The 60,239-nt window shown below is 41.5% G+C and overlaps 1 protein-coding gene across 2 annotated transcripts; it reads right to left on the bottom strand.

The window, feature by feature from the left end:
• Nucleotides 1–18,684: 18,684 nt before the first annotated feature.
• Nucleotides 18,685–59,027, bottom strand: CYBRD1 (cytochrome b reductase 1). 2 transcript variants are annotated; one of them, XM_068967647.1, is made up of 5 exons: nt 58,805–59,027; nt 43,800–44,008; nt 30,418–30,572; nt 29,562–29,858; nt 18,685–18,754 (listed from the first exon to the last, which is right to left on the bottom strand). In XM_068967647.1, exons 1-5 carry the CDS (start codon nt 58,995–58,997, stop codon nt 18,724–18,726), a joined length of 885 nt encoding a protein of 294 aa, XP_068823748.1. In that variant the 5' UTR covers nt 58,998–59,027; the 3' UTR covers nt 18,685–18,723. The 2 variants fall into 2 exon arrangements, with proteins under 2 accessions (XP_068823748.1, XP_068823749.1); XM_068967648.1 differs by lacking the exon at nt 18,685–18,754 and having other exon boundaries at nt 26,113–29,858.
• Between the last annotated feature and the right edge of the window lie 1,212 nt (nt 59,028–60,239).

Consider the following 60,239-nt stretch of genomic DNA (forward strand, 5'->3'; position numbering starts at 1 on the left):
CCAGGAAAATGCAAAGACCGATAACTTTGCATGTAATTTGAGGAATCTCAAGATCCCCTTACCTTCCCCAACCTCTGAAAGGTTTATAGATCAAGGTTGGCAATCCTGCTCTAGAACATTTCTCCTGGCTTCCTGGAGGAGTTCAAACTGTCCTAGTGGGATACCCTGTGCTGCTGCTGCTAAGTCGCTTCAGTTGTGTCTGAATCTGTGCGACCCCATAGACGGCAGCCCACCAGGCTCCCCCATCTTGCCTGCGATTCTCCAGGCAAGAACACTGGAGTGGGTTGCCATTTCCTTCTCCAATGCATGAAAGTGAAAAGTGTAAGTGAAGTCACTCAGCCGTGTCCGACTTTTCGCGACCCCATGGACTGCAGCCCACCAGGCTCCTCCGTCCATGGGATTTTCCAGGCAAGAGTACTGGAGTGGGGTGCCATCGCCTTCTCCGGGGATACCCTGTAGATTGCGCTTAATGTACTCTGCTTCTAGTCTGACTATGACACTGTGCCCCGTCTGACTAGATGGGATGCCATCCTGCTCCTCTGACCCGCGGCCCAGCTTGGGTAATCAGGGCCAGGTCTTAGCTTCCTTTTCAAGCCTGTATCTTGGCAGACAGCTCGGAACCCTTGACATTCCTGAGATACAGCCCAGCACTACAAAGGTTTATTTCTGGGGCAGGGTTTCTCCATGTTGGCACTGTTGGCATTTGCGCTGGGCAATTTTCTGTGATGTGTCTCTGTGTAGGGGCTGCTCTGTGCCTTCCAGAACGTTTAGCAGCATCCTCGACCTCTATTCATTAGATGCCATTAGCATCTCCCAATTATAATAATCTAAAATATCTCCAGACATTGCCACATGTGCCTTGGTGAGACAAAATCACCTCCGGGTGAGTCACTATTCTAGGTGCTTAAGCTTATGCCTGGAGTCCTGCTGTCTGCTGGCAGACCTCCAGATTACCAACTGCAAGCCAAGTTCTGCAAAGACAGCTTGCTCCTAGGTTTCACAAAGCCATGTTCTGCCTTCCAGTACAGGGGCCACTGTAACTCTTGCAGCACCTTGCTGGTGCCAACGGTTTGCCTGGACTACTAATTGTTCTGTCTCAAGATACAATTTTATCTGGCTTGAGTGAATAGCTCTTCACAACCTACACACACCCCACCCTCCAGTCCACCTCCCCGACACCTGCTAGCTTTTCCACAGGGACGGGGTGGAGTTGATTTCAGTCTTTGAATCCAGTTGAGATCCAGTTACTTCTTCTAAGAGTAGCTGTGTTGTGAGATATGGCAGTGAGAAGTTTGTTTTCTTAGAAAAGTAATCTTCACAGTGGTTTTACGTGAAAGAGTCTGTCCTTTTCCCATGGAAGTGGAGGTAGGGTTTTCTGAAGGCGATAAATTGCCCCATTCTACCGTGCCACAAGTCAGCCGGGAATGAAAAGCAGAACAACAGAACTGCAGCCTTAATAGATGCCAGCAACACAAAGGTGGTGAGCTTAATAACAGAGCCTTAGAGAGAGGGAGGAAGATTGATTGATTGACTGAAAGCTTAGAGCAGAGAACAGAACGAGAGAAAGAACATTGTGTAATGCTTTTCAAAGAGAACTTATCTAAGAACCCCAGGAGAGAGAGAGAAGAGAAAGAAAGTGTAGAACAAATCGTACCTTGCAGTACCCCAAACCCGCCCTGGTTCATTACAGCGGGGCAGGGAGCACTGAAAGGTGTCCTCCACAGGCTGACACAGACTTTGACATGGGGAGAAAATCCATTCAAGCAGGCAGGAAGTGGTGTCCAATGGCTTTCACAAGTTAGAAGATTCTCTCTCTCCTGTGGAGTATGGTCATTTTCCTTCGCAAAGCTTTTTCCCTCTTGTTGCTCTGTCGTCTTTTGGATGTTTCCCTCATCTTTGTGACCAGGATGGTTCATTCTCCCACCCGTGTCCCTGCTAGAAGAAAGAGGGAAAGGGTAGACACACCCCTTACTCTTACAGGCTTAACCCAGAAGCTGCACACAATATTTTGGCTCACATCCCATTGGCCAGAACATAGTCATATGGCTACACCACATGGCCACACCTAACTGCGAAGGAAGGTAGACATTCTGGAAGGTCACCTGCCCAGATAAAATCAGGGGTTCTCTCTGAGAGATTTCTTCACCACCTCTAGCCTAAGGGCTTCTTGGCCACAGACTTTCCTCCAAATTCAATTTTCAAAATGCCCTCAAGAACCTGTCTGGAAGATCTATCCTCAGAAGACAGAAGGTGGAAAGGCAAACAGTGGGCAAAGATGGAGTCCTCTTGAACAAGAACGGGGTGTTAAGCACGTAGATTTCGTTTAAAAACTCCTAAAAGGGAGGCATCTATAACACCATCAGACAGGCAAAGTGACCTCATCTTGTTAGGGCCCTGCTTCTGTTAATACCAGGAAAGTTGCTAAGAACTGCTGTGAAATTCCAAAGACGATTGAGGCAAAGCAGGAGGGCACCTGCTTGTTGAACTGGGATCTGAAATGTACCCATTGTTTCAAGGCAGTCATCCCTGTTAATGTTCATCTTCCAAAGGAGTGAAATTTAATTTGTAGATGCCAGAACATTCCTGCTGCTGCTGCTGCTAAGTCGCTTCAGTCGTGTCTGACTTTGTGCAGCTCCATACATGGCAGCCCACCAGGCTCCCCCATTCCTGGGATTCTCCCGGCAAGAACACTGGAGTGGATTGCCATTTCCTTCTCCAATGTGTGAAAGTGAAAAGTGAAAGTGAAGTTGCTCAGTCGTGTCTGACTCTTAGTGCGTTCTGAGACTAAAAGAATTAGAAACCTAGAGGGGGAATGTCTAGGCCACACTGGAAAAGATGCTTCGTTATACTGAGAACCTTTGGATTATGCAGAATGTGGTCTCTTGGCTGGAAAGTCACAGTAGTCTAGCCTTCAGCGTCAAGAGATCCAGAGGTTTGTGGTTACAGGACATCATAGGATTTGTAAAGCAGTGAAGACATAAGTGGAAATTAGGAAAGAACTATGTATATGAAAGATATTTTGATACAATGTATATAATTTTATGAGTTTTTTTACATTTAAATCAACTTTTTAGAACAGTTTTAGATTTACAGAAAAACTGAAAAGATAGTCCAGTTTCCATACATATCTTATATATTAATTTTGTTTTCAGAGATAAATGAATTTATTACAGCACAGCAGGAAGCATGGACATCTGCATATTTGTATCTTATATTTTTACATTTGTATCTTATATTTTTACAACCCCTTTCTTATTCTGAAATATTTTAATAAGCAAATGAACAAAAATAGGTCTGTAGTAGAAAATCAGAAAATGTACCATTTTTGCTGTTTTTCCACTCCCTAAACATGAGATTTTTTAGCCAATCACTTAAACAACTTTGAATCTGAGTTTTGTCACTTATAAAACAGAAATAAAACTAGTGTTTCATACAGTTGCTATGGTGACAACAGAATAAAGTACACCTGTGAAATGTCTGTTGCTGGACCTATTGTGGACTCTGGAGCACTGATCAAATCGTAGTTCTAGTAATTATTCTGCAGTGCCCTACAATATTTTAAGTGATTGAATACAGTATGTGAGCTGACATTCAAGAGTTACTGTCATTAGCTTGTCGTAGTGGGGACAGCTGACTCAAGTAAGGGTTACTACATTGATGCTGGAAAAAAATTAAGATCATTAAACAATTGAATTTCTACTTGTAAAAACAAGTGGAGATTTTCCACTATGAAAATAAATATCATAAAATTTTAGATGATCTAATAAAAATTTTCCACAAATAAAACATTTAATATGAATGATGAAGAGTGTGAAAAAGAAATAGTCCTTAAGTGTCTCAAGTTTATTGTCCCTACCTCCTAGGATAAGGAGCAGAGAAAATGTATCTGGAGGGGTTTTATGAACCAGAGGGGGAACAAGGATTTTCCTAACTTACTGAGGGACTTGGGGAGGTTTGTAATAGATTGTTATCAATGGTTATCTCTGGGTGATGGGATTTGGAGGTAATTTTTTTTCTACTTTTTAACTTGCCTAAATTTCCTACAATGAACATGCATTGTTCTTTCGTAATAAAAGTTGTTTAAATGCTAAGTGTTGTCAGTGTTCCAAATAGATAGATGGTGGGTTACCTTAGCTTGTTAAAACAAAAACTATGTATCCTTTACTTACTCTTTGCTGGCTTAAAAAAAAACAAAACTATGGATCTTGAAAAGTCCTATCAGCTACTAAGCATATTCTTCACACTTCACATTTCCAAGATAAGCCACCAACAAGGTGGAAAGAGTCATAAAATCAGTGGACAAATTGTACACTACTTCAGTCGCTTTTGAGATCCACAGTATCTCATCAGTCTCAGGTATAGAAGCTTGAATTTTCTCTTTAATATAACAACTAGTCTTGAAAGAAAATCTGCTTAACAGTCGCCTGAAAATTCAAGAGAGCACTAAAAATAAAGAACAATTTTTTTTTTTTCAAAAGCATGGTCCATACAAACTGGCTTGAATAAACACATTATTGAAAGTAGATACCACATGTTAACCCTGCCCTTTATTTGTGGAGGTCATTGTTTTACGTAATTTGCTGTTGTTTAGTTGCAAAGTCGTTGGAGAAGGCAATGGCACCCCACTCCAGTACTCTTGCCTGGAAAATCCCATGGACGGAGGAGCCTGGAAGGCTGCAGTCCATGGGGTTGCGAAGAGTCGGACACGACTGAGCAACTTCACTTTCACATTTCACTTTCATGCATTGGAGAAGGAAATGGCAACCCACTCCAGTGTTCTTGCTTGGAGAATCCCAGGGACAGGGGAGCCTGGTGGGCTGCCATCTATGGGGTCGCACAGAGTCGGACATGACTGAAGCGACTTAGCAGCAGCAGCAGCAGTTGCAAAGTCATGTCTGACTCTTGTGTGATCCTGTAGACTGTAGCCCACCAGGCTCCTCTGTCCACGGCATTTCCCAGGCAAGAACACTGCGGTGCGTAGACATTCCATTCTCCAGGGGATCTTCCTGACCCAAGGATTGAACTGGTGTCTTCTGCATTGGCAGGCAGATTCTTTACCACTGAGCCATCAGAGAAGCCCATTTTATGTGATTGAAAGTGAAAACGAAAGTGTTAGTCACTCACTTTGACCCCATGTCTGACTCTCTGTGACCCTAGTGACTGTAGCCCACCAGGTTCATCTGTCCATGGGATTTCCCAGGCAAGAATACTGGAGTGGGTAGCCATTTCCTTCTCCAGAGGATCTTCCCAACCCAGGGATGGAACTCAGGTCTCCTGTATTTCAGGCAGATTCTTTCCATCTGAGCCAACAATTGGGAAGCCCCCAAACAAGACACAGGTGTTGGAGATGTAATATTGGTCTTTGCTACTCAAGTATTGTCCCCTGACCAGTTACCTGGGAGGCTGTTTGACAATCAAATCTCAAGCTCTACCCTAGATCTGCATTTTGACAGGCTGTGCATGTGCTAGGTGATTTGTAGGCACATTTAACTTTAAGAACTATTGATCTATTGAATGTTCAGCTCTTTCTGAGCTGCTCTATCTGATGGTATTGGCTAAGAGATCCAGCTGTTTTGGAAGCACTTATAGAATGTGGAGGTCAGTCTTTGGTATCAGCACTTTCAAGAATCTGATCTTTGTTGATTCATCTGAAAAACCTGTCCAAACAAGTCAGGAGTAAAGATGAAAGGTGGGGTAATCGTTCAAAGAAATTATCATGACCCAGCAATCCCACTGCTGGGCATACACACTGAGGAAATCAGAATTGAAAGAGACACATGTACCCCAATGTTCATCGCAGCACTGTTTATAATAGCCAGGACATGGAAACAACCTAGATGTCCATCAGCAGATGAATGGATAAGAAAGCTGTGGTACATATATACAATGGAGTATTACTCAGCCATTAAAAAGAATACATTTGAATCCGTTCTAATGAGGTGGATGAAACTGGAGCCTATTATACAGAGTGAAGTAAGCCAGAAAGAAAACACCAATATAGTATACTAACACATATATATGGAATTTAGAAAGATGGTAACGATAACCCTGTATGCGAGGCAGCAAAAGAGACACAGATGTATAGAACAGTCTTTTGGACTCTGTGGGAGAGGGAGAGGGTGGGATGATTTGGGAGAATGGCATTGAAACATGTATAATATCATATATGAAATGAATCGCCTGTCCAGGTTCGATGCATGATACTGGATGCTTGGGGCTGGTGCACTGGGACGACCCAGAGGGATGGTGCGGGGAGGGAGGAGGGAGCGGGGTTCAGGATGGGGAACACGTGTATACCCGTGGCAGATTCATGTTGATGTATGGCAAAACCAATACAATATTGTAAAGTAATTAACCTCCAATTAAAATAAATAAATTTATATTAAAAAAGAAATTTTCAGAGCTTTGTGCAACCCCCCATATTTCAGAAATTCATTGTAATATTTTTAATAATAATTGAAAAGAATCTAATGTTAATCAACAAGAAATTAAAGAAATTATGTTGCATCTAATGGCTGCAAAGTAGCCATTAAAATGGAGAAGGCGATGGCAGCCCACTCCAGTACTCTTGCCTGGAAAATCCCATGGACGGAGGAGCCTGGTAGGCTGTAGTCCATGGGGTTGTGAAGAGTTGGACACGACTGAGCGACTTCAGTTTCACTTTCACTTTCCACTTTCATGCAGCAGAGAAGGAAATGGCAACCCATTCCAATGTTCTTGCCTGGAGAATCCCAGGGACGGGGGAGCCTGGTGGGCTGCTGTCCATGGGGTTGCACAGAGTTGGACACGACTGAAGCAACTTAGCAGTAGCAGCCATTAAAAGTCATGTCACAGGAGAAAGTTTATTGGCTTGGGAAAATACCCACATCATATTCCTGAATGAACAAAGCTGGCTACAAAATATGGCCTGATTCCATTTTCGTGTTTTAAATACACATATATGCACAACAACAACAAAAAAAACTGGAAGAGCATACGCTGATGTGTTAGCAATGGTTACAGATTTAAAGTGATTTTTTTTTCACTGCATTTTTCACATTTTCTGCATCAAAGCAATGTTCATTTTGTACAAAGAGAAAGAGTAAGTGTTATAACCAAAGAACACAACCCTGAATTTCTGGCTATAAATGATAGAATTTTTTTTTCAAGTAGACACTCATTTCTGCTTTGAATCAACTAAAGCCAATATTCAATATTGACACTGGCTTACTTTTGCACTAGAGCCATGGGTTTTCATCCTGGCTACATATTGTTGTCACCTGCGGAGCTTCAAAACGAACTAACAACAGCAAAAAAGAACTGGTTTCTGCCCCCAAACCCCTTGGCACTTGGAATTTTAAAAGGCTCCTCAGAGTTGAGAACCACTCAACTGGATGGGAGGATATTCATGGTTAGTTCATTTCTGAAAACAATTTACTACTTTATGTGTTTTAGTTATGAAGCCCTATGGTTATATATTTTAGGTTTTTTATTAAAGAATGGTTTTTAAAATCCTCCCACTACCATTTCATTTAGCAATATGCAACAGACACTTATTGAACATCTGGACTGTCTTGTTCCCTGTGAGTCCCACAGTAACCCAGAAGGTCAGTTAGAGAGGTGTTAAGTCCATCACATGGAGGGGATGGCTCAGATCTCACCGTTCTTTCGGGAGACGGCTCAAATCTGGATTCCCAGAAGCTGAAGCCACTGTTCTCCCTTCCATCACCACATGGTTCCTACAAATGTATGCTCAGCTTTAAGAAGGCGTTTTTCTAGTTCATGGTTCTTTTTCTTTAAACACAGCTCAAGCATACTTAGTTTGTATCTGAGGGATGTGCGAGAGTCTTCCCTTACACTGAACATTAGGGAGTGTCAGCTCAGAGATTCCTGAGGACCACTGTCGTGATCATCATTTTGTTGCCAGAGCTGTCTCCAGATCCTTGCTCAAGACTCACCAACCCCCATCTTTAACAGAGAGTCTGAAAATAAGAAAGGGAGATATAGGAAGAGAAAAACAAACACCAGGTGGAGCCAGCTGGAACCAAGATGGCAATGAATCTGACCCTCAACAGATCCTGAGTCTCGTTACATGCTGATTTCACTACATTAGCGTGTTAAATGACACACCTCCGGGCGCGGCACCGAAACGGGAAGTGAAGGACCAAAAAAGGATAAAAAGAGGGTGGCACCCCTCCTCCTCAGAGAGCCTTGCCCCTTCCCTGGAAAACTACTGCGCGGACCTCCTCGTCATTAGCTTCACTCCTCCTCCCTGTCTTCACCCTAAAATCAAATCCTTCTTGCCAGGAGTGCGAGAAGTTCATTTGTGAACAAAGTTCCCGCTTCTCCATTCTCTGGCCATTGAATAAAGCTTGCACTGCTTCAGTCTCAGCTTTGGTTTTATTTTCAGCTGCACCAACCCTAACAGGAAAAGAAACCTCCCCACACAGGCAAAGGGCCATGGCCAGACTAGGGTCTGAGCAGGGTCCGCAAGACTTAAATTGGTAACACTTTGGGGGGCTTAGATGCTAAGGGGTTCAGAGCTTCTGAGTAAGACAACCAGAGATTTGGTGTGACATATCCCAGCTGAATTTGGATTTTAGCAATAGCGTCCTACAAGAAGAGTCCACTGGAACCAGCTGTAATTTACCTACTGTCAAACAATTCTGGTAGCTTAGCCGCTAAGTCGTGTCTGACTCTTGCAACACTACAGACTCTAGCCTGCCAGGCTCCTCTGTCCATGGGATTCTCCAGGCAAGAATACTGCAGTGGGTTGCCATTTCCTTTTCCAGGGAATCTTCCCAATCCAGGGATTGAACCCCGGTCTCCTGAATTGCAGGCAGATTATCTATTCACTGAGCTACTAAAATGCAAATTGTTTAAAAGACTATTTCTCTGAATAATTTAGGTGTTGACTTCCTCTGTACCTTCACAGCGTAAATGTATGTCTTATTATCTGGAATCATTCACGTGCTTAGCACACTCTCGGAAATAGCCATGGTTTTAAAATAAAAAAGCATTTCACCAAGTGTATTGAATAAAGAAGAAAGAAAAGGATGAAAAGAATGTGAGGCTATTTGTACTAGATACCACACTATTGTTTATGTTACGTGTGATTAAATCTGAATAATTTTTAATGGAAAATGGTTACAACGTTTTTCTAAATCCCAACACTAAAAGGAACAACCAAATCTGACTGAAACCACGACCTCCCTGTTGGTGGTGAGAAATCAATGGCGGCCTTGGTGCCCTTGGAGCCTGCAGGTTGAGAGTCGTGCAGTTGCTGCCACCTCGTGGGCAGTTCAGATAGTGCAGCCAGGGAGGCAGCCTTGGCCACCCAAGGGAGCAAGTGCTCCACAACCCAGCTAGTCACTGACACTTTCATAATGCTTCAGCTGAGCTCACTTATTACGTTGGAAGCCGAAAGGCCTGTGCGGTTTATTATGGGTTTGTGGTGTTTATTAATCCACAACGATATTGTTTTTGATAGACAACCTAAGATTAAGGCTAATAAAAGTCTCTGGGAATGTGGACTCAATAATTTTGTTGGCTTGGGAACAAAGAAGAAAGTCAGCAAATAGTACCTGGATCCTCCAGTAATTACTCCATCTTATAAATTACTGTTTTCTCTTATTCCAGATCATAGTCTGTCATTCTAGAAAGTATGATATATTAATTTTTAGCTAAGAAATATCCACAGGGAGTAATCAGAGTCGGCACTCTACAGTGAAAAAGATTACCATTGGAATTATTTATAAATGACATCAGAACACTGAATATTAACAAAGTGATTTTCATCTGCTTATTAAATATCCAGAGATACATGTGCACCGAATCATATTGTTCTAGCTGACATTTGAAAGGTTATGTGTTATTCAAGAAAGAAACTTCCACCTTCAAGTTGCCATCATGGAAATTCCTTCCTATTCCTTTTCTTTTTTCCTTTTAAATTTTATTTAAATTTTAATTATTATTAAATAGTTAAGTCCTACACAATAAAAGTATGAAATTGATCATGGCTGACCCCATCACTCAGCTTAAGAAGGGAGGTGAAGTCATTCAGTCGTGTCTGACTCTTTGAGACCCCCGTGGACTATATAGCCCACTAGGCTCCTCTGTCCGTGGGAATTCTCCAGGCAAGAAGGCTGGAGTGGGTTGCTATTTCCTTCTCCAGGGGATCTTCCCAACCCAGGGATCAAACCTGGGTCTCCCACACTGCAGGCAGACTCTTTACCCTGTGAGCCACCAGGGCTACAGCTTAAGAAACACAATGTAATCAACACGAGGAAACTCTCTATGAACCACCTCTGCGTGCTCTTTTTTCCCATCACTTTACACTTTCTACTCCCGTGGACCCCTGAATTTGGTGTTTGTCCTTCCCATTTGTCTCTATGCTTTGTATACATAGAGAGATATATAGTGTTTTCTATACATGTCTATATGCATATTTAGTGTGTTTTCATGTGTTAAAAACTGTGTTCAAATGGCTTTTTTTCTGTAATTTGAATCTTTTTTCCTTCAGTGTTATGATTTGTGAGATTCAATCATTGCATTACTTTCGTAGGGCTCCTGTAACAAGTTGCCATAAACTTGGTGTCTTAGAGCAATAGCAATTCATTCTCTCATAGTTCTGGGAGCTAGAAGCTGTAATCAAGGTATCCTCAGGGCTTTCCCTCCCTCAGGACACAGAAGCATCTGTTCATGCCCTGCCTCTTCCAGCTTCTAACAGCTTCAGACCCTCCTTGGTTCGGGGCTCCATCCCTGCAGTCTCTGTTTCCACCTTCACAGGGCCTTCTGTCCTATGTCTGTGTCATTGGACTTAGGACCAATCCTCATAATCCAGGATGATCTTCTCCCAAGATCATTACCTACATGTGCAAAGCCTCCAGTTATTATGTGGTGGAGGCAGGTTTCCAACCCACATATTTTGACTAACTCCTCTGACAGTTGGATTACATGTCTCTAAGCTCAGGTGGCTGGGACTTCTGGTTATTTAAATAAAAGGCATTTTGTGTGGCATTGGTTCTAAAGCTCAGCCCGAATAGGTGAAAACTAGTCCTGCGAGGTTACAGGTGGAAGAAATGGCACACTGGCTGGGGAGGCAAGAAATCTGGGTTCTGGAGTCAGTCCTCTGCACGGCGTGCATGCTAGGTCACTTCAGTTGCATTCAACTCTTTGCGACCCTGTGGACTGCAGCCCACCAGACTCCTCTGTCCATGGGATTCTCCTGGCAGGAATACTGCAGTGGGTTGCCATGATCTCCTCCAGGGGATTTTCCTGACCCAGGGATTGAACCATGTCTCATATTTCCTGCACTGGCAGGCAGATTCTTTACCACTAGCGCCACCTGGGAAGCCCCAGTCAATCCTCTCTTGACCCCCAAACTCCAAGGGACAGGAAGGCATTTTGTTCCTGTTCCTCTTCCAAACCATTTACCTGATTTAACTGGCAGGAAGGTTGAGAAGAAATAGCTACTGGCTCACTCCCTAAGTTTGGACTTGAAGTGCAGAGTGGGATTTTTAAAAATACTTTTTCCTTTTTTATTACTAAAGTAAATAATCTTATGGAAATTTGAAAATGTAAGGAAAAATTACTTTTAAGCCCACTACTCTAACCTATTTCTCATATGCACAGTTTTACAGTTGTAATCATTTCAATCTAATTTTATAACTTACGATAATATATCATTTTCTCTGTTACTATATACTCATCATAAAAAATTTTTTAAGACAAGTATTTTCATCTCCATTTTACAGTTACAGAAACTGAGGCTCAGGAGACTGATTTACTAAAGATCCCACAGTTAGTAAGTGATAAAGCTGAGGACCATAAAGAAATTGTAATTTATAGTGCCTAAAACCCTATAATTGGTACAAGGTTATATTCACATATGCGGATATTTTTAGTAACCATCCAGTAACATTTATACAACAACTTCCAATTGTCTGTGGCCACATAACAAAGTACCTCAAAACTTAGTGCCTTAAAACAATGGTTGTTTTTATTTTCCTCGTGGATTTGTAATTTGGGTAGGGCTTGGTAAGGACAGTTTGTCTTTGCTTCCCGCGGCATATCTGGGGGTGGCTAGACTGGTGGTGGGACCACCTGCAGGCTCGCTTATTCACAGGTTGCTGGGTGATGCCAGCTGGGAGCCAGGACCGCAGCTGAGCTGTGACCAGAACATCTCCACACAGCCCTTCCCAAGAAGGCAAATTGCCTCCCCTTTTGTGGTCTTGAGAAGTTATACAGGATCACTTCTGCCATGTTGTATTAATATTTGTTAGAAGCAAGTCATAGAGGCCAGCCATTTTCAAGAGAAGGGGAATTAGGCTCTATCTTTGGTTGGGAAGGGTATCAAAGAATTTGTAAACATGTTTTAAGACCTCACAATCTGCCCATTGGACATGACTTATTTACATTTCCCCCTACATGTAAGATATACTCCCTCCTCTCTAGAGCCTTCAAATCCCTAGGTAGCATCAGGTTTTAGGTCCATGATCAGGTCCCAGGTTGGCTCTTTGGGTTCTGTCCCCTGAGTGTAACTCCTCCCAGTCTGAAGATCTGTGAACCAAGAGAAAAGCTGTCTGCCCACCACACCGAATACACAGAGGTGAGTCCAGCTACGGACACTGATGTTCAAAACGGGAAGCACACAGCAGTCCCTGGCCCACAGCCGTTCTGAAGTCACTGAGCCTGTGCTGCCGGTTCCCTGAGTCTACCTCCTAGAAGTCGTTCACTGTAGTTGGACTCAGCTGCACCCTCTGAGTCATTATTTTAGCCCATCTTTGCAGCTGAGTAGTTCTCTTAGACAGCTTCTTCATTTTTTCAGAAGTCTATTTATTTATCTTATTTTGGTCTTCCTTTCTGTGAGCGGAGGCTACTCTCTGTTGCGGTGCACAGGCTTCTCACTGCTGGAGCTTCTCTTGCTGCGGAGCGCCGGCTCTAGAGAGTGGGCCCAGAAGTTGTGGTGCATAGGCTTAGCTGTCTGGTGGCATGCGGGATCTTCCCAGACCAGGGATCCAACCTGTGTCCCCTCCCTTGGCAGGCAGATTTTTTACCAGGACTACCAGGGAAGTCTCTTCGTAGACTGCTTCTTGCCCTTTGAGGATTCGAAGGCCTGAATGTCTCTTTTGGCCTAAGCTGATTATATATATATTTTAGTGTAGGCTTCTTATCAATCAATTTATAACCAACTCCATTTAGCAAAAGCCATACCCACGAATCTCATTTCACCTGTCTCTACCTTAGTGTATCCAAAACTGCTGTCTGAGACCATCCTTAGTGTCTGCAGCGCTTTTGTACACTAGAAAGTATGTATGAAGCAACACCTTAAAACTACCTGAGGCCTTTACCTGACTGCCTTTTTGGAGCAATCTCTCAGAGCTATCTGAGGTGCTGCCTCCCAGGCTGCAATCCTCATTTGCCCCAAATAAAACTTAACTAGCAAATCTCAAAAAAAAAAAAAAAAAAAAACCCAACAAAAAAAGCCTGCCTGATATCTTAACAAAGAGCTCCAAAGTCACACCCTGGCTTATCTCCGGGCTGTGTTTCATGACCATGCTCCAGATTTGATCATCACAGGAAGCCACTTCTTTTGCTAAAAGGAGAGGTGAGGAAGAAGAAACTGTTAACCTAGCAATTCCTGTTTGCTAGATATTTAACAGCTCTTTCTTATTTTCTCTCTCCTCTTGCATTTTATTGTAGTAAGAACAACCAGGCAGCACCTTCAATTCTCTTCCTGAAAATCTCCTTAGGTCATTCAGGTAATTTGGTGTATTTTCTATCTTCCATGTTACCGTAAACTTTCAGTCACTATACATTTCCCCCAAGTAACATTTCCTCACTTTCCTGTCAGCCCTAACCAATAACATCTTCAAAAACAATGAGGTTCCCTTGAATGGTCTCTTGAAGACCCTCCCAAATTCCTGCCCAGTCTCTAAGTTGTTGCCATGTATTTTCACTTTTCTTGGTCATGATACCAAACCCTGTTCTAGTTATCTGTTGCTACAAAACAAACCACCCAAAACTTTCGTGACTTAGCAATGACGTTTATTTACTCATTAATCTACAATTTCGGAAGAACTTAGAGAGGATAGTTTCTGCTGTACTCAGTGTCAGCTGGGCCACCTCAAGAAAACTAGTGGCTAGATCACCCGAAAACTCACTCACTGACATGTCTGGTGGCTAACACTGGCTGTCTGCTGGGAGCTCATTGCTAACCATTGTTGGAATACCTTACACTTGACAACATGTGACCTGCGCGTGAACTTTCCCTGCCACAGCTTGGATTCGTCACTAAATGGTGAAGCTATCCAAGAACAAGCATCCCAAGAGAGGGAGGCAGAGGAAAACTCGTCTCCGAAGTCAGTATTATTTCTGCCACATTCCATTCTTTAGACATGAGTCACTGAGTCTGGCCCATCTATAAGTGGAGGGGAATTGCTGCTGCTGCTACTGCTAAGTCGCTTCAGTCATGTCCGACTCTGTGCGACCCCATAGACGGCAGCCCACCAGGCTCCTCCGTCCCTGGGATTCTCCAGGCAAGAATACTGGAGTGGTTTGCCATTTCCTTCTCCAATGCATGAAAGTGAAAAGTGAAAGTGAAGTCGCTCAGTCGTGTCCGACCCTCAGTGACCCCATGGACCGCAGCCCACCAGGCTCCTCCGTCCATGGGATTTTCCAGGCAAGAGTACTGGAGTGGGATGTCATTGACTTCACCTATTCCTGGAAAAGTAATGTTAGTTGCTCAGTCGTGTCTGACTGTTTGCAGCCCATGGACTGTAGCCTGTCAGGCTCCTCTGTCCGCAGGATTTTCTAGGTAAGAATACTGGAGTGATCAACTATTCCCTTCTTCAAGAGATCTTCCTGACCCAGGGATCAAACCTGAGTCTTCCGCATTGCAGGCAGATTCTTCACTGTCTGAGCCAGCAGGGAAGCCCACCTGTTGCTGGGAGGAGTGTCAAAGAATTTGAGGACTTGTTTTAAAACCACCTATAAAACGGCATCCTTAGTACCATTCTGCAGATGCAGAAGAGACTTCAAAGACGGATTTGCTGAAGGTCTTACAGTTAGTAAGTGATAAAGTTTAGAACCATAGCATGTACTCTCCATAGTTAATTACAAAATATCTCATGTACAATCTGTAATGTGCTATAATGCTACATTTCACCTAGGAAAGCAGAGCTGTAGATGTGTGAAGGAGAGGGAGGCCGTGGCAGAAACTTTCTAGTAGGCCTTTGCACACATAAAATACTCCAATAATGTTAGAATATACACAGAGCACTACTTCATGCATGTAATATCTGCGAAAATTCTCAAATGGCACATTTCTGGATTCATATGATTTCAATTGTCAATTGAGTGAACATTAAGATGATTTCAATTGAACTTTTCTAGCTTCTTAACACAAGGATAATAACCCACCAGCCATATGGGTTATGAATCAAGGAACTTGATTACTTCTTGTGTGTAATGAAATAAGAATTTATTCTGCTGTTAGTGTTCTTTTTTTAACATAATTTTTCTTTATTTAGATAGTTATTTTTGGATGTGCTGGGCCTTCGTTGCTGCGTGGAGTTTTCTCTAGTTGTGGCAAGTGGAGGCTTCTCTCTATTTGCGATGCTTGGGCTTCTCACTGTGGTGACCTCTCTTGTTGTGGGGCATGGGCTCTGGGGCGCTGGGCTTTCAGTAGTTGCGGCTCCCAGGCTCCAGAGCACAGGCTCAAGAGTTGTGGCAAACAGTCTTAGCAGCTCCAAGGCATGTGGGATCTCCCTAGACCAGGGATCAAACCCATGTCCTCAGCACTGGCAGGCGGATTCTTTACCCTTGGTGGGCTTCTTTTAATGACGTGTTAAAATTGTTCTTTTAGAGAATCAAACTGTCATAATGACCAAAACCATCTTCAGTCCTGACTTCAGAGCACCTAACCAAGTTCTACACTTCTATCAACCACTCTCCAGTTTGACGTGCAATGCACTGGCTCCAGATTTGGCTAAGTAAGAGTTGGACTGTGAAGCAGGCTGAGCGCCGAAGAACTGATGCTTTTGAACTGTGGTGTTGGAGAAGACTCTTGAGAGTCCCTTGGACTGCAAGGAGACCCAACCAGTCCATTCTGAAGGAGATCAGCCCTGGGATTTCTTTGGAAGAAATGATGCTAAAGCTGAAACTCCAGTACTTTGGCCACCTCATGCGAAGAGTTGACTCATTGGAAAAGACTCTGATGCTGGGAGGGATTGGGGGCAGGAGGAGAAGGGGACGACCCAGGATGAGATGGCTGGATGGCATCACGGACTCGATGGATGTGAGTCTGAGTGAACTCCGGGAGTTGGTGCTGGACAGGGAGGCCTGGCGTGCTGCGATTCATGGGGTCGCAAAGAGTCGGACACGACTGAGCGACTGAACTGAACTAAACTGAACTGAACACAGGGGAGCCCTTTAATATAACATGATATTGGGCTTTTTGGATTCTCATAAAGAGGCAATATGCTCACCAACTTTTGCCCATAGGTATTCTTGGTCTCAAAGTTAGATTTTGATGAGTGATCAGTTTTCCTTGTCAAATACCTCATGCTTCCTTTTCTTAAATGGCATTACCTTTGTCTGTGTGTTTGCATTTGAACATAAGCACACATCCTTACGTGAGCATGTTCCAGCTAGTTTCTCAAGTGTTTATTGCTGATAGGCCTTTGAATTTTCTTGGCAAGCCTGTTGTTTTGCAATGAGGAGAAACAATCAAATGATGATATATTAAATAAAGTGTTGTGTCCAGCAATGTAACTAAATATCTTCTGAGAAGTAAAAATAACTTTCCCTGACACTATTATGTCCTTAATGATTATGTTTTGTCTGTGTAGTTTTTCTGGAACGAAATACCAGTGCTTATTGATTTTGGCTCGTATTCCCTGAATTAGTCAAAATCTACAATCTTAACCATTAGGTACAGTATTAAATCTCCAAGGACAAAGATATTTAGCTTAATCTCTCCCTCTCCCGCAGCAATAGCAAACACAATCAGAATTGTTTGGATCAGATGGTGTTTGCCTTAAAAGAATAATGTATTGTACTTTGAGGAAAGTAAGGCATTTAGACAATCTTGCTTAGGAATTATCACCAGGATCTGCTGTTTTCCCCATTGCTTTGGTTCAGGGTTTCTCCCTTTTGCTCCCTTCCTCCAAGCTGTTCTGAACCACATGGATTTGATTCTGGTCCATCTCTAACTCTTTCCTCTGTTTATTCCTTACCCTAGTTTTATCTTTTCTGTCACCTTTACAAGGACCACTCACTTTGTCTCATTTCTAGAGTCCTCAATACCTAGATTACGAAGTTTTACTCCACCCTAAAGCCTTGAGAATTCTAGATGATTCTGCTACAGAAAGATGGAAATGGTAGTGTAAATTGAGTACAGATGGTAAAATAACAGAGACTCACAGCATTCTAGCTTGAGCCTAGGGCAGTGCCTGTGCACAGAGGAGGTCTTCAATAAGCAATCAGTGAGTGAATAAGAAGGACCTGTTATGGGAGAAAATGGGGAGATCAAGTGACTTGTTTGAAGCTACACTCATGGACAATGTTAGAGTTCTTACCAGAATCCAGATCATCCTGTTGTATCCAGTTCTCACGCTTCTGCACTACCCAGCGTCTAGTAATTTGCATTACCTTTGCAAACTTATGAATGTCTATGGGGATCTGGGGGTCAACAGTGCTACAAAGCAAGAGGACCCACGGGCCAGTCTGAAGTCTGACCAAGTTGGGCTGTTAGCGGATGCTTTGGTTCTCTTTCCTGGGTTTAAGAAAGCATTTATTTTACTATTAAAAATATTGTCTCTGATTTCTTGTTAAATAGATTAAACCAAGATTTGGATAATGTCAACCAGGCAGATGGATTTCTGATAATACATAATTTTAAGTACTTGTAAATGTTACTCTTAGTACAAAAGCAGTGGATGTTAATTATAGGAAATACAGATAAAATAAAAATACGTAAATTTTAAATGCCTATGTGTGCCTGCATTCAGTCATGTTTGACTTTTTGCTACCCTTTGGACTGTAGCCCACCAAGCTCCTCTGTTCATGGGATTCTCCAGGTGAGAATATTGGAGTGGGTTGCCATGCCCTCCTCCAGGGGATCTTCCTGACCCAGGGATCAAACCCGAGCCCCTTATGTCTCCTGCTTCGGCAGGCGGCTTCTTTACCACTAGCACCAGCTGGGAAGCCCACCACTATCCTACTCTGCCCCAGAGAGAGCCATCATCAACTAATTAACTATTTGGTATATTATGTTGTTTGTTATGTACTAATATATATGCATTTATACACACACACACATTTATGCATACTCACATTTACAATTGTTTTATATATTGTTTATTTTACTTCACAATATTTTTCCATATTAAGTACTCACCTACAACATAATTTTTGATGACACAATTTTTTATAGCATAACATTGTATTTGTCCAGCGTATTGGACATTGTTTCCAAAGACAAGAAAACTTTAAAGATGATTTGGATTCAGACAGGGCAAGAATGATTCTCAGTTCCTACTTGCTTGCAAGCCAGTGCTCTGGAAATAAGAGGGTGCAGGGCAGCACGCACTGGGTTGCCTAAGGAAGGGTCTAGCAGATCGTCCGAGGAAAACAGCTCTTGACCATCCCATCCTCTGGGCCCCTCTTTTCTTCCTCCCGGAAGGAAGATCAAAGATTTGCATAACCTGCAGATCCTGTGGGTTTTCTTCTTGAAATCAGTTAAGTGTCTGCACTTGGGAAGTTCAGGGACCTAGGAGTTGAATGGGGAATGAGAAGAACAACTTCATACACTTAATATAGTTATGGAGGGTGGAAATATAATTTTTAAAGTCTTTTTAATGAAGCAAAGGAATATGTAGGCAGTTCTCCATGCTGATTTAAAATGACAAACTGCAGGTTAGGAAGGACGTGTGTGTGTGTGTGTGTGTGTGTGTGTGTGTGTGAGAAAGAGAGAGAGACACACACACACACACACACAGAAAATGGGAGCAGAAGGCTAGGTAAAAAAGGAATGATTTTCTGTCCCATGGGAACTGAATCATAATCACTAGTCCACACTCATGCACACATTTGAGATATGTCTGTACTTTTGCTCCCCTGGGATAAAGTCACACTTGAAAGTTGTTACTACCAGGACTTCCCTGGCAGTCTAGTGGTTAAGACTTTACACCCCCAGTGCAAGGGGCATGGACTCAGTCCCTGGTGGGGGAACTAAGATCCCACATCCCACATGCCACATGGTGTGGCCAGTGCCGGTGCATGAAAGGAAACGAAAGGAAAAATAGAAAGCTGTCCCTACTCCCTTTACCTCAGCTCTCTTTTACTTTCCTGCTTCCATTTGAATGTTCTAGGTAAATTCACCGGGCCCAGGATCTTCCAGTCTGTCTGTTCAAAGGTCCCTTAGCTAGAGATTTGAAGGGAAATCTGAGCTCTGAGAGAAGAGGGCTAGGCTGAGAAGGGCAAGGCTGCTTCCAGCTCTCTGCCTGCACCCCGGCTGGGTCCTGGTAGAGGACAGAAAATCATTCAGTGGGCCCTGGACACCAGCTTGCCTGTGTTGCCAGGGCTAAGCTGGGGGCTGGCCCCCTGCAGTCGATCCAGTCCAGTTTCAGAGTCCTTCCAGTCCCTGAGCCACAGAACAGGGGACATCACCTCAGAATCTTAACATCGGGGAAATCCCAGACCTAATCCAGCACAATGTTCATCCAATGCTTATGTTTCTTTCTTTCACTTTCATATCAGTGTAGTATTGTCAACCAGAGTAAAGTCGCAGAGACTATTGTGCTACACAATAGGACTTCAGGCACTCTGGGTACTTTATAAATTAGTAACCAGTATTATCGTCACAAGATTTTCCCATCTGTTTTTCCCTCTTCTTCTTCACAATCTTTTTATTCTAGAGAGACAGGATTTCTGTACTAAAGGGGAAAATTAACTTATGCCTAAGATACCACCTGGGAAAAGATCAATTTAAAATTAAAAAATAAAAAGTTGGGTTGCTCACTTGGAACAAAGTACTGAATTGGTCAGTAGTAGAGTGACTTCACTTTGACTTTTCACTTTCATGCACTGGAGAAGGAAATGGCAACCCACTCCAGTGTTCTTGCCTGGAGAATCCCAGGGATGGCGGAGCCTGGTGGGCTGCCATCTATGGGATCGCACCCAGCAGACTCCTTTCTGCAGTCCATGGGGTCATGAAGAGTCAGACACAACTGAAGCGACTTAGCAGCAGCAGCAGCAGCAGCAGAAGACTCCTTTCAGAATCCAACTAAAAAATGCTCTTGCTTTCACATGGTGCGTATCCCCTCAAGTAACCTAGCCTTGCATGTATTTGTTTTGTCTGTATTCCCATCTCAAAGTGTCAAGTTGTCACTCTTGTCCAGTGACACAAACCTAGATGCTCAGACATTTTTAAGTGGAAATCACAATCACTTAATATTCCCTTACAGTTCTTACCTTACAACAAAGGTCAAACTCTCACCTTAATTGCAGGCTATTTAAAACAGATATGTTTTCTGCAGCATTTAGTTAAGTGAGAATTAAATCTAAATGGATAATAAGCAAGGTCTGGTTTTGGCAAGAAGTTGTAAGGACATCTTGAATAAGGCTGTCCTCTGATCAGCTTTTCCCAATGTGAAGCAGTCATCTGTAGCTATTCCATTAAAACAAAAAAGACCTTTCTGGTCAAAATCAGTAAAATACTGCATATTATATAGTCTGCCTTGTAGATTCACATCATATAAGCATGTTATAATGATATGCTAATTCTTATCATTAGCAATGAAAGGGCTTCCCTGGTAGCTCAGCTGGTAAAGAATCTGCCTGCAATGCAGGAGATCCCAGTTCTATTCCTGGATCGGGAAGAGTCCATGGAGAAGGAATAGGCCACCCATTCCAGTATTCTTGGGCTTCCCTGGTGGCTCAGATGGTAAAGAATCCGCCTGCGATGTGGGAGACCTGGGTTCAATCCCTGGGTCAGGAAGATCCCATGGAGGAGGACATAGCAACTCACTCCAGTATTCTTGCCTGGAGAATCCCCATGGACAGAGGAGCCTGGCGGGCTACAGTCCATGGGGTCACAAAGAGTCAGACACAACTGAGCGACTAGGCACAGCACACAGCACAGCAATGAAAAGTGTTGCAAAGTTCTGGTTTCTAGTAATGGAGGAGTAACTTCTATCAGACAAGCCCTTCCACAGATAACAACTAAAAATTCTGGAAAAAAAATTTTTTAAACTACCTGAAGACACTAGAAAGCAATGAAAAGCAGGCAGAAATTGGAGTACAGCCTACATTTGGAAAAAGGGATTGGCACTAGCTAAGTTTCCATTTTTAGTTTTTCTGCTGAAGAGAGGCTCTGATCTCTGTAAAGCAAGGAGGCTGAAATTCAATAGAAAACTCTAGGCTTTATCTGCCTGGAGAACCACAGGACAAAGTTCAGAGTGACCACAGCAGCTTGAAAGAATGCAGAGAATACTAGGCAGAAGAGAGGCTCTAAGGAAGAGTTTTAATTCCGCACAGAAACTCGAATCACACCTTTGGCTGCCCTTGAATTATATATGCATGAGCAGATTGCAAAAGAACTGAGCAGAAACTTCAGCTGCTGTTTGCTCATCAGTCTGACCAAGTTTACTGCCTACTAAAGCAAAAGGTCAGTACGCCTTGGAGTAGCAGCCCCCAACCTTTCTAGCACCAGAGACCAGTTGCATGGAAGACGATTTTCCATGAAGTGAGGAGTGGGGGGGGGTGGCTGCAGGATGACTCCAGCATGTTTTGTTGTGCTCCTTCTTTCTGTTATTATTGCATCAGCTCCACCTCAGATCATCAGGCATTAGATCCCGAGTTTGGGGACCCCTGCTTTAGAGGCGTATGACCCCGAGTCTCTTCGACCATTAACAGTGTCTAGGATACAATAAAAATTGGTAGACATACTAAGAAATACAAATGCAACCCATATTCAAGAGAAAAGGCAATGCGTGGGAACTCATCTCAAAATGATCAAGACATTGGTATCAGTAGACAAAAATTATAAATCAGCTATGCTCAGGGATAGAAATGGAAACATGCTTGAAATGGATGGACACAGAAATCCATGCCCATACAGATCACCACCAAATTCCCAAAAACAAAAAACAAAGGAAAATTCTTGAAAACAACAAGAAAGAAAGGTACCTTACCTATAAGGGAAAAACTATGTAAATGACCACAGATTTCTCATCAGAAACCATAGAGGCCAGAAAGGAATGGGGTAACATTCTCCAAGTACTGAAAGAAAAAACTGTGAATCCAGAATTCAATATTCACTGAGAATATCCTTCAAGAATGAAGAGGAAATAAAGTCATTCTAAGATAAAAACTAAGAGAATGTGTTGTGAGAAGACCTGCCCTAAAAGAATAGATACAGACTGTTTCCTAAAAAGAAAGAAATCTTGGAATATTGGAAAAGAAGGAATAACAAAGGACAGAGTAAATATTAATATATATGGAAAATGCAATAGATTTTTTCCTGATCTTGAGTTGTCTAAACTTTGTTTGGATGGTTGAATCAAAAATTATATACTATCTGATGTGATTCTCAATAGGTAGAGGAAATGCTTGACAACCATAATAAAATTTGGTGGGTGGGAGAAGAGAATATAAATGGTGTGGGGGAGAGGAAGTAAATGTGAATATAAGAGTTTTGTGAGAGAACTTTGTGGTAACGCAGTACTTCTGGATCTTGATTGTGGTGGTGGTATCATGAATCTATACATGATAAAGTGGCAGAGAACTATAAACTTGCATTGCCCCAGTGCCAGTTTTATATTATACTATGCTTATGCTTCCCTGCTGGCTCAGAGGTTAAAGCATCTGCCTCCAACGCGGGAGACCCGGATTCGATCCCTGGGTCGGGAAGATCCCCTGGTGAAGGAAATGGTAAACCACTCCAGTATTCTTGCCTGGAGAATCCCATGGACAGAGAAGCCTGGTAGGCTACAGTCCACAGGGTCGCAAAGAGTCGGACACGACTGAGCGACTTCACTTTCACTTTCATACTTATGCAAGGGCTTCCCCGCTGTCTCAGCGGTAAAGAACCTGCTGGCAATGCAGGAGCCACAGGGGACCCGGGTGTGATCCCTGGGTTGGGAAGATCCCCTGGAGGCGGGCATGGCAACCCACTCAGGTATTCTTGCCTGGAGAATCCCATGGGAGAGGAACCCAGTGGGCTGCAGTCCATAGGGTTGCAAAGAGTTGGGCCTGACTGAGGCGACTTAGCACGCATGCATGCATATTTATGCACGACATAATCATTGGGGCATACTGGGTCAAAAGTACATGACACCTCTGTACCATCTTTACAACTTCCTATGAGCCTATATTATTTCAAAACTACTTTTTTTTTTTTAGTAGAAGAAGAGGGAATATAAAGTACAGAAATGTTCGCTGACTTGAATTCTTACTAAAAATATATATATATAATTTTTAAAAATGAACAGAGCCTCAGTGACCTGGGAGCAATATCAAACGCTCAAACACATTGTAAATGGAGTTCTAGAAAGAGAAGAGAGAATGGGGCAGAAAACTATTTGGAGACACAATGGCTAAAAATGCCCCAAGTTTGGTAGAAGACATAAATCTATAGATTCAAGAGGCTCAGTAAGCCTAAAATACAACTTTTTAAAAAAGCATACTTGAGTATATCATAATTAAACTGCCCAAACCAAAGATAAAGAGAAAATCTTGAAAATGGCCAGAAACAAAAAAACACATTACATACAAGGAAACAATAATACAACTGACTACTGCTGACTGCTTTTTTTTTTTCTCTATTATGCAATATGCAGGATCTTAGTTCCCAGGGTTGAAACCCAACTCTGGCAGCAAGAGGGCCGAGTCCTAACCATCGGACCACCAGGGAACTCCCCTAACTACTATCTAAACATCATCAGTTATTGAGGCAAAAACACAGTAGAACATCTTTAGGGTGTCAAAATGAAAAATCTATCAACCCAGAATTCTACACCCAGGGAATATATCTTTCAAAAATGAAAATTATATAGACTACTTTTAGAAAAATGAAAACGAGAATTTATTATCAGCAGACCCACACTAAAGAATTACTAAAGGAAGTTCTTCAGATGAGGTAAATGATGCCAGATGGAAACTTAGACTTCAGGAGAGGATGACGAACACTGGAGAACTACTTGTGCATTTCTTTCTTTCGTAAGATTTTTAATTTGAAATATGGTCTAGGCAACATGAATGTAGTACGTCTTCACTTCTTTAAAATACTTATGATTATATAAAACAAAACTGTTAACATTATATTGTGGACTTATAATAATATGTATAATTCATTGTGACAGAGGAAATGCAGGTTGTGTGTGGTCAGTAAAATGGAGCTGCCTGCAGGGGCCAGGGCATGGTGGGCACTGTGACATGTCTAGATCACTTGCAAATTAAACTGAATGAGCTAATATATATAAAATTACATGACAGTGTACTTGAGTCATATATTTTAAAAAATGTCAGAAGTACTTGCCAATTAAGATCAATCTGAAATGAAATATGATATGCCTGAAATTGATAGTATAAATCAGTGACAAAATATGTAACTTATACAAATTCAATTTACACAATATCATGGCTCTATCGCATAAAAGGACATTCCCAATTATAGTGTTATTACACCTACACAACATAAAATACCATTAACATTTCCCAGGAGACAAAAAGTAGGTGAAAAAGACTAAATGAGCAATTAAGATTCAATGAATATTGACACTGCTCAGTAACTAATTATCTTTTTTTGTGTGGAAAAAAAAAATCCAACCATTCATCCATAATGAATTATGTGTTTTCCCAAAGGTTGTGTGTGTGCTCAGTTGGTCAGTCATGTCCAAACTCTTTGTGACCCCATGGATTATAGCCCACCTGGCTCCTCTGTTTATGGGATCCTCTGGGCAAAAATACGGGAATAGATTGCCATTTCCTCCTCCAGGGACTTCCCAACCCAGGGATCAAACCTGTGTCTTTTGTGTCTCCTGCATTAGGAGGCAGGTTCTTTACCACTAGCGCCACCTGGGAAGGCTTTCTTGAGAATAAGTCACTATAAATACAGAGTTCTGTAATAACTAGCAGTTCCATTATTTTTTAAAATATTTGTTTATTTGACTGAGCCAGGGGTCTTAGTAGGGCCAAGCGGGATCTGTAGTTGTGAAATGTGAGATCTAGTTTCCTGATCAAGGATTAAACCCAAGCACCCCCACATTGGGCGCGTGGAGTCTTAGCCACTGGAAGTCTTTTTCTAACTTACACTGCGTCTGCTTTGACTGCCTAAATTTTGGTTCCCTTCTATACTACAGAGTATGGTGCCAGCTTAGATGCTATATGGAGGAAACCACCATGACAGTTTTGAAAGAGTCTCTGATCCTTCTGGCAATATAAAGGTATGGTACTCAGAGTACATGGTTTAGAGAAATCTGATAGCATTTTCAATAATAAACAAACTGTCGACTAAAAAATTAGTTTACAACCTGAAAGCAGAGAGTGTTTTATTCGGTGGGAAAAGCTTAGGACTTCAAGTCTGGGAGACAGGATCTCAGGTAGACCTGAGAGACTGCTCCAAGGAGGAGGGAGTCAGGCTACATACAAGTTTGTAACAAAGTGGGCAGGCAGTTTGAACATCAAAGATTATTGTTAAGTAAGGAAAACCAGATAGCAAGGTAAGGAATTTAGCATTCTTCTATGTATGGGAAGAAGCAAGAGCCTGGGATTTTTTAAGTCATTCCTTTCATATGCATCTCAGCTATCTGGGCCAGCATCTGTATCTGTTTTTTGACTTCTCACTCCCCCACTCCCCCTACTCCCACCCAGCTCCTTGGCAATCACCATAGGGGGCATGGTGGCAGTGCTGGATTGCAGGTATTTTTTCCCTTTGGGAGACTTCATTCACATTTGGATGCCCCAAATTGCTGATGGCTGTTACATCCTTGTTTACTGATATTCCATTTCACAAAACTTAAAAAAAATTCTTCCCCATTGAAAAACTAACAAAAAAACCTGGGAAAGAGACTTTCAGAACAATGTCTACAACACAAATAATATACACAAATAGCTTCCAAAATAACTTTTATTACTATATAAAAACAAGAAAAAAATAGATGCATATTTTTCTACAAAATTATAAAATATTCAGGCTATTTAACATTTTTGCATAAATGTATTGAGATTAAAAAGATAGATTTAAACAGAGAAATATTTTCCACTTAAGAGTTTTCAGGTACTTTGTAGAGGATAAAGAAGTTTTCATTCTTCCATACTTTACTATGTGTAGCCCGAAGACATAGCAGTTACAGTTTTCTGTCAGAGTTATCTAAAAAAGGACATACAAAGATAAAAATTCCATCATGCTGCAATAAAACTAGCAAAAAGCTTTACTTCAGGCTTTCAACTTCGGCAGTTGCGGTCAATCAGTTTTGCACTGGAATTTCCAACTCAGCAGGGGGAGAGCCTAATTAAAAGCAAGACATCCTCTTTACTTTGTCCTTTAGAAACAAAAATCACTTGTCAGTATTCCTTAAAAAGTGCGATTACCTCCTCTGTCATTTGATCATAAGGTCTGAGATACTGTTTCTAACCCACACAGCTTAAATGAAACCGGGAGAGGAAAGGGAGGAAGGTACTTTGGAGGGTGGATTTAGTTTGACACAATGAGCACAGGAATCTGTACACTTTTGATAACATTAATTCAAAAAGTATAATCGTCTGAGTTTCTCAATAAATGCTTCGAGACAAAAGGCTTTAGTGTTGATTTAGATGCGTGTTAAAATATAGCTTTTTTCCCTGAAATTAGATTATGGGGTAAGGCAAGCCAGACAATCTCTGTAGATGATATAAGCTATAATTATTTGGGAAGATTTCAATCACTGTTTTGGAATTGACACCTAAGGCTTTCTTCTCCCGTGTTCTTTTTGTGGACTTTTTAATGAGATATTTTGGGGGGCTATGCTTTAGGTAGGAAATACCAGCTTTATGAAAGATAAAGGTATAATTATCATTAGAATAAAAGGTCCATTAAAAGAACCTCGAACAGAAAGGTTTTCTAGATATATTTTGCTGTGCATTGTTTTCACAAAGGTTGAGAAAGAAAGAAAAGAAGTTCCTATAATATCTGTAAGATGAACCTCACATTAGCCCACAAGAGGATAAAATAAAGGGCTGAGATGAGGAGTGCTTCAATACTTCTCAATGGGGCAGCACAGTCTAGTGCCAAACCCATAATTAACTTTTCATTGATAACCTCTTTCCTGGCCTGTATGAAAATGGAATGGCAGCTTCAATCCTTGGGGTGGTCATTAACCCCTTGCCCCCCAAAATACCTCGAATTTTGTGCACCTCTACGTAATGAAACATCCATTTACCAAAATACGTTTCTGTGTGACAATTCCTCCTTCCACTTAGGACCCAAACTGCAGCAGGCTCTACTTCTACTGAATGTACGTGCATATTGCATACATATATCCCAGGCACTGGGCTGGGCACTGGGGATCCTGATGACTATTACCAAAATTTTGGAAAGAGAATGAAGAAGACAACAGTGTTTTGGCAAGTGACTCAAATGATTATCATTAAACTTCAGGGATGTGATGGAGAGTAGCTCGCACTCAGTCCATGGGCATAATTACCAGTTACCCGAAAAGGAAATTCACTAAACACCAAAAATGTTAAGTTTTCTTGGTAGAAACAGTTTAAAATTGCAGGGAAACAAATAATCAACCCTCAGATAAAATGCATTGTTTCAGCATAGGCACCACTGTAGGTTTTAAGACAGGCCAGAGCCTAGACAGAGATCTCATGCATGAAAACTGTCATCTCTGAGTCTTAATTCACTACTGAGAACCCAAAACACAAGATACCCCCTAGAATTCCACCCAATCAGGAAGGACCCTAGCTTTTGCCTCCAGGGAAGGGCAGACCATGAAGTTCATCTCTCCATGAAGTTCACCTCTCCTACCTCCAAACCCAAAGCTATTTAGCAGCTAAGATTCTGAAGATCTGAAATGATAATTGATGAACTTTGAAAGCTACAGATGTTCTTGCCTAAACCTCTCTTCATTACCAAGACATAATTTTAAGATCAAAGGACCATCAAGGTAAGCCACGGCTTGTTGGCAGTGGCAGGGTGCCCATGGTGAATCTCCAGGTAAGGGTAGGCCCTCTTTCTTGTTTATTTGAGGAATCTGCCTTGTAAACAGAGCCAGAAGGTAAATTTTAAAAACACTACTGCATCCCACCAAATGAGGCTTATCCAAGGGTGGGTCAAAACAGGTGTAAGTTAGCATGGGCTTCCCTAGTGGCTCAGAGAGTAAAGAATCCACCTGCAATGCAGAAGATCTGGGTTTGCTCCCTGGGTTGGAAAGATCCTCTGGAGAAAGAACTGGCAACCCACTCCAGGATTCTTGCCTGGAGAACCCCATGGACAGAGAAGCCAGGCAGGGACCGGGGTCACAGAGACATGACTGGGCGACTTAGGATGCATGCATGAAGACAACAACATAGTGAATCATGGACTGACCTGAGGTGCCAAAATGCCAGTTTTGGAGTCTCAGTTTCACTACTCATTAGCTGTGTGACCTTCAGGCAGGTTACTAAACTCTCTCAGATCTCTCATCCATAAAATGAAGATTTTAATGGTGCCTACTGCAAAAGTTGTATCTGGGGATTGAATGAGCTAAGATTTATAAAGTGCTTAGGATAGTACTGGCACTTAGTAAGTTCCATGTTTAAAAACACCAGAAACTTGGGGGACAGTGCTCTTTGAGGTTTGTAGAGCAGTTTATACTGCTTATGTATTCAGGTATATTCTCATCATAATTAGGTTTGGAATCTGGATCATAAAGTACACCAAACCCAAGGAAACCTTGGGATTAAGTCAATTTGGAAAAACTTCTAGGTCAGACCAGAGGAGACCTTCAGCAACCTATAGTCCTGTCACTGCTCCAAAGTGCCCGAAAATAAACCCTGGTCTCCAGGGCCAGTCTAAGGACCAGCTAGGGAGGGAGCAAAGGGCAGCTATGGGGAAAAGGGAGCCAGTTCCTTTCCTACATTTTTTTCTGGGCTCTAGTCATGATACCTGTGTGGCATTAACTCTGTCCCAGATATTCATGATCTGATTCCAAAACTTTATAACTGGATTCCCAGAATAAACAGAAAATGACTACATGATAAGAGGCCAGGGAAGCTGCCAGTTTATCAGATTTACCAACTGTAGAGACATTTTGATCATTTGTTCTACGCAAGGCACTGTGCCAAATGCTTTGGTCCTCAACGAGAAAAAGGTAATATAAGCACAATTTATATCTATTGTTATTAATATTTACATTGATCATCTCCCTTTCAATTTGGGCAAGTTCATAAGCCTCAGTCAATATAAACACTTTCAAGACACCCTATTTTCTGATTAGAATAAATATTGACTCTGTGGACCTCAATCATCTCATGGGTAAATAGGAGAAGCTAAACTGGAGAGCTAGTTTTTTAAACTGGAGTTATATGGCTACATTGCTACCCCACTTTACATGGTGGATCTCTGTCCAGCCTCATCAAGGGTGATGTTTCTTTTCCTTGCTGCCGCTTCATTGTTTAACTCCGAATCTGATTTGTCCACGTTGCCAAAGTTCATTGCCATGGAACTTTCCACTCCCTCTGGAGCACCTCCGTTTGGCTGAAGAAGGACAGAATTCGGTTCTTTAGGACGTTTCCATTGTGGTCTGGTGACTATCCAAAAAATGAGAGCCCCAAACACCAGAATCAGAAGGCCAAGGGTGTTTGTGAAAACACCTTCTGGTGGCAATGAACTGTATGAAGGACTTTTCCTACAGACAAAGAGAGAGTATGTCCAGTTACAAACAGGGTGATACAGCAACATGCCAAACAGTCTTGAATTTATTTGCTCAAAAGACACACTGGTACAGTGTGTGTACATTCAGCATAAATTCCCTTAAAGCTTGATATTAAGAAATTCATATAATTCACTCAGTGGATTAGTACAAAACTGTTAAAAATTTCATAAAGTATGAAAATAATATAGCATCTAAAACATTTGTACCACTTAAAATCGAAAAAAGGATGATACAAAAATGTAGGTATATCATAATTACAGTTAATATAAAAACATGTATATCAGAACAATTGAAAGGCATGTATAACTTCAAATGTTGCTTTGTAAGAGTGGTACAATTTGTTGGACTGCTTGGTTGTTCTTTCAAGCATTATTAATGCTATATTACATGTATAACACATTTTTTAAAATAAGTATTTAAATTTTTTATTTTTACCATTTAAAAAATTTTCTCACATTTATATTTGTCCAATGAACAAGTATTTAATATTTTGTAGCTGAAGAATTGCAGTTAGCAAAACTATGAAACTTACAGGGCAAAAATCAGTTTCTCAGTCAATCCCATAAGTACAGTTGCGATCACTGTTCCAAAGATGAAAAGTCCGGAATAAACGTGTATGGGCATGAGAAGCGCTCGGAGAGAAAGTGGAGCCCAAGGAAGCAGAAAGACAAAAAAACCTAGGAGAAGCTAAACATCAAAAAATTCAGAGGTTATCAACTGTAAGTTTTAACTGTTTTAAAATTATTGTTAGAGAAGCAATATGTGCACAACGAGAAAACATTTCATTTAGAACCAGGTTTCCCCATTCTAGTTTCACTCAAAAGTGACACCTACTATGACTTTCTCAAGCATCTTTTCATAAAATTTCTATGACTAAACAAGCATACGTGTGTGTGTGTTTAAAGAGAAAGTGAGTCAGACACAGAAAACAAACTTATGGTTACCAAAGGTTAAAGGGTGGGGAGGAATAAATTAAGAGGATGGGATTAAAACATACTCCCTACTATACATAAGACAGATAACCAAAAAGGACCTATTGTACAGCACAGGGAATTATAGTCAATATCTTGCAATAACCTAAAATGGAAAGAATCTTAAAAAGAATGTGTGCGTGTGCGCTCGTGCGCGTCTCCCCAGGTGGCCCTAGTGGTAAAAACCTGCTTGCCAATACAGGAGATGTAAGGCATGTGGGTTTGATCCCAGGGTCAGGAAGATCCCCTGGAGAAGGGCATGGCAACCCGCTCCAGTATTCTTGCATGGAGAATTCCATGGACAGAAGAGCCTGGCAGGCTATAGTCCCTAGGGTCGCAGAGAGTTGGACGACTGAAGTGACTTAGCACAGCACAGCACGTGTGTGTGTGTGTGTACACACACACATATATATTTACATATAACTGAGTCATCTTGCTGTATACCTGAAACTAATACAACATTGTAAATCAACTATATTTCAATAAAAAATTTTTTAGAGAGAGTAAGAGGGAGTTTTTAAAAATGTAAGTGGGGTTTTATTGTGCACATTTGTTCTGCATATTGCTTTTTTCTCTTAGTATATCTTGCAGATCTTTTCATATCAACTCATGTTTATCTAGTTTATTCTTTTTAATGGCTAATATTTTAAGACTAACAAATTATTCAGTTCCTTATTAACGGACATTTCTGTTTCCAGTTTTTTGTGGCCATTAATAAGGCTACAGTGAACATTCTGATACTTAATTGTTCTTATCAGTTTCCGTAAGATTGACAAGTAGGAAGGGAAGTAAAAGATTTTTAGGTCACTAAATCTAAGTACAATAGGACACATTTTGTCAGAACAACCTAAAGAAAGCTATGTGGAAAAAACATGACGGTTTTTTTTTTTTTTAACAAGGAAGAAATGAATTCTGCAGAAAATTCTCTCCATCTCCTCAATAATTAAATCCTTACTGGGATATTTCTCTGCAGTGAAGACAATAAGATTCTTACAGAAACTGAAGTCTGTAATGCTTTGACTATTTTGTTGTCCCACACTCCTGCCCATTAAGGAATCACTTCTCCTCCAGAAAATAAAGCTGACTTAATGACCACTGAGTTTAGAGGGGTATTTTTTTTTCAGCTATCTCTTTGGGATCTACCACCCTAACAAAACAACCATGAGAAGAGAGGAGAATGAGAAGAAACACTAGCATCACTGTTCATTTTTCCTGACTGAGATCAAAGGGGGATAGAGAAGAATGAAAACAGAAAGGGTTTGATGCCCTAAAACACATTTAGAATCAGCATAAAGGCAATAGGAATGAATGGAAAGTAACTGAAGATGCATTTTATATGCTGGTTTGCATATTTTATTTTTCATTAACATCACAAATGCCTGAATATATTAGAAATGCAGAGAGCCCTCCTTGGTGGTTCAGAGTGTTCCTAATCGTCCTTCAGTGCTCTTTAGTGATTGATTCTTTTAGTATTGATATCAAATGGCAGGCATCCTAATGTATAGGTTGTACTTTCTATACAAAAATGGGGCTCAGGTGAGTGACTGCCAAGGATTTAGAACAAATATATTTCTATGAGTAAGTCACACTATCTTTGCTGTGACTAATCCACGGAAATATATATTTTTCCATATTCCTATTCTCCTGCCTCTTCTGAAATTCCTAGGATTCTTATTGTTTTGAATGATTCTTACTGTTTTCTCTTATTTCTCTTAGGATTTATCTTGTGTGTCTCTTATAATCCCATAAAGCTCAGTGATCTAAGTAGATGGGACATCAGACGTAATTACAGGACTCCAGGGTGATTTCGCTCTCCTAAGCCTTACTTTTGCTATGAAAACATTTTTTTCAACATCAAGTTATTTTTAAAAAGAAAGGAAAAAAAATTACAGGATGCTTATCTTTTATTAAGTGTTCCAAACTATGCAAATTTATAACATAAAGATTTATAGTTTATATTAATCATTCTTTATTTCCTTTGATTTCTAAGCATGTCTCTTTGGGCCCATGCTTGTCTTGTGGAACAATGTATCCCCCACAAGCTAGACAGGTATACAATGCATAATAGGTATTTAATTCTGTTGAAAAATGGATAAGTGTTTTTCAACAGAGTTAAATGGGGTCCTGTAAGCAAATTTCTGATGTCCCATCTACTTATATCATTGAGCTTTATGGGATAATAAGAGACACACAAGATAAATCCTGAAAGAAATAAGAGAAAACAGGAAGAATCATTCAAAACAATAAGAATCTTAGGAATCTCAGATGAGGGAGGAGAATAGGAATATGGAAAAAATATATTTCCATGGGTAAGTCATGAATAAAGTTTCAGTGACATAAAATGATATTCTCAACCATGAAGGTGTTAATGACCTATAGCTGAAATGAAAAATGCCATCTTCAGGTTGTAAAGGAGCCTACCACGAAGCTTCCAGTTTTAATAACAACAGTTGACTTCTGTCATTCTAGTATGCAAAAAGCCCTAGGCAGAGCCTTTCGATGCATTATTTATCCTTGGTTCCTACGATGCTGTGAAGGATGTATGAAAGCCTTAATTTCTAAGTGAGCAAACTAAGCCCAGAAAAGTTCAATAACAAGTCCAAAGGTCACAAATTACAAATGAATGAAACTGATTCAAACTGAGGTCTTCCGGATTCCAAGTCCTGTGTTCATAAATACTACCAGCTCTCTGCATATAGGCAAGGAAAAAGTCAGGGACCACATTTTCTCCTGCTAAACAGAAGTTATAAAGTTGTGATGTGACATTTCTGAGAAGTCTAGTTAGTACACAGATAAAACAATAAGAGGTAAGAATCTCAATATTTCAGAGAGCAAAAGAGAATCTTGAAACAATTAAAAATGTTTCAATTTGCTCAAGTTTAATATTAGAAGATCTATTGATGTAATTGACTATATTAACAGATTAAAGAGGAAAAACTGAAATCACATCTCAACATACAAAAAAAAAAAATCACATAAAATTCTACATTCATTCATGATTTCAGGTCTTCCCTGGTGGCTCAGATGGTAAAGAATCTGCCTGCAATGTGGGAGACCTGGGTTCAATCCCTGGATTGGGAAGATCCCCTGCAGAAAGGAATCGCTACCCACTCTAGCATTGTGGCCTGGAGAATTCCATAGACTGTATAGTCCATGGGGTTGCTAAGACTCAGACATGACTGAGTAAATTTCACTTTCATGATTTCAAAAGAAAAACAAAACCAATTCACAAACTGGAATAAGAGAAAATGTGAAGCATCTGTACTGATGAGTGAAATGTCAGAAGTATCCTCTTCAAAAAAAGAACAGTTAAAGATTCTTTTTTTTTTTAAAGATTCATATCTCTACCTCTATTTTATACCCTGTAAATAATTCTATATACTTCTATGTGCTTCAACAGGCTCCCCTGGCGGCTCAGTTGTAAAGAGTCTGCCTGCCAATGCAGGAGATGTGAGTTTGATCCCTGGATCAGGAAGATCCCCTGGAGAAGGAGAAGGAAATCCACGCCAGTATTCTCACCTGGAAAATCCCATGGACTACAGTCCATAGGGTTGCAAAAGAGTTGGACACAACTTAATGACTAAATGACAACAAAAATATACTTTAATACTTCTACACTCTTCAATTCCACTGGCTTGGATGCAGACAAAAAGAGAGAAAACTGGCAGTGCAGATAAATGGCAAAGATAGGGACAATTCAATAAATGGTGCTGGGGAAAGTTTATCAATATGGAGAAAAAATGAAGTTAGTAACAATATCACATCATGAACTAAGTTAATTCTAGATGAACTAAGTACTTCATATCAAAGACAAAACTTTAATATTCTTAATAGAAAACATAAAAGAAATTAATATTTCCAATAATATTATTGTAATGTAACCTCTTGGCTATTCATAGGTTTTTGTCTTCGACCAACTGTTCTCAAATATTAGTGTGTATCTGAGTCACTTGCAGGGACTATGAAAGCACATATTGCTGGGCCCACCTACCTTCCCCCTCCCCCACCCTCCATCATTAGTTTCTGATTTAGGAGGTCTGGAGTAGAACATGAGAAATGGTTTGTTTTGACCTCAGAGTACAGAAGGATTTCATAAACAAGTCATCAAAACCAAACAAAATATGATAACCTTAAAGGAAAAGATGATCAATTTGTTTTATTAAAATTAAGAAGTTCTATTCATCAAAAAATGCTGAGAAAAGAGAAAACACAAGCCTCAATGCTTGAAGAATTATATAATACATACAAATGAAAAGGAATTTGACACAGAATGCCTACAAATCTTTAAGAAAAAGGAAAACAAACTCATTGTTTAAATGCACAAAAGACACCAACAGGTATCTTTTTTTAGAGGTGCACCATGAGTAACCAGTGAAATAAACAAGAAAATCACAAGACATCATTTTATATCCACCACTTTGGCAATATTTAAAAAGTCTGAAGAGGATGCATGTTGGCAACAATGTGCCATATGTGAACTCTTATTTGCAGCTAACAGCCACAAAATTGGAAACACTTTGGAAAACAAGTTGACACTATTTTAGACTGAGTATACCACTGCTATTTTAAGAATACGGCCAGAGAAACCTTTGCATATGAGGGCCAAGAGATGTGTATGTGAATGTTCAATTCAGCATTGTCAGAAACAGAAGAAAACTCAAAATCATCTAAAAGTGTAATAGCAGAATAGATAAGTAAATGTGGGGCCTATTTATGCAGCAGAATACAAAAGTAGAAATGATTAAACTACAGCTAGAGGAATCAATATAGTTGAATTGATAGAATGAAAAAAAACTGTAAATGAATACTTACGATACTGTTTCTTAAAAAAATAAAAAATACACATGAAACAACATATTGTTCAGGAATTTACAGCATGTGGTAAAATTACAAAGAAAAACAGGAATGAGAAAAACCTTCTGGAGAATGGTTACCTGTAGGAGTTGGGATAGATAGAAACATGTGGGATCAAGTTGGGGGTGGGGGAGAGGGGTTCTATGTTTTCTAAATTAAGGTGGATGGTGGAATTATGAGTTAATTTTGTTATGATTCATAACTTCTACACACACACATACACACACTGGCTTGTTTTGTTTTTTAATCCCCTGGAGGCTAGATGTCACAAGCAGAAAAAAAATGCCTACAACTTGAAATGCTTTGTGCAATTCATAGACAAACACAGGAAGCATGAAGACTTTTCAGCTTATTTTGGTTGTACTGCTTTGTTGTTAGTTCCCTTTCTTTGCTCCTTTCATTTACTGAAAGAGCCTGGACCCTGGCTTCATTTGGCCGGTAAATCTTGACTTTGTAAAGTGGTTAAACCAAAGTTCAAGATCGCTAAGGTAATCTCTTGACAATCTCTCCCATGCTCTTCATACTCTGTGGTAGGTTTGTTTCCTGAGTTGGCCTTGGGAAGAATGCAAACTGACCTCACAAACTCGGATGAATGGTCTGCACACAATTATACTTTGCAATTGAAGTGCACAACAGTTGGCAGCTGTGCAAGTGAGCAGCAAGCAGGCTGCTGTAGCTGCTCCAAGAGGGTGGGACTTCCTGTTCTCCACCTACAAGTGGCAGCTCAGAGAAGCTCCACTTACAGAGTTCATCCTGATTCACGGAGAAAATAGTTTTCCTTTTTACTTCTAACAATCTAACAGAGGCACATCTCTGTCAAAGGATGTTTTCATGGTTCATGAATTTTTACAACTAAGAATAGGGAGGAATCTTTGTAAATTTTAATCAGAAAGAGGCTTGAAAGTGAAAGTGAAGTCGCATCAGACTCTTTGCAACCCCATGGACTGTAGCCTACCAGGCTCCTCTGTCCATGGGATTTTCCAGGCAAGAGTTCTGGAGTGGGCTGCCATTTCCTTCTCCAGGGGGTCTTCCCAACCTCAGGCATCTAACCCAGGTCTCCTGCATTGCAGACAGACGTTTTACCATCTGAGCCACCAGGGAAGCCTAAGAAAGAGGCTTAGCTCCTATCAAAAGTGAAGAAAGCAAGCTTAGAATTGGTTTCTTTCCATGGGGATAGGAAATATTCTTTCGTTTAATTTCTTCCTGAGAACAGTTGGGTGATCTCTTCTGTCACTTCTTCAGGGAAGCCAGGCAAGTAACTTAAAAACAGCTTGGATGCAATAAGCGAATAAAGTTGGAATGTAGTCATCTGTCCCAGAAAAGGAATAGGAAGGAAATGGTTCATCTGGTTTCCAAACAAACAACCAGAAGTTACCACACATGACATGAATGTTCACAACCTGATTTGAGGGGACACTGTCTGCTTATTTAGTTTTAAAACTTGTGTATATATGATCTTTCGTGACATGTGATTTACTTAGATTTTAAGACAAAAGAGCCACAAGTTCAAGCAAGAAAAACAAGCTGCATTTAAAAATTTAATACCCTCCCCCAGAACAAAGAATTCCCCAACAACCCCACAATGGTATTCTGGTATATTCTCCCATAACTTTCTTTACCCATCTACACATAAAATGCTTTTTTCCCTTTCTTTCCTCCCCCCTTCTCAAATGACACTTTACTATACACATTATTCTTCAGTATTTTTTTACACTGAAGAACATATAGGAGATGCAAGAGATGCCGGGTTCAATCCCAGGGTCAGGAAGACCCCCTGGAGAAGGAAATGGCAACCCACTCCAGTATTCTTGCCTGGAGAATCCCATGGACAGGGGAGCCTAGCAGGCTACAGTCAGTCCATGGGGTCACAAAGAGATACAACTGAGCATGCACACATATCACACAGTAGACAGAACTACCTTCTTTGTAATAGCTGTGTCATATTCAACAGATTTGCCACAAGTTCTTACTGATGGTCATTTAGTTTGCTTCCCATTTCCTGCAAGCACCGCTGCACTAAAAATCCTTTTGAGAGTTCCTTTTGTGACAGCTTTTTATTTCTGATCTCCCCAAATGTGGGACTGCTAAGTTAAAGAGTAAGTATATATTTTACAGGGCTTCCCTTGTAGCTCATTCGGTAAAGAATTTGCCTGCAGTGCAGGAGACCCGGGTTCGATCCCTAGGTTGGGAAGATCCCCTGGAGAAGGAAATGGCAACCCACTCCAGTATCCTTGCCTGGAAAATCTCACGGACAGAGGAACCTGGTGTATTGCAGTCCCTGGGGTTGCAAAGAGTCAGGCACAACTGAGCGACTAACACATAACACACATATATGTTACAATGTTGTGTAAGAGTAAGTATTATATATATTTTTTAAGAATAATAGATATTGACAAACTACTTCCCTAATTTGGTGGCAATTCACTTTTCCATGAGCAGTGTTGGAGAGCACCCTTACCTCATCTCTATGCCAGCAATGGATATCATTATTGTTCTATTTCATGGGGGGACAATGATATCTTATTGTTATTTTAACTTACATTTCCCTAATTTCTTAGAGAGGTTGGACATTTTCTCATATGCTCATTGGTGATTTAATTCCTTCTTATCTGAACTGTCTGTTCAAATCTTTTGTTCAGAGTTCTGTTAGGTTGACTTTTTAATTATTCATTTTTAGGAGTTGTTTTGTATATTAAACACATTAACCCTTAACACATGACAAGATTATTCCCCATATCTCCTTGAGCAGTTCTGGCCAACTTTATCATCTTTGGTCACATATACAGTTAGTCCTCTATAGCCCCAGGTTCAGAATCCATAAGTTCCACCAACCACAGATTAAAAAAAAGTTCAGAAAAATAACTGCAGAAAGTTCCAAAAAGCAAAGCTTGAATTTGCCATAGACCAGGAAGTATTTATATAGGATTTACACTGTATTCACATAGCATTTACATTGTATTAGGTATTATAAGTAATCTACAGATGACTTAAAGTATATGGGAGAATGCATATAGGTTATACGCAAATGTGTGCTTAGTCAGTCAGTCGAGTCTAACTCTTTGCAACTCCATGGACTGTAGCCCACCAGGCTCCTCTGTCCATGGGGATTCTCCAGGCAAGAATACTGGAGTGGGTTGCCATGCCCTCCTGCAAGGGATCTTCCCAACCTAGGGATCGAACCCAGGTCTTCCTCATTGCAGGCTGATTCTTTACCATCTGAGCCACCAGGGAAGTCCTATATGCAAATACCACACCCATTTATAAAAGAAGCTTGAGCATCTTTGGAATTTGGTATCTGAGAGGGTCCTGGAACCAATCCCCCAAAGATACTAAGAGATGAAAATAATTAAAAAAAAATTTATGTAGCCATATATGTCTTTCTTTTCCTTCTAGATTTCTTGTCAACCTTATAGCCTCCCCTACCTCAGTATTATACAGATTACATGCTTTTTAATTTTCTTTTTCTCTTTTGTTTGATTTTGGATTTTTTTATATCCATATCTTTAATCTATTGTATCTAGAATCTTTTTTTTCTTTTATGTGATGTACATAGTCTTTTGTTTGGTTTCCTTCAAATGGGCAGCCAGTTATGATGATAACATTGATTAAATAAGCATTCTTTCCCTGGTAAATTAAAATACTATAATGTCATAGAAAAAGTTTATTATATATACTGTCTGTTCTTTGCGTTCTTGCCATGAATATATTTTGTTTATTCCTGTGGGAATACATTGTTTTGAATAAAGCTGGTCTACCTGCACTTCTTCAAAATTTTCTTGTTATCCTTGGGTACTTATTCTTTTGCATAAAGTTTAAAACTCCCATTGGGTTTAAAATTGTAATAAATAAAAATACAGTTGAAGAGGGAAGAATGTTTCTATATTAATTTTTCTCTCTCAGTAGCATGGTATTCCTCTCTTCATACCATATTTTCTGTTTTTCGGTAAAATTTTATAGTACTGCACTGTAAGATTTACAGGATTTTACTTCCTATATTCCTAGTATGGGAAAAAGTTATTGGATTCTGTTGGCTATCTTTTATCCAGATACATTTCCAAATTCTTTCATAATTTAGTCATCTCTTGGATTTCTAGGTAGTCATATGATCTGAAAACAAGGAAAAAGGTCACACATTTTCTATTAAGGTATTTTTTTCATTAGCTGTACATTAGCTAAAACCTCTAAAATGAAATTGAACGCAAAGGTTGCAAACATCAGTGTTTTATTTATTTAATGGAAATGCCTTCAGTATTTCAGAGTTTAAGCTTATGTTTGCTGTTGGATGTTGGTAAAGGTGTTCATTACTAAAGCTGCCTCCTTAGATATGAAGTATGCAGTACACAACAGGGCCACGTCGAAGAGGAGCTTGTTTCTGCTCAGTGTACTGGATTGGTTTAAAGTATTAGTTCCTTGTAGGTCAAAGTATAAAACAATCTGGAACTAATGTCTTTTTTAAATGATAGATTTCAAATGACCTTACCAATTGCTTATAATGTTATTGGTCTGCTTAGGTTTTCTAATTCCTCTTGGGTCAAACTGTTAGTTTATATGTGGCAAGAAAATAATCATTTTTTCTTTAAGATTTTTAAAATATTACCATATTATTAAAACTTAATAAACTGTCCTAATTTTAAAATATTATTTGTATCTGTGATTATATTTTTTAAATCCTAAACGGTGTGTATATTATGCTTTTTCTCAGTCAGATTTGCAGTGGTTTATCTATTTTTATCCTGGGCTTCCCAGGTGGTGCTAGTGGTAAAGAACACACCTACCAATGCAGTAGACATAGAGATATGGGTTCAGTCCCTGGGTTGGGAAGATCCCCTGGAGGAGGACATGGCAACCCACTCCAGTATTCTTGCCTGGAGAACACGATGGACAGAGAAGCCTGGTGGGCTACAGTCCATAGTCGCGAAGAGCTGGACACAACTGAAGCAATTTGCACGCATGCACATTTATTTTATTCTACTTGTTTTAAAGAACCAGCTTTTCATTTTATCTATAATTTCTTCTACTTTTTTTTAAATTTATGGTTCTGATAGGCTCAATCATGTCCTTCCCCAAAGATGTCTACAACTTAATCTCTGCAAGCTGTGACTACATTATGCTACACAGCAAAAGACACTTTCCTGATGTAATTAAGGTTATAGATGCTTCTGATTGGGGGAAAACCCTGGATTATACGGGCAGCCCAATCTAAACACATAAACCCTTTCAAAAGCAGAGAACTTTGGCTGGAGGAAGAAGAGATGAAGAGGAGAAAGAGGGAGAAGTCAGAGAGATTCCAAGCCAGCTTGATGGAGGCGGGCCATGTGCAAGGAACAGAGTGAGAAGCTAAGAACAACCCTGAGCTAATAGCCAGCGAGAGACTGGGACCTCAGGCTTACAAGCACAAGGAATTAGATTCTGCCAGCAACCTGAACTATTTTGTAAGTTGATTCTACCCTAGAGTCTTTCTATAAAAGCCCAGGCCAGCTAACACCTTGACTTTGGCCTTGTGAGACCCTGAGCAGAGAAACCAGCCAAGCCAACATGGATTTCTGATGTACAGAAACTGTGAGGTAATATATTTGTGTTGTTTTAAGCCCCCATGTTTGTGGTAAATTGTTATGGCAACAACAGAAAATAATACAATTGTTCACAGAATTTTTTTGGATGGGAGGGAGGGGGTCTTTACTACTCCTTGTATAGTTTGCTGTCCTTTTTTAATTTTCTTTTTTTCCCTTCTTGTTTTACTGAGATATAATCAATCTTTTATTTTAGATGAATACTTCATTTATATATTTTAAGTTTTTCTTTCCAATAAATAAACACATTTAAGCCTATATTCCTCTGAGAACCATTTTATCTAAGACTCCAAAATTTTAGAATAAATATTCTCTTTTTTGCTAATTCCTATATATTTCTTGCTGCTGCTGCTAAGTCACTTCAGTCATGTCTGACTCTGTGAGACCCCATAGACGGCAGCCCACCAGGCTCCCTCGTCCCTGGGATTCTCCAGGCAAGAATACTGGAGTGGGTTGCCATTGCCTTCTCCAATATATATTTCTTAATCTTACATATTAAGATATAGAGCACAGCATAAAATTGGTTTTCAGAAATTCCAGCTTAAAAGATCTAGTGTAAGAAACTTTGTTTTCATTTTAAAAGCTTTTTATTGTTATATAAGAAATGCATGTATATTTAGAAGATACATAAAGTGAAAAGAAAAATAATCAACTAGAATCCAGCCACCTAGAGATCAGCAGCATTAACATTCTGATACATCTTTGCAAGTGCTCAGAGAATGCTTTGGCATATAACTAACTTAGCAAAGGCATTTCATCTAATCCATTTTAACTTTGTACACAGAACCACAGAACCCTCTCCCAGGGAAGCTACACAGAGTGGGGTGGGTGGTTTCCATTCGGCTCCTCAGAGACACGGCCCTCCACTGAGGACGCTCACACACAGGCGAGGGAGGATGCGGATGTTGCGGAGGCAGCAGGACCAAGTGGGGAGGGCTCAGGATTGGCAAGACCAGGACCTGAGTCCTAGCTCTGCCACCTGTTCTTCCTCAGTGACCGTAAAGATTATCTCACTTAAGGGATTACAGGAAGTGAGCAGAATGCTATCTGCTCAATGCGCAGAGTGTTATCTGCAGAATGCGCTCTGGCTCTCCCTTACTGAGTTCTGGTGTGGCCCACAGGAGGTGAGGCAAAGTGAGGGGAACAAAGAGCTGAAAGGAGAACAGCGAGCTGAGAAAGTCCCCAAAAGATGCTAGTAGGCCAAGGAGACACCCAAAGCAACTGGGGGATGTCCCCTGCTCGTACCATCCTACTCTGAAGGGAAAGGGTCCACCGGCTGCAGCAGAGGCGGACACTGTCTCCCAGATGAGAACACTGAGGGAAAATCAACTTTGAGGGCAGGAGATCTGGGCTCGGCTCGGCCATCCAGTATGGGACCAGGAAGATCATGTTTGATACAGGATTTTCCCTGTGCTCCCTCTTGTCTGGCACTTTCAATCCTTATCTCCTGGCGTGCTAATCCAAATTAAATAATTAATAGTGTCCATATAGCTATCAACTTCTATTTAGTTAAAATTAAAGAAGACTTAAGGCTTTAAAATCCTTACTTTAAGAAGAAGAAAAATGACAAATAAATGTCTTCTGCTGCTGCTGCTGCTGCTAAGTCGCTTCAGTCGTGTCCGACTTTGTGCGACCCCATAGATGGCAGCCCACTAGGTTCACCCATCCCTGGGACTCTCCAGGCAAGAACACTGGAGTGGGTTGCCACTTCCTTCTCTAATGCATGAAAGTGAAGTTGCTCAGTCGTGTCTGACTCTTAGCGACCCCATGGACTGCAGCCTACAAGATCCCTATTTAAAGAGGTCATACATTCATATATTCTAAGATATGCCTTGAGGTTTTACAAACTCACTCCCGTTTCTTCTCCTATATCCACAGAAAAGTAAGTTCACAATGATGTCCCAATCAGGAGTTGGATATATGCACTAAGGAAGGGAAATGAATTAACATAGTTTACAAAGGTTTTTTGACAAAATGGTTAACACCAAAAACTTTAAAAATTAACCGTTACTTTTGTGACCTTGAACAGCCAAATTCCTATCTCACTCCATTAACATGCTTAAAAATAGTGCTCTCGAGTATGTGTTTTTAATAAATAAAGACATTTAATAAGTGAAATGAAAATAAAACAATCACTGAGCCTTCCAAATCAAAATTCATCTCTTTACTCGTAAACTTGGAAAGTAGAAATGACAGGGAATGTAGGAAAGAAATATAGAGCTCTTGCCTGTGCTAGTTCACCCAGCACATGGAATTTAAAGTGCAAACAATGGCAGCCTAGAAATGATGAGATGGCACTTTCTCAACATACATATGTCCATATTTAAAACCTCACACTCATGCTCATAACTGAATTCTGGTGCCCCCTCAAGGGAAAATACTTATAATGGAAACAAACTGAATGATGACGAGTGGAAATGAAATGATTTCCAAGAAACTATGAATGAACAGAAAACATTGACAGTATCTGAATTGTTTTACTTTTTGCATCTTGTTTAGAAATGCACTGAGATACTGACCTGTAAGATGTAGAGAATGACAGCTGTCAGTCCAACCCAGCTGTGCAGACTGTACATATTGGGGATCTTCTTGGCGTTGTGGAAATCAAAAACAGCCACCAGAGAGATAATTGCTAGAATGGCAGCAACAGTGTTTAGCCCCGCATGGATGGATTTCATCAGGAGCTTGCTGCATTTCCAGGTCCATGGCAGTCTGTATACAATGATGGCTGAAGAGAGAAGAAAGGAGACCGAATGTCGTGTTGCTGTTCTTTTAACCAACACGAGATGAACATTTTGACGCAGTGAACACTCCTTCTATGAAACCCTTTCCTGTTAACTTCTGCTTCTCCTCTCTTCCCTGCCTCTCAGTGGTTCCTTCTTGAGCCCTTTGCTGGCATCTTCTTTACTCCCAACTTATGAATGAGCCTTGATGCCTCTCAGGCTCAGTCTCAGGACTTTTTCCTCTCTCTGTGGGTGATCTCATTCAGCCTCTCACTAAAATGCTACCTCCGTGGTTGGGACTCCAAAATTCTCATCTCCAGCCCAGAACTTGCTTCTGAACTCCAGACCTACATATTTCAATGGCTTCTTGACATCGCCACATAGATGCCTCTCAAATATCTCAAACTCAACATGTCTAAAACTAAATTCTTAATCTTATGGTCTGGTTTCTTCATATAAGTGCCTTAATTTGACAAGAAAAAGACAGGCTAAAGAACAGAAAATATAAGTGCAAAGATTTAAATAGATGAAAGAGTATATCTAAGCATTTCATAAAAGAGTATATCCAAGTGACTAGTAAACATAATAAAGATATCAACAGAGAAATGAGAATACCTCTATCACACATCTGAATGGCTGAACACAGAAAATACTGAGTACCGGAGAGGCTATGAAACAGCAAAATCTCTCATGCTCTGCTGCTGAGAGTTTAAATGATAACAAACACTTGGGAAAACTAGCAGTATCTACCTAAGCTAAACTTATGCATACCTTTTGTTGTTATTTAGTTGCTAAGTCATGTCTAACTCTTTTGCAACCCCAAGGACGGTAGCCCACCAGGCTCCCCTGTCCATGGGATTTCTCAGGCAACAATACTGGAGTAGGTTGCCATTTCTTTCTCCAGGGAATCTTCCCAACCTAGGGATCAAACCCATGTCTCCTGCATTGACAGGTGGATTCTTTACCACTGAGCCATTATGATCTATTAATTCTACTCCTGGACATATGCCCCAGAGAAATATATACATATGTTCATCAAAAGACATGTATTAAGAGTAGTATTATAGCACTATTTGTTGTGGCCAAAACCTGGGAAATTCCCTAATGTTCATCATTAAGAGAATGAATAAATTGTGATATATCCATACCATGGCATGAATGATTTAAAACTAGAACTTCACCCAATTATATGGATCAATCTATAATGTCAATGTCAAGACATAAACAAATATACACTGTATGATTCAATTGATATGAAATGTAAAAATAGGCAACACTCATCTTTGCAATAAGAAAAATCAAGACAAGAACTTCTCTGGCAATTTAGTGGTTAAGACTTCATGCTTCCAATGCAAGGGACATGGGTTTGATTCCTGGTCAGGGAACTAAGACCCCAGGTGGCCAAAACCTAATTAATTAATTGCCAGATACATTTAAAAAATTGAAGAGTCAAGAGAGTGGCTGCCCTTGTGAAGAAGGGGTATAGCAACTGGAAAGGAATGCACAAGGGATTTCTGGGCTCCCGCTAATAATCTGATTTTCAACCTACGTGCTGGTTACACAGGTAATCAATCACTTAAGGAAGATGCATTAAGCTATACATTTATACATATGCTTTTCTGCATGTAGAGTAAACTTCAGCAAAAAGTTTCTTGAAAAGCTTTTTCTTAGTGTCCTGGCTTAATCAATAGATTATATGGCCACCCTATCCAGCATGCAATTAATTTTGTTCAGAAGGCAATATCCTGCCCCAACCTACCCTCATCCCACTCCTTATGTTCATTTCAGGGAAAATTTAAATATCTGGAAATGTATGGCAGGTTGCAAAGTTTAAAGAATACTCTCTTGGAAAATGGGTTCCATTGTATTAGCAATGGGTCACACAAATTTCTTAATTCCAGAAAAGCAGCAGCAACAGAAGCTGCTGCCTTTTCCCTTCAAAGACATTTATATTTTGAGTATAAGAAACTTAATTGGATCATAAAATGTAAAAGATTATCTTGTCCATTTTCAGGCAGAAACACAAAAAACCTACAAAGATATTAATAGATGTGAATTCAGCCACTTTAAAGCTCTCAGCACAAGATGTCAATCTTCCTATTCTTCAGTTCCGTTCTAACACTTGAGAGGCAGGCGTCACAGTTAGGACAGACTCCTTTTATCTAATCCAAATTCTGAAGGTTGACTACATACTCATTTTAGTGCATATATGGCTATCTTATAAATGTTTATTGATTATATCAATATTTCCTTGAGGAGATAGAAACTTTGCAGGTAATTATTTCTATAGTCAATAAATCTTTTCAAACCATTTAATACAATACCTTAAGGTATATGTTTAGGAGGTGCTTTGCCCTGTAGCTTCCAGGATCCTAGTTCCCCAACCAGGGATTGAACCCAGGCCTGACAGTGAAAGCACCAAGTCCTGGCCACTGGTCCACCAGGGAATTCCCAAAAGGTATACTTCTAAAAGCTAGTTTAGGAAGTTCCCTGGTGGCCTAGTGGTTAGGACTCCAGGCTTTCACTGTTGTGGCCCAGGTTCAATCTTTGGTCAGGCAACTGAGATCCCACAAGCTGTATGGCATGGCCAAAAAAAATAAATTAAAAAAATAAAAGCTAGTTCAACATCCTTTGTCATCCCTACTTCAATGTCTTTGAGAGCAGAAATATGACAGCGCACACACACACACACACACATACTCACACACACGAGACCCTGAGCCCTTGCAAGGTAGTAGGCACCATACTAAGTGCTTTACTTGTTTACATTATAATAATCAACTCAACTCTGTGAGGAAGGCATAGTTACTATTACCACTACACAGAGGAGGAAGTGGAGGCACAGAGAGGTGAAGTAGTTTGCTCAATATCATTGTTTTTAAATTAATATCATTGTTATCACCATCATCATCATCGTCCCCATCATCATATCCTCCAGGCACCACCCAGGAAGGACGTTTAGACTGCAGGACTTGAATGGATGCATCCACATGCATAAAGGAAACACTCAGGACGTTTCCCTGAAAAGCAAATTAGGAGCCATGAATCATGACAGCTTTTCCTCCCTATTCTGGGTCATATTATACCCAAAATTTCCAAAATCAAAACTAAGCTCAGATGTTCGAAATCAGGAATAGTTCTCAAGGCTGAGGAGAGTTCAAGGGTTACCGGGGGGATTCTGGGGTGCCTGGAATGTTGTTTCATGATGCTAGCATGAGTGTGTTCATGTGATGAAAACACGTCCCTTATGATTAGGTACTTTTCTGCATGTATGTGGTTCTTGAACAAAAGTACCTTAAAAATGTCCAAAATTCAAAGACAACTATGTTCCCAGTAAAGAACTTTCACTTCTCAATACTGCAAGAACCCCAGAAAAATGTGCCAAATTTTTCACAAAACTGAGTCTACCCTCTTTGAGTGTCAAAACTTGATTTTTAAACTTTTCACATTTACTCAAATGTTTTTCTAGTTGGTTGCCCACTAGCTTTCCTTTTCTAGCAATAGCATGAATGGAACACAATCTAATCTTTTATTGATGGTTTGGGGTTATCAGTAAAACATACTGTCCTATTACTGTGAAGCAGGAGAGGTACTTACCTCTGATCCAAGTGGGCCCAGATAATTATGTTTTTGTTTTCTCTAGTCCTTGAGTCTAGTTCTAGAATTTTCTATTCCCTTTTAGGGGCTTCCCTGGTGGCTCAGAGGTTAAAGCGTCTGCTCTTGCCCAGGTTAGGGTGCCTGCCTCCAACCTCTCCTCATCAACCTGCACTATTATTCCTACCAGATTTAAGTTATAGTTGATAAATTTTTAGGATGGCAAAACTCTTTTAACATCTGTTAAATATGGATGGTGAGTACATGGGGATCTGTTATATTAGTTTCTGTATGGTTGAAAGAGTTCATGAATAAAATTTCTGTAAGCCTGCTCACCTAACACGCAATTAGTCTCACCTCTAAGTAGGGAGCTCATGGAAACCTCAGTGGCTCTCTCGTAGGAGGGAGACACGGAGTTCTCAGCACCTGTCCTGGTGATAGAGAAGTTCTGCAGGGTAGCTGACTAAGTTTCAAATGCTCTCTGGATAAATGAAGAATAACTCCAAAGTGATGCATTTGCATAATGTGTTTACCTGCCTTTTAAAATGCATAAATAACCCAAATACAGTGGACTTCAGGAGAAAGGGCAACCTTAACAAATCCACCACATTTCTTCAATAAGAAGCTTTTTTCAACAGCAGTAAAAACTGCCTGTAGAGTGGAATTTAAATATTTCTTGCTTCTCTGGCTTGGCACTTACCTAGACACCATTCCTGAGGTTCAGTGAGAAGGAACAAAAAGTTTTCAGAAGCCCACGAGGAGGGGAAATGCTATCAAACAGCTACTTGTGACTCAAACAAGGGTTTTCTGTTACAGGCCTGAGATGGCAAAACCATTTGGGGCAAGAAAAGGAGGGGAAACATGAACACATGTATGTGAAAAATACATTTGAAATTTTTTCTTAACTTTACACTTTTTATTTTGTATTGGGATATAGCTGATTAACAATGCTGTGGTAGTTTCAGGTGAACAGTGAAGGGGCTCAGTCATACTATACATGTATCCATTCTCCCCCAAACCCCCCTCCCACCCAGGCTGGCTGACGGTGGAACATGCTGTTGTGATAAACTTGAAAAGGAAGGAGGGAAGGCAGGCAGGCAAGAAGGGAGGGAGGGAGGAAGACCTGTGCACAATTATTCTTTCCACAATGAAGAGGGAAGCGCAGTAACTTGAACTGTATTTACTTATTAGAAATTTTCTCAGTTCCTAAGCAGCATAATCAACTCAGGGTTATGTGAAATACATATTCTCCAAGTGCAATCTCTGGTTTGACACCAGCTTTCCATCCATATACCGTCACGAGACCACAAACATACACAAATCCGTCTTATAGCAGACAATGCAAATGTGGGATCTGTCAAAGTGAATGTGGGGAGAAGGGCACTTGGAGGGAGAGAAATGTCCCCGTATGTAGAAAACAACTGGACTCTCGTTCTTCTGTGTTTAAATCTCGTGATTTACGAAGATAGGAGCACATCTGTCTAGGTCATGGTCAGATCCCAGCACTTAGCACAGAGCTCACAGAGCCGAGCACATAGCAGAAATTCAATAAATATGTGTTGAATATATAAATCTTAATAAAGTACAGTCATTTATCATTTCCCAGAAAATGAGCAGATTCTCTTTTAAAATGCACAAATCAAAACTTCAGCTGCTGACCCAAGTGTTGTGAGCGCATGCTCAATCATGTCTGACTCTTTGAGACCCCATGGACTAGAGCCTGCCAGGCTCCTTTGTCCGTGGGATTTTCCAGGCAAGAATACTGGAGTGGGTTGCCATTTCCTTCTCCAGGAAAGGCAGTCAGACCTAACTGCTGACCCAAGGGTTAGCTCATATAACACCAAATGGTCCTTTCAAATCAGTAAAAAGTATTCTGCCCTTGGACCCACTTAATAGCTTTAGATAAGCTTTAAGTGAACCACAAAATAAGACAAGAGTAAGTTATTGAAAGTGACGTATCCTGGAATTTGAAGACCTTTATAAACTCTGCTTAAATATGGTATGCCCACCAGTTTTCTTAACTCTTTGAATAAAGTATTATTTTGACCTTCTTGGTAGAATGTTCCAAACAGGATTATCAAGATTTATAACTTATTTCCCTGTGTACCTCAGAATGTACCAGACTCAGTCCAAAGGACCTCAAGTTTAAATGGACAAGCAGAGAACCCCCTCTAAGTAAGCTTCCTGAAAAGATTCCTACAGCAACTATCAGGGAGAATCTGAGCTCTGAAACATGCCTGTATACTCAGACTGTCTCACAGCATGAATGTCATGAAACTGAAAACCTCTGGAGAATCAGAATGAAGGAAGTGATCTGAGTGATTTGGAAGATTTGTTTTAGCATCTTGGCACTAGAAGCATCTCTTTGAAGTGACTAAAATCCTCATAAAGGTACCTTCTTGGTACCAAATAGTGTATGAAGAGAGAAAAATTCAATTAATCGGCTAGACATTTACAAATATCCAGAAATTTTGCATTGTTAAAAACACCTGCTATATTTTTGCTATATTTTCTTGTGGCTCATATCAATATTATGATAGATTAGGAATAGTGTTGGCTCTGATATCACTGGTGGTAAGTTTAACCCTGGTCAGGCATTTGACCTCTAAAATCAGGAGCTGAACTTCAAGTCCTAGACAGCTCTAAAAATTTAGGGCTCAGGTTTTCTAAAAGAAAACCATAGCTCAGCTCTAACAAACTCAAACGAGAACAGCTTGGAGACAGGACTACATCTTACTCATTTGTTTCACACAGTGTCTGGCATACAGTAAGTGCTTAAATAATGTATGCTTGTTAAATAAATAGGATCATATGTGAAGAAATTGAATGAATAAATAAACAGACTTAGAAGGTACAGCTGAAGTCTGCAACCATTTTTAAGCCTGTTTTGAATTTTTAAGAAAGTTTCTGTAGGAAAAAAATAGTTATAACAAAGATTTCTGGTCTATTTTTCTTAAAAGGGAAGATTGTTCTACTTTTTAAGGGAAAAGTTGAAATGCTAAGTCAAGACAGAAAACTCTAGAGGTCACTGAAAGATAGAGACTGGATTTGGTCCACAGAAGTGTTTTGTTTGATTAGCACAATGATGTGGGGGTTTTGGTTTTGTGGCTGGTTTTACTTTTAGACTGAACCAGTTTTTTAAAAAAAAAATCTGGATTCTCTTGGATAATGAGAAGCTCTGACCTCTGAGAGGATCCCCACATTGCCCCAACCTGCTGGAGCTAAGAGCTTTGTATTCTGCCAGGAGGAGGCCCTCTCTAGTTCCCTGCAGTTTCTACCCCTCACACAAAGCCCGTATCTATACCCTGTGGCAGAAGGATCTGAACTTTGGTTAACTGTGCTAGTAAACAGAGTGGCTTCTCCCAAGTGTTATTAGGCAACACTGCTTCTAATAAAATGGACCACTGCTTGGTAAACTGTGTCTGGACTGAAACGAACAATGAAAAGTCTACAAATACCTGAAGAAAATACCTTACTTCGGGCTTCCTGGAGTGCAGTGTAACTGTCATAATCCTGTATTGGTTTCCTAGGGCTGCCGTAACAAAGTCCCAAAAACCGAGAGACTCCAAACAGCAGAAATGTATTCAGCAGTCCATGGAGTCGCGAAGAGTCGGACACGACTGAGCAACTTCCCTATCACTTTTCACTTTCATGCGTTGGAGAAGGAAATGGCCACCCACTCCAGTGTTCTTGCCTGGAGAATCCCATGGACGGAGGAGCCTGGTGGGCTGCAGTCCATGGGGTCGCTAAGAGTCGGAGACGACTGAGTGACTTCACTTTCACTTTTCACTTTCATGCATTGGAGAAGGAAATGGCAACCCACTCCAGTGTTCTTGCCTGGAGAATCCCAGGGATGGGAGCCTGATGGGCTGCCGTTTATGGGGTCGCACAGAGTCGGACATGACTGAAGTGACTTAGCAGCAACAGCACAACTCTGGAAGCCCAAAGTCTAAGATCAAACTGCTGGCGAGACTGGCTCCTCCAGGAGGCTCTGAGAATCCATTCCTCTCTCGTAGCTTCTGGTAGCTGCTGGCAATTCTTGGTGTTCCCCTGACTTGTACACAGATGACTCCAATCTCTGCCTCCATTTTCACAAGGCCCTCCCCTCTGTGTGTCTGTGCCTCAAATTGCCTTCTCTTTTCTCTTAAAAGGACACTAATTGGTTTAGAGCCCATCCTAAACCCGGGCTGATCTAATCCTGAGATCCTTAATTACATCTGCAAAGGGCTTCCCTGGTGGCTCAGTGGTAAAGAATCCCCTGCTAATGCTTCGATCCCTGATCTGAGAAGATCCCACGTGCCATGGAGCAACTAAGTCCACATGCCAGGGTTACTGAGCCTGTGCCCTGCAGCCCATGCTTCGCAAGGAGAAGCCGCTGCAGTGAGCAGCCCACGTCCTGCAGCTAGAGCACAGACCCCCACTTGCCCCAAGTAGAGAAAAGCCTGCACAGTAACGAAGACCCAGCACAGCCAAAGATGAGTAAAAAAGAACTATATAAAAATATTACATCTGCAAAGATGCTAAGCCCCTTTCAGAGGTCACTGAGATTTGGAAGTCACTGTTCAACTCACCATGTATTGTTTTCAGGGGCACTAGAAACCAGGTCCATAGAGTATTTACAAGAGATTTTGGTTCCTGCGGGCCATGGAGACCTTAAGCCCCAATCCCATCAATGGAGATCTCATCTCCTGATGTCTGGACAGTCACCTGGGGACAGGAGAGCTGATGGAGGGATTTACGCTGCAAGGATGCTCACTACGGAGCACCTGTCACTGCCCTGACAGCAAACTCCGGTTCCTGTCCTACATTCCTCCTGCATAGGCTGGTGTCCAGTGTGGACCAGGAATTTGTGTGTTTGAATGTTCAGTTAAAGCCAGGAAGACACTCTGGTGGGTGCTACACACCCAACCCACTTCCATACTCACTTTATACGCCATCCTTGTATGTATGACCCCTGGTTTAAAGGACTGGCCAAATTTTCATTAATCTAGCGAATATTTATTGAATGCCAATTACATGTTAGGTAATTTTCTGCCCACCACGGATACAGCAGTGAAGAAAACAGACAAGGGAGCTTACATTCAAATGGAAAATAAGAAAGAAAGAAAGGGAGGAAGAGAAGTCGGAAGGGAGGGAGAAAACAGTCAGTGGTGAGAATTTGGTTGACATTATATTTTCAATTTAAGATTATATTTTGAATTTGGAATTTATATGATTTTATGATGGGTTGGATGAGAAGTATGGAAGAAGCAGAGGCATCAAGGGTGACTATATAGTTCTGACGTGAACATGCATCTAGAAGGATGAAGTTGCCATTTAACGAGCTGGGGAAGCCTACAGGAGGAGAGGTTTGGTGGGTATGAGGAAGACGGAGAGTTGAGATCTGGACATGTCTATCTGACATACAAGTTGAGAGTTTGAGTAGATGGATATTTGAGTCTGGAGTTCAGGGGAGAGGTCCAGGTGGAACATAAATATAGGAGGATTCAGGGGGATACATGGTGTTTAAAACCACAAGACTAGATGAGATGACCAAGATTATGAGTGGATCAGGAAAGGAGAAGTGGTCAGAAGACTGAAGCTCAGGCTCTCTAACCTTAATGGATCAGGGAGATGAGGAGCCAGCAAAGGACACTAAAAGGAGTAGGCAGTAAAGAGAGAAGAGCCGAGAGAGTCAGGGATCCTGGAAGCCCAAGTGAAGAAGTGCCCCAGGGAGGAATAGTGGGTCAGCCAAATGTTGCTTTTTGGTCAAGCAAGATGAGGACTGAGAATTGATGACGGCTGGAATTAGCAATGTGGAGGCACTCGGTTATGTTAAGAGCAATTTTGGTGCAGCAGTAGAGAGGAAGCCTGATTAGAGTGGCGTCAAGAGACAATAGGAGGAGAGGAACTGGAGACTGCAGGTATTGACAACTATTTCTAAAAGTTCTGTGATAAGGCAGGCAGAGATTTGAGGCAGTCGCTGAATGGGGAATATGGGGTCAAGAGTATGGTTGTTTTTAAGATAACAGACATTATAACACATTGGAAATAATCCAATGGGGTGGGAACTTGATGCACAGGGAAAAAGGGAGACCTGCTGGAGTGAAGAGGTCCAGGCAGTAACACTCTAATAAGCTCAAGGCCTTTACAGTAGAGATGCAATTCCAATACACCATCATGCCCATTCTCCCCTGAGGCTGACTTAATCGGTGCTTCCAAACCAGCTATAAACCGCAGAATCACTGAGAAGAAGGGAGGGCACTTCTCCTTTAGATGCTACTATTACTATCCCTGGCTTCCCAGGTGGTGCAGTGGTAAAGAACCTGCCTGCCAAAGCAGGAGACACAAGAGACTGTGTCGAGGGTTCGGTCCCAGGGTTGGGAAGATCCCCTGGAGTAGAAAATGGCAACCTGCTCCAATATTCTTGCCTGGAAAATCTCACCGACAGAGGAGCCTGGCAGGCTACAGTCCACGGGGTCTCAAAGAGTCGGACATGACTGAACACACACCCCCAACAGCGCATTACTATCTCCACAAATGAGTGGCTGTAAAAGTGCATTGTTACAATTAACAATGGTACTGAGAACCATATTCAACAACTATTTATTGGCCTACTTTGTGCCAGTTCTAGGTGTTATTCTAGACACTGGGGACACAACAGTGAAATATGCATGTCTGAAACATTTTTATTAGCTACATTACAAAGAGATCTGTATGCACTTATTTTTAACAAAAAAGAAAAATGTGTTTGGGGTTGTCTTGAATATTTATGCTTTGTAAAAAGCCCCGTTTCTTTATGAGTGATAGGCTTTATTATCGATGGTGTTCCAAAGGCTGGTTTTGGAATAGGTATCTGAGGCACTTTCTCCACTCTCTGCCAGGTTTTACCCCAAGAGCCTTTCCAAATATATTTAAGTGGTCTTGGAATTTGGTCACTTTTAGGTACGTTAATAGATATCGCACTTGCCTTTTAAGAACTACTCATTTTCGTCTTGTTAGTCTTTTAAATGTGACTTAAATGAAGTTATATTCTCTCACAAAACCAACCTGAGATCATTACACTATTGAATTTCTCTTCCCTCAGTTTATATAGTCAAAAGAGTTCTACACATGGAAAACTAAGGAGTATAGGATTGCTGAGACTTTTCACTAAATTTATATACCTGAATTTTCTACCTTTTCCTAAAAAACACTTTCCACCTTGCTGAACCTTTTAAAAGGTCAACAGCTGCATTGAGAGCATTTATTTGTTGCAGTCTTTTCTGTGGCCTTTTCAAGTTTTGTTTCTCTGATTTCCTGGCAGTATACTTATTTCATGGGAAACATTCCTTTCAGAGAAGCACAAAGCTCTTCTCAAGGTCTCTTTGAAACTTCCTCATTCATGTCTGCTAGATTTTCTACTAGTTTAAAATTTTATTTCAGCTTTAAATATCCTATAGTCTATTACACTTTATTTTAGAACGCGTATATTTTCCAAAAGACACACACAGACATTTATTTTGTAACTTTTGTATTACCCTTGCTTTCTTCAGAGCTTACTTCTTACAAGTGTTTCAAAGGACATATACCAGTTCTCATACAGTTTTAAATATTGTTTGCTGTCTGCATTCGTGAAGCATTTCTCTAATCTCTTGGGCTTCCCTTCTGACTCAGCTGGTAAAGAATCCGCCTGCAATGTGGGAGATCTGGGTTAGCTCCCTGGGTTGGGAAGATCCCCTGGAGAAGGGAAAGGCTACCCACTCCAGTATTCTGGCCTGGAGAATTCCATGGACTGTATAGGGGTCGCAAAGAGTCGGACATGACTGAGCGACTTTCACTTTTCTCATCTCTAAACATCTGTTTGTCACAGAACTCAATTACATCATGTTCACTATTAGAGATCTGAAATAACATAGGCTAAAAATTTGCTCCTTGAAGCAATTACACACAGTACAAAAGGCTTTTATAACATGGATGATCTATAACATGTGTGTCCCCCCTACCCCGACCCCGCCTATAAAGTCAACTCTTTACTCCTACTCATTCTACTGGAGGCTTTCTACTGCGGGATGTGAGGAAGTGCAGGTGGGCCAAAACTTACAAGAATTCATGAGGTCTATGCATGTGCCTATATGTATGAGAAAGTTTACATTCATGTCAATTAAATGTGTCATCTACATAGAGAACAGACTTGTGGCTGCCAAGGGGCAGGGGGTGGGGAGGGATGGATTGGGAATTTGGGATTAGCAAATGCAAACTATTACAAATAGAATGGATAATCAATAAGGTCCTACTGTATAGCACAGGGAACTGTATTCAACATCCTGCGATAAACCAGGGAAGAGAAGGTGAAAAATAATGTATATATGTATTACTGAATCATTTTGCTGTAGAGTAGAAATTAACACAACATTTTAAGTCAACTATACTTCAATAGAATAAATTTTAAAAATAAAAAATAAATGTGTCATTTGATTAAAGTGTTTTGGATCCCTGGAATCCAAACAGTAAACAGGATGGGTAATGTTGATAGGACAAACATTCCAAAACTAATACAAATACAGCAGTTATGCTTAAATGAAGGCAGCAGATGAAAATTTCCAAAATATCCATGTTCATATTTTTGCCACAAAGTGAATGTAAACAGACTTTTAAAAGCCCAAAGTTTAGACAAACTATAAATTCTTTTGGGAAAACTGTAATGGACTATATCATGAATAAAGAGTTTCAAAGTGTTTTTTAGATGAAGCTTTTTGCTTCTCTAAAAAGGATATTTTACAGAAAATATGCATATTGCCTTAAGAGTAGAGAAATGAAACTTGAAAATAAAACCCTTGAAAAGATGTATACTACTTCTATGGGCAAATTACTTACCTGCTCCGTGCCTCAGTTTATGCTTCTATATATCTGTGAATTAATGCCCTGAGTGGGTGCACAGAGGCACTCAATAAATGATAAGTGAAGTCGCTCAGTCGTGCCCGACTCTTTGCGACCCCATGGACAGTGAGTGGCCTGCACCAAGCTCCTCCGTCAATGGGATTTTCCAGGCAAGAGTACTGGAGTGGGTTGCCATTTCCTTCTCCACGGGATCTTCTTGACCCAGGGATCGAACCCAGGTCTCCTGCATTGTAGACAGACGCTTTACCATCTGAACATCTCCTTTTTAGAAGTCAGGAAACAAGTATTATCACCTGTTTCCATTACTTTAAATTATCAGAAGATATTGTAGCCCCTCGGTAAAGTTTCTTAGTATTAGGCGCTGCTCAGAGGACTGGGTTGGAAGAGATGAAGAGTGTTTCTACTGCTTTGAGCAAAAAGAAGGTTTTTACAGCTCCAGCCAAACTTGAGGGCTCCACCAGGAAGGAAATAGTGCTTCTGCCAACAGTGACTTTGGAACTCGAGTATGTTTTTCTCATTTTAGTTTAGTGGCAAAATAACTTGAGACTTACGCAACAAACGACTCAGCCATCCAGTGGTATTCACACCCGGGTGGATGCCAATCTCACACCAGGGAATTCTCCACAGCTGGACACTGGCAGCAGCTTCCTCTGCCTCCCAGAGTGGGAAGATGCCACTTATCCAGCCACACTGGCCAAGGCTGCTGCCCAAGTTTTAAACGGAAGCAAAAATCTTTTCTTTAGGAATGAGGTCGGTGCTTTGTTGTTCTCTTGTTTGTTTGGGGAAAGTTAAATACTGGTGGAGAAAAGGCAGCCTGCTCAGAGGCAAGGCTAGTGGTTTCAGCTGGTGGGCATCTGTTTCCCAGTCCTTTCCTCTCCATAACCCCAGTCCACTACTCCTGCCTTTTTCTAAGTGCTTTCTCTGTCAAGGCCTTGACTTCACTTTTTGGAAAGTGGTTACAAATAAATGGCGCTTGCACCACTAGCTAGAGGTTCCTCTAGCCCGACAGCAGCTGAAAGAAAAGAAAGCTGTCAGCACATTGTGAGTGCTGCTGCTGCACAAAGCCAAGAAGATCTGCCACTGAAGAGAGAAGAGGTAGGTGGGGAAACAGTGAAGGTGGTCAAAAGGTACAGCCCTCCAGTTCTAAAGAGATGCAATGTAGCAGAACGGTGGTGACAAGTAATGATAATACATTGTAGATCTGAACAATGCTAAAGAGACTAGATTCTTTAGCAATGTTCTAAATGCTAAGTGAGATGAGATCTAGTTCTCATCCCATCTCAAAGGGGAAAAAATTGTAACTATGTGAGGTGATGGATGTTAATTAGTAACAGGTATTTCCATATATAATCATGTTACACACCTGAAACGAATATGTCAATTATAGCTCAAAACAAAAACAACCATCCATTGAGCCCTCCCTCCGTGCCAGGCTCATTTGAGAGAATGCAGGCCGAGGCAGCAAACACCAAAGAAGTCCCAAGCATAAGCATCTCTCTCACTCAGCCAGGCGGCCACGGAACCCCTGCGGGCATCTCTGGCCCCAAGATCCGGGCCAGTGCCCAACAGGAAGCCCCGCAGGGGAACTTCGCCAGTCTGCAGCCTCAAAACAAGTCGGGCTCAAGACTGTCCAGTAACCTGGAGATGCAGCGAAACACCGTTTTGAATCCTGGCAGCTTCTCGGGCTCGACTGAGTTTAACGCTCTAGGAGTGAAACTAGAGTTGATGCTTTCTTCACTCACCCGTGAGGCCACCCGCTGACGGGCCCCTTCGCTCAGAGCTTTAGAGAAAATTAGAGAAGATGAAACAAGAGGCCAATTCTCCCCACTCCATTCCCCCCCGCCCCACCACCACCACCGTTGCCTTCCTCTCCTAACCCGCAGCCTCAAAGCAAGTTCAACGACAGGCCTTGCCTAGAGAGATCTCCGCGCCCCTGATTGCGCAGGCTTGGTCCCACAGGGGGCGATTTTCGAGGGGCTCGCGGGCTGCCTGGCCGCACCGCGCTCCTGCATCTCTCCTCTGCCCCAAGCTTGGTGTAGTCTGGTGTAGCGTCCCAGCCACTCGCAGCAAACAGTTAACCTAGCCGGGTCGGTCGACCCAGCTACGCGTCTTCCAGCGAACCCGAGTCTCGCGCACCCCGCCCCACCGCCGCGGCTGCCGCGCTCGCCCAAGTCCGCCCGGCCCGCGGCCCGCGGGCGCCGGACCAGCCACCTCCCTCTGCGCTGCCGGCTCGGCTCCCTGGCCCCCGCTACTCCTTCACCCCTTCCCTCGCCCAGCCTCCCTCGGTTGGGCCTGGGTCGGGAACCCCGGCCCCTCCTCCCCCGCCGCCTCCCAGGAGGTGCCAGTACCGATGCCCAGGATGAAGACGAAGCCGGTGACCACGAGCACCGGGTGCCAGTTAAACTCGAGCGCGGTCCCGTCCCAGCCGAGCCCCTCTCGGTAGTGGAGGACCCAGATGAGGGTGAAGATCACAGACAGGAAGCCGACGAGCAGCGCCGACACCAGCAGCGCCAAGAAGGCCCTGTAGCCCTCCATGGCCATCAGCGCCCCATACCCCGCGCGCTGGCGGCGAAGGAACTCGCGAGGCGGCGGCCCCCGGGTACTGGCCTGCGGCGGGACGCGGCGTCGACTTTTAGGAGCTGTCTCCGCCCCGGGGAGGGGCTTTGTCGCGGGCCTGCCTGGGATGCGGGGCCTCGGGGCGGGGGCAGCTGGCCCTTCGCTCAGAGACTAGCCCCACCCTGGGGATCTCGTGGTCGGCGTCTGCGCTTGCCGAGAGCTTGAGTAACCGATCTGGTTAGTTGTTGAGAGCAAGAGTCCAGAAGGTTCCACACCCGTCTCTTTCTTTTAACTTTTCCCGTGTCTCTTCCTTCTCTGAGAGGACGCTGAGTAAGGCAGTGGTGTGCACAATCGGTTAACAGAAGAGAGGGGTCCGTCGGGTGGCTTTGTGTGTGGTTTTGACTTACGAAGCCTCCTAAGCTGCACACCTAGAGGACTGGCTGTCTTTGATGCCAAGGAGGAGCCTGTGAGACAGTGTGTACCCGGTCTCATCTAGCAAGGAAACTACTGGCAGTGAGCTCCTAACAGAGAAACCAGACACCTCTGGGACCCTCGACTTCCCCATATGTGGTAAAAAATGGGTCTTAAAAGTGCCGCCTGTTCAAACGTATTTGGACTAAAGCCTCATCTTGGTGGCCCGAGCTTACTCACCCCCTGCCCTCTTTCCAGCACCCAGTTCACCTTCCCCACTGGACAAGAAAAGTGACAGAATTATCATTGCTGTTAAAGAAAGCAGGGCTGTGGCTGCAGGTCTCCTAGAATGCATTTGGGAACCTTCGCTTCTAGCTCCTCCTGTGGCTCATCTCCACAGGCTATTAATTGTTTACCATATTGTCCTGTTGCCATTGTGAAAGCCCTTAGAACGTGTAGGAGGTGTATGGGCGTGATTTTCAATGGAAAAGATAGGTTTTAGGCAAGGAAGTAGGAGTGTCACGCGCTGGTAGTGGTCCAAGATTGAGGTCTCAGAGTTAGAGGCTACAGACTTCACTGCTGTCGAGTTTTCTCTTGATGGTAAAAAGAAAGGAAGAAAAAGAGAGTAAACAAATGGGAAAAGAAGGACCCCTAACCACAGTATGGGGCTTCACCCGTGGCTCAGTGGTAAGAATCTGCCAGCCAATGCAGGAGACGCAGGTTTGATCCCTGGGTGTGGAACATCCCCTGGAGAAGGAAATGGCAACCCATTCCAGTATTCTTGCCTGGAAAATGCCATGGACAGAGGAGCCTGGT

This window comes from Capricornis sumatraensis, chromosome 3, assembly GCF_032405125.1.
Source record: "Capricornis sumatraensis isolate serow.1 chromosome 3, serow.2, whole genome shotgun sequence".
Taxonomy (NCBI): domain Eukaryota; kingdom Metazoa; phylum Chordata; class Mammalia; order Artiodactyla; family Bovidae; genus Capricornis; species Capricornis sumatraensis.

Coding starts and splice junctions, on each gene's coding strand:
- CYBRD1 (XM_068967647.1), bottom strand. CDS start 58,997: ATGGCCATGGAGGGCTACAGGGCCTTCTTGGCGCTGCTGGTGTCGGCG. Junction 44,009..58,804: donor CGTCTTCATCCTGGGCATCG/GTACTGGCACCT, acceptor TTCTCTCTTCAG/CCATCATTGTATACAGACTG. Junction 30,573..43,799: donor TCATTCTCTACATCTTACAG/GTCAGTATCTCA, acceptor TTTGATGTTTAG/CTTCTCCTAGGTTTTTTTGT.